At 38.8% G+C, this 72,089-nt stretch overlaps 3 protein-coding genes across 3 annotated transcripts; 1 reads left to right on the plus strand and 2 right to left on the minus strand.

Annotated features, from left to right (window-relative positions):
* The first annotated feature begins 11,090 nt into the window (after positions 1–11,090).
* Positions 11,091–12,690, plus strand: LOC149258521 (ricin B-like lectin R40G3). The gene is made up of 6 exons (XM_089421117.1): positions 11,091–11,226; positions 11,331–11,515; positions 11,631–11,753; positions 11,966–12,304; positions 12,371–12,438; positions 12,600–12,690. Exons 1-6 carry the CDS (start codon positions 11,091–11,093, stop codon positions 12,688–12,690), a joined length of 942 nt encoding a protein of 313 aa, XP_089277243.1.
* Positions 12,691–31,330: 18,640 nt separating this feature from the next.
* LOC149258522 (uncharacterized) lies at positions 31,331–38,488 on the minus strand. The gene is made up of 4 exons (XM_089421150.1): positions 37,182–38,488; positions 34,979–36,434; positions 31,745–31,849; positions 31,331–31,603 (listed from the first exon to the last, which is right to left on the minus strand). The coding sequence occupies exons 1-4, from the start codon at positions 38,486–38,488 to the stop codon at positions 31,331–31,333; spliced, it is 3,141 nt and encodes a 1,046-aa protein (XP_089277276.1).
* A 692-nt stretch (positions 38,489–39,180) lies between these two features.
* LOC149258523 (uncharacterized) lies at positions 39,181–39,711 on the minus strand. Its single transcript, XM_089421190.1, has one exon. It carries the CDS (start codon positions 39,709–39,711, stop codon positions 39,181–39,183), a length of 531 nt encoding a protein of 176 aa, XP_089277316.1.
* Between the last annotated feature and the right edge of the window lie 32,378 nt (positions 39,712–72,089).

Here is a 72,089-nt window from a genome sequence, read left to right on the forward strand (position 1 = left end):
AGTTGGGTCCATTTGATTCTCTACCTATCTATAAATCTGCCAAGATTAGACTGTTTGGACAGATACCATTCTCTATATTCTACAACAGGAAATTGAAACCTAGGGAGACCAGGATTAGACTGTTTGGACTTCCCTTTAAGAAATTCTTCAAAATTGGAACAACTCATCAAAATGGAATGCAGCAGTGGCATTTGGATCAGCACACTTCATGGCTTCTTCTTTGGTCTCTTCTGGAAATATGGAACACTGCAGCTTGCAAAGTATGACATATTTGGCATGTAAAAATGTCAATCATGAAAGATGATACCCTGCTGCAACAGGAGGCTAATAGAAACAATAAAGCACATGCAATACTTGAAATGATCCACTTCGACGTATGTGGACCTTTCTCGACAGCCTCCACTACCAGAAAAAAATATTTTATCACTTTTATTAACGAATTCTCATGGAAGTGTTGGATTTTCTTCATGTGAAAGAAAGATGAGACATTCTCCAAACTCATAGAATTCAAGGAAATGGTTGAGAAAAAACCGGCAAGAGGGTGAACGATCTCAGGAGAAATAATGGAGGTGAGTACATGTCGAATAAATTTAAAAATTTATGTGCAAAATAAGGCATTCAACGATAGTTGACAACACCCCACAACCCATAGCAAAATGTGGTGGATGAGAGAAAGAACTATAGTATTATGGGAGCAGTGAGGGAGATGTTACATGACCGAGGTCTACCTCTACATTTGTGGGCTGAGGCGTGGAACACAACAATCTATTTGTATAACTAGAGTCCTCATCGTATTCTTGGCATGATTACATCGAAGGAGGATTTCTCAGGGAGGAAGCCAAATGTGTTGCACTTTAGGATTTTTGGAGCCTTTGTTTACTTCCATGTCTCCATAGAATCAAGGAAGAAGCTAAAGACAACAACATAAGTCTAATTTTTGAGTATTTTCGGGTTACACAGGAACTCCACACAACTATTGTGTGTACTTTCCATCCATTAGGATGATATTTGTACAAAGGGATGTAAAATTTGATGAGGAGAAAGCGACAAAATGCTCTCTTGAGAGGGAGCTCCAAATCCCACCAGAATAAAAGATTTTAGCTCCAAGGGAGGAATCACAAGAAGTTGTGGAGCAACCTCAAATTGAGGAGAAAAGAGTGGAGACAAACACTCAAGTAGAACCATCTAGAGAATGTAGAAAAAGAACTAGGGAAGCTGAAAAAATTGTGTAAGATGCGAGCGAGAATGTGGGTGCTCCTTCAAACCAACAACCAACACAGACAGAGAAGGTCACCTGATCTATACACTAGCTACATGAATCAATGACTGATCTTGTAGATACTTAGCCATCCTCTTTCAAGGAAGCAGTAGAGAAACCTGTATGGGTTGATGCAATGATGGAGGAATATGAATCTATTGTCAATATTAGTGTTTGGGAATTGGTCCCAAGACCAACAGATAAATCAATTGTGCATTCGAGATGGATCTTGAAGGTAAATAAGGTAGCAGACAGAAGCACAGAGAAGTATAAGGCCAAATTTGTGGCCAAGGGGTACTCTCAAGTTGAAGAGAATGACTATGAGGAGACATTTTCTCCTATAGCAAAGTACTCATCCATCAGATCAATTCTTGCTCTGGCTGCACAAATGGGGTGGAAGATACACTAGATGGATATAAAAACAACATTTCTCAATGGAGTTATTAAGGAGGAGGTGTACATCGAGCAACCATAAGGTTTTGAGACATTTGATGGAGAGTCACATGTGTGTAGACTCAAGCGAGCATTCTGTGGTCTCAAACAAGCACCCTGTGCATGGTACACCATGATTGATAACTATCTCACCAGTTTGGGATTCACCAAAAGTGAAGTAGATGCAAACCTCTATCATATCTTGGTATAAGGTAAATTTCTTATTATTGTCTTATATGTTAACGATTTTATTTTAACTGGTGATGAGTAGCTGATCAGATCTTGCAAGGAGGACCTTGCAAGGGAGTTTGAAATGAAGTATATGGGTCTCATGCACTAATTCCTCTAGATGGAAGTATGGCAAGGTGATGGGGAACTATTTGTCTCTCAAGGAAAGTATGCAAATGAGATACTACAGAGGTTTCACATGAATAGTTGCAAACCCATGGAGATACCTCTAGCGAAAAACTAGAGGAAGGAGGATGCCACTTCAAGTGAAAAAGTGGATGCTACCATTTATCAACAACTAGTGGGTTCATTGATGTATCTTGTGAACACATGACCATATATGTGATATGTAGTCAACCAGCTGAGCCAATCTATGGTTAGGCCAACCAAATTATTTTGGAAGGTAGCTAAGCATGTTTTATGGTACCTAAGAGGCACTAACCAATTTGGACTATGGTACAAGCAGAAAAAGGAAGTGAATATGTGTGGCTTCCTAGATGCAGATTGGGCAGGGAGTCCATCAAAATGAAATAGTACATCAGGTGGAATTTTTAGTGTTGGGTCTGCAATGGTTTCCTGGTACAGAAGGAAGAAAATATTTATGGTGCTTAGCTTGGTAGAAGAAGAATGCATGGTTTCAAGTCAAGCAACATGTGAGGAGATCTGGATGAGAAAGATACTTGTTGGATTTTTTGGCCAAATGATGGATCCAACTATGATCAACGGTGATAATCATAGTTTTGTCAAGCTCTCTGAGAATCCTATATTTCATGATCAATCCAACCATATAGATATATGGTATCATCATTTACGAGAATCTGTGCAGAGGCGGATGATGTTGTTTCAATACATTCCGACAAAGGAACAAGATGATGACATTTTGACAAAGGCCTTTTCAAGAGGGAAGTTTGAGTTCCATAGGTGTAGGATAGGGGTGGTTGATAATTAATTTCTTGCTGAGAGGGAGTGTTGAAAAACGCAACAATAAATTCTCAATTTGATTTTTCCTTTATTAAATTGAAAAAATTTGAATTTCCACATCCGCAAACAACTTGGATATAGTTTGCTTGTGTGACATGGTTTGTGTCACCTAGTTTACTCAATGAATTCAAGTTGGATGAATTAGAGTTCATTTAAGCATGTTTGATTTAAAATTTGTAGCAATCAAAGTGAGTTATCTCAAGTTGTTTTCAATTAAACTAGTTTCTAAACTATTGGAGGAACTAATGGAAGGTCAGGTGTGCATTGGGACTTTAGTCAAACTTAGTGATAATCTAGTTAACTAATCAATTAGATAAAAATAGCTACCGCATGCAGAGAATTTGAGCTCCCCAACTGCGGTGGAGATTCTGAGGTAATGTAACATCATTTGTAGACTAGTCTTGAGCGTACAAGTGTTTCATGTAGCTAGATGATCAAGCTTGGGAGTTGCACAATCCATTTTGGAGAAATTCTTAGATAACAGGGGCCTAATTTCTGAAGGAATTGCGTAAGGAAATAGGGGCTAAAGTAAAGGTAGAAATTGACTAAGTAGAGGTAGAAATTGACTAAGTATGGCTCATAGCTTCTTAGTGAGCAAAGAGATAGGTTATGCACTTGCAGGTTGTGCTTGAGAAAAGAAATTGTAATACATCTCTATTCATTAGATTAATGGAAGCAAGAATTGGGGTTTATAGCAGATAGCTTACCCCATGAAAAATATTATGTGCATGTGTGTTATTTCTTATTGCATGTATAAAATTTTTGTTCTATATTGTGAATTACTTTCTGTAGAGAAATAGAATATTTTTGTGTCTTGTGATTTTGACTAAAACTTCATGAGCAGTTGCAAATCCACACCATAATTTTTATAAACTAAACACGAAGGAAATTCTACATTCGAATATCGATATGAGGAAATATGATGGTAATGATCCTATAACATGGATATTTCAAATGTAGCAATACTTTGATCTACACCAAGTGGCAGCATTACAAAAGTTAAATATTGCATCCATGTTTTTAGAACAAGAACAATATTTGTGAAATGAAAAAGGGTTTTTTTATATCTTGGTCCATTTTTACAAAGGAATTGATAACACATTATGGGGATATTAATAGTACTACATTATTTAATCAATTGGTAAATATTCAAAAATTGAGGTCTACTTACAAAGCTTATTCAACAATTCCAAAAGTTGAGTCTCAGGGTAAAGAATATTTCATATGATAATTTGTTATACCTATTTATGGGAAATTTAAAGGAAAGCATCCAATATGAGGTGTGTCTCTTTGAACTTGAATATCTAGAGCATGTTTTTAGCTTGGCAAGGAAAAATGAAAGCAAAAATATGCCCACTAGAAAATTGGTCACTAATAGCTATAGATAAAATCATGCTCCCTCTCCTAAACTGACAAGGTTTAATCCTTAACAAATGGATGAAATAAGAGCAAAGGGACAATTTTTCAACTATGAAAACAAGTACAATAAGGGGCATTCATGCAGTTGGAAGAAATTATTCTACATAGACTGTGAAGATATAAAAGATGTTGAAGTGGAACTATCACAAGATCTACAGCTAGAAAAAACTACTTTGAAAACATATTTTCATGCATTGGCCAAAAATGGTACTCCACAAACCCTCAAGATAGAAGGATATATCAAAAATAAAAAAGAAAAAATATCGGTTGATTTAAGTAGTACCAATAACTTCATCAATTTCAAATTGGTAAAACTTCTTAATAATTTCAAGTAATGATTGCAGATGGAGTTACCATAATTTTTGTTCAGGGTAGTGCTCTAGTATTAAGTTGAATATGGAGGAGTATTTGTTTCATAGTCCCATTATTACAATCCAAATGGGTGGTTCTACTGCTCATGTTGTATTAAGTGTCCAATGGTTACAATCATTAGGAACACTAGCCCTTAATTTTCAATATCTTTTTATAATATTTTCCTCAAAAAGAAAGGAAAATGAACTCAAAGGTATCCAAGGGAAACCAATTAAAGTTATAAGTGCTAATAACATGACGAAATTGTTGAAAAACAGACACCAAGGTGTAATTACACAATATGTTCATTATAAATTCAAATATATATCCTTTGCTCTAGTGGATCTCCAAAAAGTTATCAATAATCATTCTAAGTTATTTGAAGAGATTCCTAAGGGTATACCACCTACCCAAGAGCATGAAAATGATATTCATTCACAACCTGGAAGTGTAACACCTAACATTAGGACTTACAGGTATCCACATGTACATAATAATGAGATTGAGTGTATGGTTCAAGAAATGTTAGAAGATGGTATCATTCAACCTAGCCAGAGTGCTTTTTCTTTACCAATAGTGATGGTTATAAAAAAAATATAGTTCATGCCTCAAAAAAACGAAAATAAAAGATACACTTCTTATTCCTTTCAATAATGAATTATTAGGCGAATTACATGGAGCAATTTTATTTAATAATATCGATCTTTGTTATGGATATCATCAAACTAGAATGTGGCAAAAAGAAAGTCCTAAAAAAACCTTTAGAACACATGAAGGTCATTATAAGTTTTTGTTATGCCATTTGGAATTTAAAATTAACCTTCAGCATTTCAAGGCTTGATATATTTTATTTTCAAACCCTTCATTAGAAAATTTGTGTTAATATTTTTTGATGACATAATAATCTACAAAAAATATTGGGAAGAACATGTACAACATGTTGACAGGGTATTAACATTATTGGGAGAGAAACAAATATATACATATCCTTCCAAGTGTACATTTGGGGTTCAAGAAGTGTAATATTTGGATCATATTGTATCACATGAGCATCTCAAGGTGGATCCTAATAAATTCAAAACTATGAGGGAATGGCCAATCCAAAATACCTTGTAGAAAATCAGACAATTCTTAGTATTGATAGGATATTACCACAAGTTTTTCAAGGATTATGGTCAAATAGTAATGCCTATCTCAAACTTATTGAAGAAGAAAACATGTTCTTGGAAGAAAGAAGCAACCAAAGCTTTTGAATAACTTTAGGTGGCTATGTGTACAACTCTCATCTTAGTGACACTTGAATTCAGAAAAACCTTCATTGTGGAGTATGATGCCTTAGGCCATGGCATTGGTGTATTTTTTATGCAAGAAGGAAGACCCCTTTCTTTTGAAAGTAAGAAACTTACTGAAACCCATCTATGAAAAATAAATGTTGGTCATACTACATGAAATTAAGGCATCCATACCTAGTAAGAAGATAATTCAAAGTAAAAGCATATCATGATAATTTGAAGTAATTCTTGGAGAAAATACTATCTTCAAAAGAGTAACAAAAGTGGGTCAGAAAAATGTTGGGTTATGACTTTGAAATTATCTAGAAAAAGGGAAAACAAAATATTGTGGTAGATGCACTTTCAAGGAAAGCGGAACAAACATAGGGTATACTATGCTCTATTTCTATTCCACAATCTAACTAGTTGGAAGAGGAAAGGATATAATGGAAGCAAGATGAGAAGGCATGCAAGATAATTAAACAAATACAAGAGGACCATAATACAATAGAAAAAAATATGTGGAAAAAAAAAATTGGTATCAAAATCACTTTTACTTATGGGAGAATTCTCAACTCAAAAAAAGGGTCCTTTTAGAATTACACACTTCTCTTATAGAAGGACATTCAGGGTTCTTGAATACACACAATAGGATCAATAAAGTTTTTTTTTGGAATTCCTAAAATATATGTGCAAATGTTTGTGGATAATGTGTGGGTGCCAACAAAATAAGGGAAGGACAATTAAGTGTTATGAAACTAGCTCACAAAAAGATAGAAAAGAGAGATCAACGCCTTAGAATTCAACCTTTTCGAGGGGGAAACCTCCTTTACATTACACAAATGAGCAATTCTTCTATGATTCAAATGACAAAACCTCCTTTCTATATATAGGAGTCTAAGGAGTCACAATATAACCCAGTTGACCTAACAATAATAATATAAAGCCACAAAAATAACAATAGAGGGATTTTATGGGGCACATTAATAAAAATATGGGGACAATAGGGGCACAACAATATTAATAAGGGATACAACTACAATAGTAATGGGGTGATCACTAGTATCATAGGGACCTAACATTAAGACCCAAATTATCCTTCAACCAGTCTCCATACCAAGCTAGAGTTGGGAAGAATTTTCAATAGATTTCATTACAGGTTTTCCCAGATTTGAAGGAAATAGTGTCATTATGGTAGTGGTAGATCAATGAAAAAGTATTCCAATTTTTTTTATCTCTTTCTCATCCTTTTAAAGAAAGTACAATGGTAGAAGCATTTGTGGAAACAAGCTAAAAGCTACATGCAATACCAAATATTATTATAAGTTAGAGAGGCCTGATTTTCGCTGGAAACTTTTGGACTAATTTTTTTTTGGGTACTTAATTGCTAACAAATAATCTTTCCATCCTTAATATGATGGAGAAAATGAGATTGTGAATATATTTTTGGAGGGGTATTTACGTCGCTTTGCATCTGATAAACAGACACAATGGGTCAAATGGTTTCCCTTAACAGAATAGTGTTACAAAACATCCTTCCATACTTCACAAAAAATATCACCATTTACGGAAATTTATAGATATCAAATCTCCATCAATCATATCTCCATTGAAATGGACTATAAAGCCTCAAACAATATAGGACCACATGTGGCACCAGCAAGAGGTTCTCAAACTATTGAAGGATGACTTAGTCATGGCACAAATAGGATGAAACAAAAAGCAAATCAACATCATAGTGAAATGAAATTTTAAGTGGGGGATTGGGTATTTGTGAGACTACAACCATATTAAAAGATGTCCCTTAAGAAAAAAACAATGAAAATAAATTAGAACCAAGGTGTTGTTTCCCCTATAAGGTGTTGTAGAGGATTGGAAGTATGGCTTACAAATTGAAGTTGCCTCCATCTTCACATGTACATCCAGTCTTCCATGTTTCTTGCATAAATAAGGTAATCACTGACAAGTTCCCAGTCCAAACTATTGTACTAGAGATTAATAAAGAAGGGAAAATAATACTAGAACCAAAAACAATTTTGGAAACATGTATTAAGAAACTGAGAAATCAAACAATTACTGAGTACCTCATCAAATTCTAGAACCTATTAGTAGAAGAAGTAACATGGGAAGATAAATTGTTTATGCAGAAACAACTCCAGATAGTCAAGTGTTGAGAACAACACTTTTTTTAAGGGGAGGGGCATGTTAAGCCTTATACAAGCCCCAACTTAACTGTAAAACCCCTTATTAAGCCCTATATATTGAATTATTACATTCATATCGTTATATTTTTATGTGGGTTGGAACCTCTCATGGTTTGATTTTATTATGTTATACCTTAGTCTCCTACACACACACACACACACACTAAGGAGACCTAGTATTATTACCATCAAATTTTGTCTTGTACAATGTATTCATTGTAAAAGTAGGTTTCTCCCCAAATAGGATAGTAATTACTTGTTTCCTATCATTGTTAAGGCACAAGGTTCATAACAACCTTATTTAATAAGGTCACATTACATTTATTTAATGATAACTTCCTAATGGGGATAACAACTAACATTGCGGGCCTAGTACACATTACGTTAAAAGGTCATACTTATCCTACTCTTAAATATAGTGTTAGGTCCATACTACACCCATAAGAAGGATCCAAACATGTTGTAAGTCTTTTGAGTAAGATGGATGGTAGGATTTGTAAGATATCCCAATTTCCAAGTCATAATCCCCATAAATTCCTATTAACATGAAGATATACTAGCATTTGCACCTAATGTTGCAAAGGAAACGCCGTAAGGCATATGTGTGGAAGAATATTGAAATGTGAATGGGCTTTTTCGAAAGCAAGGGTCGATGATAATGAGTTTGAATTGAGGAAGCCATGCCGAAAACCCTATTCAGGGGTTAAAGTGGCTATGAAATAGAATAAAAGTAGCCATAAATATCCATTGAACTTGTTTAGATACCTTAAAGATTTCCTAGTTGAAGGTGAAGTTAAACAAATGAATTCACGCGAACAACAACTAGGTATCCATATTGATATACAAAATTTTAAGGAGAGGTATGTTAATCTTTTCAAACAACATTCTAATGTATTTGCCTAGAAATATGAAGACCTTAAACCATATCACATTGTGATGAACTGAATCCCTGCCAGGATATATTCCTTATGACGCAGAGAAGCCACAGGTGGTTGATAAGGAGGTGAAAACAAATGCTTGGGCTCATGAAGGAGCTCTGTATTGTCCTCCAGCCCACACTGTTCCTATGCCTATTATATTCCATGGCAACATCGTACACAGAGACATCTCTTGCTCATTACTCCTAGTATGGTAATATTGACTAACTCTGCCTGTGTCACAAATCATATAAAAATGGATTTCAGTTAGCTCCGTGGTCCTTGGAGAATAATAATATATACAACTTTCATCCATCATGGCCTCTCAATAGTCCAATTACTTAGCTAATTGTAGACCTATCTTGAAACATTCTATATAATGCCTCTTTTATTACAGGGATGCAGAAATTAGATTTTAGAATGGGAATTGTGCTTCAGCGTTATTTTCATTCAAGCAGCATTTGTGCCAGATATGTCTTTTGGACAATTATGGTTATTCTAAATGGTAATGTTGTGTCAAGTAGTATGTGCTAGCATTTTTATTTTTATGATGATCTGATTTTCATGCTACACTGCAATTTTTTTCATAGGCATTGAGTTGTTTTTCTGCAGAGTATCCAGAAGTCTGAATGCCCTAAAGAATTAGAGCCAGCAGAGTTTTTGGCCAGAGTTTTGGCACTTCTGGAGGGTTTTGGCCAGAGGTTTGTTTAGAATGAGAGTAAGAATGATGATGAGCAAACCTGGAATAGATGCCCATCCAACTGTGGCAAAAAGGATGCCAATTGCTACACAAATTTGCAAAGGGATGGTCCAACCCCAATGCAGCCACCATGGAAACTCTCCAAAATTATATGCATCTACAACTATGTAGTTTACAATCTCACCAGTGGCATGTCTTGGTCTTCCTAGATTGGACAGCCGAAGTTGTTTCTGATATACAACTGCCATCAAGGCCGAACACATTCGCATACCTGTGCGTCTGGAATTGAAGTAATTTTTTTTCTGTTTGCTTAGGTGGGCCAATGCATGTTCTGAATGTAGGGAAGTCTGAAATTCTGTTGACTGTCATTCAATGCGCTTAGGAAGTTTTGCTGTTGGAAAGTTTGATTGGGCTGCATTGAATTAAGCAAGGTTGAAACATTATTGTTGACGTTGTAGCTGTAGTTGTTCTGCATGTTGTTGAATCTCTTTGCAGGGTTGGTTTCATCGTCCCCATATGCTAAGGAGAGGGTCCTCTTGAGAGAATTGAATTTGTTGTCATTCTCCACTGCTATTTCTTCTTGTTTTGGGACAACTTCATATCGGCAATCGCTATTGTTGTCATTGTTATTGCTGAAATTGTTTTGAGAGAGGTTGGAGGACTGGACTTGAACTGCTGTTTCCATTGCCATCCATGGCTTCATCGTTTAAAAAACCATCTATGAAAGGATCGTCACTCTCTAATAACCCACTGAAAGAGGCAATTTTGGGCAGTTGCAGTTTGTTTTGCTGATCAATATCAGGCAAAGAAGCCATCACTTCATCTGCACTTGGTGATTCATCTCGTTCTACCCCTTGTACTCTCTGAGAATGACCATTTTTCTTGTAAATTCGGCATAGCACCCAATCATCAAGCTGGACAACAAAAGTGCCATCAAAATCAACAATACCAATTTTAGTTGAATGAATCAATTCCTATTCATAAAGAATCAAAACACAAGAACTGTGAAAGGAAAATCATTCATATTGATCAATATTCAAGAAGACATCACTTTGTAGGGTGTGTTATTTGTATTTACACAATTGATTTTTTTGGAGTAGTCTACCTAGGCGAAGGAATTGCCCGGTTTCCGTCGCCGCCCAGAAAATCGTCCAGCTCCGGCCGTCGGCAATCCCTCCGTCCTCCGCCACCCTCCCCTAGCTCCGCCACCCTCCGTCCACCGCTCCGCATTCATTTCCTGACATTTCCTGACAGATCGGATCGGAGCTGGCAATCCTGACATTCTCTGACAGATCGGATCAGCGCTGGAATTGCCGCAGCGGAGAGTTGATGTCATTTCCAATTCGAAATGGAGGAATTGCTAAACCGCGGGCTGCTCCCCCAACCAACACGACTCGGCCCCTGCAGCTCACTCACCTTCCTCCTCGACTCGGCGCCTGCAGCTCACCACAAAACTCCGGCCCAGGCAATTCCTCCGCTCTGCAACTCACCACGCAGGGGACGTCACCTTCAGGTTCAGGCGTAATTGGGTGAGTGCCGATTTTTAATATTTGTTGGTAAATTGAACAGTGGGTGCTTCACAAGGAGTCCATCCACCACGAGGTGAGCAGAGTTCATTCTATCCACCACAGGCTAATGTCGAGCCACAAGGACATACGGTTAAGATCCATTGTGAAGCCAACCCAGAGTATTTCTTGGCTGCTCGTGGTGATGTTGCAGTGCTTGCGCTGGAAAACCCACATGATCCTCATCAGGTATGTTCATCAGTTTGAGCTACTTTATTTGAAGCTCGCTGAAAGCATTTGTTCATCTAATAATTGATGATTGATCACTATCCTTATTCCCCTGTTTGATGGAACCTTTTGTCAGCAATGGATCAAAGTAGATTCATGGGGCCTTCGAGTCAAGGATGAAGCTGGCTTCCCAGCGTTTGCCTTTGTGAACAAGGCCACCAGACATGCTCTGAAACACGGGGATAAAGAATGGGACCAGGTAAAACTTTCTATTTCCCTTTTCCTTTTAGTTTCATTGTTTAATATAGCCTCTCCTCTGGATATGTAGAGAAGTCTTATTCACTGCAATGCTATAAACCACCTTAACTCAGGGTTTCAGAATGCCAGGGTCTTGGGCATTATGGGCTGCAACAGAGTTGTTTACAATGGTGGTCCCCTAATCCATAGTTTTTGTTGAATGTTGTTGAACAGATATACTTGGCAGATTATAATCATGACAAGGCAGAGCAGTCTGTTCTGTGGACCTTAAGTGCAGATGTTGGAAATAGGTATCAATGTCTGAGGCCTGTGAACAACATTAATTTGAATATGGATGCGAAAGCTGTAGATAGCCATGTTGGAGGAATACGTGATGGAAATGAACTCATCCTCTTTGAGTGGAAGAAACAGAGCAACCAGAAATGGAAGCTCCAGCCCATCTATTGTAAGCAATCTAACAATAACAAGTTGTCTTTCAAGCTCTTTATTGAAAGTAGCATCATTTTTGTAAGTTTATCAATAGAAAGGACGGAGGGTTCATGCTACTTGAAAGTTTATCATTTCTGACATTTTCTGTAAGTTTTTCTGGCATCATTTTCCACATTCTTTTGTTTTCAGGTTTGGGTGTTCATCATAAGTTTTCTTGGCCTTGCACCTCTTGCTGAACGTATAGGCTTTGTCACCGAGTAAGTGAAAAATTGCATGGTATATGTACATAGGTTACGTGTAATCTATACCTTGTACTGCAATTGTTTATACACTTGGAATGGTCACTGCAGTGCAGTGACTTCATAAAATATTATGTTTGTTGGTTATACAATCTGATGTTTTGTGTAAATTGTTGCAGACAAATTACATTCTACACTGGACCAACAAGTGAGATTCTTATATGTATATGGAATATGTACTCATATTTGTGGATACAAGATATGAGCTAATTGATATATATGAGAAATTGTTTGACATTTCGAAGTAACTGATGCAAATATATTGTTAATTAATTCTCCTATAGTTGGTGGGCTGCTCAACGCCAGATGTGGAAATGTAACAGAGATGCTCATTGTAGTGTTTGCACTTTACCATGGAAAGACCAATGTGGTCAAGTATTCTCTACTAGGCTCTGTGCTTTCCAGCTTACTTTTTGTGCTTGGCACATCTCTCTTTTGTGGAGGAATTGCCAACATGAAAAAAGAACAATGGTTTGACAAGGCATGTGATATATTTTTAGTTTTTCTTTAACAACCTAGGCCACCAAAACAAGTCCGACCTGCTCATGATATTCATTCATTAGGGCCTAACCATGGGTGTTGTATTGCTATATGACGTAGGTTATTTCTGGAATCGACTCCAGTCTTCTCATGATGGCTTCACTGTGTCTCATGCTACCCTTGGCCCTTCAACAATCTATGGCATATAGTGAAGCAGCTGTATCAACATTACAACTGTCTAGAGTCAGTAGCATCATCATGCTGATAGCTTATGCTGCATATTTGTTCTTCCAATTAAGGACACACAGACAATTGTTTGAAGAAGGCCCAGAAACAAAGGAGCTTTTTCTCTGAATCCTCAGCAACAAGAATTCTTTGTCTTGGGTGGTTCCACTCCATCCCCATCTCCATATACATCCATAATATTAACTCTATTGAGAGACAATTGAGACTTATAGGAATCTGAATTCAGCATTTTCTTGCTCACATTAGTGTAAATCTCCTTGACCACAATTTGGAATGCATGCAATACATTTGTATTATCCAGAGCCAATTCATAGTCAAATGAATCCATGCATGATTGACTACAAGCAATGGCTTATCTAATCATGATTCAGTGTTTGGAGGCTGCCAATTTGACTCAGAGGAAGAGGTAAGTGACGCTCCAATGGTAATTGGGGATCTCCTTCTAGATTTGCAGGACACTGGCTTGGAGCTTGCAGCTCTGGATGAATCTACGTCAAATGGAAAAATTTTGTATCGTCTCAGATCGAAACTAGAATGTGTCTTGGAAAGGAGAGGCAAAAATGGTGATTTTTGGCACTCTAAATTTCTCGATTTCTTAGTGGCATTGTCTGATAGACGGTGTGATCTTGTTGAAAAGTGGCTTCACTGCAACACTGCAGAATTTTCTGGGAATTCTGATGTACAAAAGTTGCAACTGGAGGCAATTTTATCACTTGCAGAACTGAAATAGAGACTCTCTGTATGTGTTTGTAAATGTTCTGTATGTTTTTGGCGATGTGTTCCAGAGAAGGGCCATTCCTTTAATCACTCTTGTATGGGTAACCATTGTTGCCATGAAAAGTGCAGATATTGCTCTCTTGAATCACACCAAGGAAATGAATTGGAGGAATGCCGAAATTTGGCAGGTCATGATGGGAGTCATGATTGCAAAAAGAAAAATCATACATGTATGAAGCTCTATTCTTTATTTGATAAATCATCTAATTGTAACAAATTTTGTTGCTTGAAGGTTGGCCATGAAGGTTACAAATGCTACAAATTGGCAAATGCCTACAAAATGTTCATTCTAATAAAATGAAAAGTTATTTGCAAGTGGGATGTTGTCTTTTAACAAGTAGACTTCCAAGGGTTGCCAAACAAAAGTCCCCATATGGATTATTAAGCAATGATGCATTTGAGATTAGGACAAATTCTATATCAGCATATTATTGTACAACCTTAACTAATGCATTGACTAGCTTTTCCACTAGGCAATCAACTAGTGTAACGGATTTCACTTCGAGTGGAGCTTTTCCAATATAATTGACTACAACCAATGACTTATCTAATCATTTGAATATGAATTCTCATGGTGAATCTGATACAAAAATTCCATCTATAAGGGACATTTGTCTGCTCCAATGGTTGACTAAGACAATTGAAGTTGTCGATGTTAATGTAGGTACGATAAATGACACAAGAAAGACTTGATAGAAATAGTGTGTTAGTGTTGCTTTCATGGCATGTATCCTAAAGGAATTGATCTCAATAGACATTCAGATGCACAAGTTTAATCTAAATGGGAGAATGATATGACTAAAGATTGTAATTCCTTTGATGAAAAATAAAAGTTGAGACTTAGCTCCCCAGGCATAAAGAAAGAATGTGATGAAATGTCTAATGGTCTACAAGACTAAATTTACCATCTGCAAGTGTTATTGATAAACATAAATTTACTCGTGAAAAAAATCTTCTCTCAACAAGATCGTATTCATATTGACTACATTGAAATCTTTGCACCTATTGCAAATATGAACTCTTATCTACTTATTCTTTCACACATTATTCATTCTGTATAAGAGTTATAACATACATCAATTGTATGTCAATAGTGTTTTTTTACATGGTGTTCTCACCAAGGATAATTTTAGGGGCGAATGTTCGCCCTTTGGCGAAATTAAGGGGTTTTAAATTTTTAGTGGGCGAATATTTTGTATCATAGTACATTTTTACAAATCACCTCAAATAGCCCACCTTATTTTAAGGGAGAGGGTAAAAAAGGTAAATTTAGCCCTTGAAATTAGGACTTACAACCTTCCATTCGCCCATTTTCAAGAATAGGTTTTATTTAAGTGAATCCATTCGCCCATTTTCAAGAATAGGTTTTATTTAAGTGAATCCTATGGGCCAAATAGAGGTATGGTAAATTAATAAAAATATAAATAAATGAGAGGTATGGTAAATAAATAAAACATTTTTTATATTTACTCCATAAGCCACCTTATATACATGTAAGGGTGTAAACAAATAAAAATATAAGTAAAGTGGAGGTATGGTAAATAAATAAAACGCCTTTTTATACTTACTCAAAAGGTATGTGTTGTTGGGAAAAGTATCCAATACGGAATGACCCTATCCCACTCTAAGGGTGATAGTACCTCAGCAACAATCAAAGCAAAGCTATTTGAGATTACTTCTTTATGAGATGTAAAAGAGGGGGGAAATAGATCCACTAACCGATGTCTTTCGCTAATGATTGATCCAATCTTCTCTCTTTGCTGCTTACTCCCAGCTCCTTGCTCTTTCACTGGCCCAGCTACAACAAGATCCTGCAAAATGGCAAGAGAGGGAAACTACAAGAAGCATACATTCATAATTGATTTAAGGATTAGAATAAATCAAATATACAAGTACAACAATACATCATTGAAACACATGTATATAGAAGAACCTCAAATGCTTTATTAATGGAAGAAGTAAAGTTCAGGAAGTGATACAACCATAAGAGGCCCAATCCAGCATCACCTCCCAGCAGAAAGAAATCTCCTCTTCACCTCCTTCAAGCAAATCACCCAATAGTTCTATACTCAAACCAACAGCACTTCCTTACATTCACAAGATTCCATCCTCTCTAGACCTCATGAGAGAGCTCTATATATAGGAGTTTTGGAGAAAGGATGAGTCAGCTTGAAGCTGGCATGAAGCTGACTAGTGTCCTCTCCCACTTCAGTTATTCTTCAGTTCTTGAGTCCACTTGGAGGTTCTTGCTTCCACTTGGAGATCTAGACCCTCTTACTCATCACCAGTCGAATTCCTTGATCCAAGTGTCATTTTGGAAGCTTCCTGGGCATTGACACCTTGAGGAATGACTGTGCCACATGTCCCAACTCGCCCAGCGCAGGTAGCCTTCTTTGCAGTTGACATTCAGTGCAGGTAGACAGTGGAGCTCTTGACATTCAGCGCAGATTCTCAGTGGAGCAGTTGACATGATCCAGAATTGCCTTGTTTTTGAGTGTTTTCAGGTGGAGAACTGATATTCAGTGCTGTAGTTTGCTGACCTTGTTCCTCTAGGGGTAGGAACAACATGTTTAGGGACTTTGGATCCCTTAGATTATGGACATTTCATGCTTCATGTTGTAAGGCACAAAAATGTCTATAACAGTTGCCCCCTAAAGTATGAGGTCGTTTATCGGGTGAAATGCTTTATCAGGAGGATCCGAAGTTCATTCAATCGCTGAGAGGTGACCTGTAATACAATACATTATTTTTCATTCTGCTTTCATGATCTAGCTGAGGCGGGCATTCCCATGCTCAGCTTTATAAATTCATTTTGGTACATAGGACAGACGATCGTCTGATGATAGACTGATAATTCTCTGCTGAAATTGTCATCCTTTGAGTAGGATGATCATCTGCTGCAATGATGTACATGTCAAATGTCTTTATATTTCCTGAATATATATCGCAGCCCGGATGGATGAAACTAGATCCGAGGTCTTCAAACTCGTTCGATCTTCACTCTAAGTACAAGTCGATCCATGTGAGAATTGCGCTGAAGTCGAACATGGAAAGACATCGCTTGATTACCGGTCAATGATGTGAACCGTTAACAAGCGCGAGAGGAATCACCGATAATGATAATGACCCTCAAGGTACTGCAGTACAATTCACGTGGTGTGAATAAAGGACTTGGCGTCGAACACCACGCAAAATCTTTTGGTCGAAGGTCATTGATGTATACCTGTCGCCGGAAGTGAGAAACTTGCCATTGAGGCATGCAAGCTTCAAAGTACTGAGGGGGGGTTGTTCCTAGATCAACTTCTTGGATAATGAGCTGAAGTCGACAAGAAGCGATCCGTCAAAGGAGGGCCTTAATGAATCCCACATTAGTGACACGGAACGGAGCTAATGATTTTAATGGAGGTGAAAACAATCTGTGACATATGATTCAGGGTGGCGATCATGGATGGATGAAGGATAATGTATGGCAGTGGATGGGACACGGTTGACTCTTTCTGAACAACATCTCTTGAACATATAACGACACTGATGCGATGGATCGGTAGCATTACCCCAAATGTGGATGGTTTGGCGAGACCATGGTGATGAGACCGGTGAATGAAACAACGCAACCCGATGTGATACAGAGGAAAAGTGTCATGTTCAAGAGCGACTTGCTACCATTACAGCTTTGAGGTTCTCCCAATTTTTCCCCAGTCATTTCTGATCAGTACCTCTTTATTTTTGTCAAGCTTGAGGAGGATAACATATGCTTGTTCTATAACCTGCCCATCGGGCAAGCCTATCGCTATGTTTTAACGAGCCTAGCGATAGGGAAACTCGTTCTCGTCTAAAGACACGTTTGTCGCTATTTAATCATTTTAACGAGTCTAACGACAAGGAAAACTCGGTCCTTTTCATTTTTAGAGAGTCTGAAAAGGTACAGAAAGTTAACTCCAAAATTCCTTTTTCATCATCTAATCCCTTAAGTCCGAAAAAGTATAAAACAATACAGAAGGGATGAATTTTCGATAACTTTAACGAGCCGAATAAAACAAGCGCTCGACCTTTTTGTGCAATAATCCCTCAGGTCCAAAAAGATTAAAATCTAGAGGAGGGATAGCTCTTCCGGTCACTTTAACGAGCTGGAAGGCCAAAACTCGGCAAACTTTTCATATTTTTCGAGTCAGATGAAAAGAGCTCAAAGAAGACTCGTCTTTTGAGGAACGAGTGATAAACAGGGATAGCAGCAGATTCCAGGTACAGGTTGGAATTTTCCAATCACGGCAGTGTCACAAGGATGGCTAGGTGACATCACTCTTCGCAGCTGTTCCTCAAAATGGGTAAACAATCATATGGAGGTGAACGATCGGCCAAATGATGGTGGAGGTGGTAGGTGCAAAACACGACCAAGGCTTTTTATGGCTGATAAATTTACGATCACAAAGGTTATTTACCGGAATAGGTTCATTTTTTATTTAAAAATGAGCTTAAACTCTGGGGGAAACATTGCTCACTGCTTTTATTTATTTTTTAACGAGCATGAAGACCGCATTAAAACTGCTCAGATCTTGCGTTTATTTTTTAACGAGCATGAACTTTATGCTAAAACTGCTCGATGATAAGTTTGCATGCCCCCAGCATAATAATTCAAATCGAGGTGCACGCCCCCCAAGCTTCATTGCATTCAACTCGGTGGTTGGAATGAAGGTTTACTTCGAGGATTTGTTTTATTTTTTAATGAGGTTGACACAAGATAGGAACTATCCTCGACTCCTTATTTCATTTTTTAACGAGGTTGACATGAGATAGGAACTATCCTCGAAGTTTTAGATCCATTAGAAATAGAAGCTTTCATATTCCACTGTGGCCACTTCCGCCAGACTACTTAGAGGCGGTAGGGCAAAAGTACCCATTAAAGCAGGGTCTTTTAGGAGACCTACTCCGATATTTTGGAGTGAATGATTGCTTTCATGGATCATTGGAATGCTTCCCGTAACTTGCGAACTGTTGGGGAGAAAAGTTTGTTGGTCAACGATTGTAATTCCTCCTTGGAAGGGAAATGAAATCTTCCTAAAATAGGTCGACACAACAGCTGCCATGGCATATATCCATGGTCTTCCTAGTAGGATGTTGTAATCAAGATTCCCATCGATGACTTCAACATCTATTTCTACCGTTTTTCCCTCTAGTTCAACTTTCAAGTTACTTAGGATACCATATGGCGTATATGTCCTTTCGTCGAATGCTTTTAATGTCGTCGAAGATCGCGACAAGGTTGGAGATCCTAAAGTTTTCCAGCAACTCATCGACATAATGCATGTAGATGCCCCCTCATCAATAATTGTTCGATGAACAGTTTTGTTGAGGGCTTTCACCTGAATAAGGAAAGCTAGTTGAGCTGGTAACTGAGGGTCATATCCTTTATGATCAAAGGCCACAAGATTGGAATCCATTGGGTCAATCCCACCTATTGCTGATAATAAAGCTTGCTCTTGGGAGAAGCAATTTTGCGGTACCTCAAGTGTCGACATAGCGGACGGCGATTGGGCCAGGTCCTCTATCTGTGCTATTTTCGCACAAGGATTAAATGTCGATTTGTGTACTGCTCCCTTTTGCGACTTTATCATTGGCTTAGGAACGATGGGTGGCACAACTTTGGTCAAAGTTGTTGTCGAACTACTAGGTTGTTCATTAGCCTTGTTGTTCGACAGCTTTGGATTCCTGTAATCTTTATTCCTTGTCAAAGCATCATTTTGCTGCTTCGATACAGACAACATAAGCACTTGGGATCGGGAAGCATTTTGATTAGCAACCAGATTTTGACCTGGGTTGGGAAACGGATCAGTCAATACTGCTGGGGTTTTTGAACTCTTAAAGAGTTTCTTAACTTCAGCTATATGTGGACAATCTTTCGTCCAATGATCCTCATCGCATATATGACACCCTGCCGGGGGTTTCCTTTTTCTCCCTTTCTTTTTCTTCTTGCCCCCTGGTTGCTTCAGTTGTTTGCCCTTGTCAGTCGACATGGCATTTACTTCTGAGGCAAGAAGTTCTTCATTTGCATTTTGACTAGAAATTTTGTGTTTTCTAATCACGCCATCGCTGGTGTGAGAGTCATTGTTTGATTTAGGAGGAGGAGGAATTGAGAATTCCGGTCTAGGGGCGTCAGGTATTTTGTCGTAGAGCGTGCCGGACTGAGTATCGACCAAGTCCAGATATTGCACACGAGCGATAACCTGCTCTTCCGTTACGACTCCCCCCTTTGCCACATCTTCCGTGATGGCAGGAAGTAATGACTTGATAAACCATTCAGCTAATAGCTGATCGGGAACGTACGTTTTTACCATCCTACGACGACGTCGCCACTCATGTATATGATCAGATATATGGGTGGCAGTCATCTGTTTGAAGTTGGTAAGGAGTTCTGTTCCCGTATCATACCTTATTGGTAATTGAAAATGGGTTAAAAAGGTTGTGGCTAAGGTACTGAAGTTGTCGAACGAAGCTCTAGGCAATTCAATGTACCATTTTGCCGCTGGACCCGTTAACGTCCTCTAAAAGAGGCGAAGTCTTATCAAATCATCATTCAGGGTGTTCGATGAACACCATAGATGGAATGTCATCACATGATTCGACGGGTCTTCACCCGGATTTCCATTAAATTTAGGAATATCTGACGGAAGTTTTTGTGGAATCGCTGGCCACCAAGTTGCATAAGCAATTGGATCATTCGTCAGCCGGTTTAGATCTGGTAATTCTAGAGTTGCTACAAAGGGAAATTTTTGATTCAGGTTAGGCGAAGCATACCCAGGATAAGATGGGATCGCCTGAGAAATGGGTCTCTGCAAACCAGCATAATGCTGGCAACTTTGACAAGGTTGATGGGCATAACCATTATAGTATGGTTGCCCATTACTTACAAAGACTTGTTGCTCAGGTCCTTGATATGATTGCTGGAATGGCGGTTGTTGAGATTGAACCAACTCTGGTTGTTGGACCATTTGTTGTTGACCAATACTGGATGATTGACCAGGATGAGGAGTCACACTACTTGTTTGAGCCTGAGTCGCTCCAGATAAGGAGGCACTACCCTGAGATTGTGATTGAGTCGTTGAGACAAGAGGTTGTTGTATTGCAACCTGAGAAACTTGGGGTTGACATACAACAGGTGGAGCTTGTACTTGCGACACATTCACTATAGCAGGTATGGTGGGAATATTCGACACAGGGTGTACTGGTTGCATTGAATATACAACCCCTGGTTGTTGAGGCAGTATTGGTACCCAACCGCTGGATGTAATTCCAGTTTGACCTGAACTTTGTTGTAAACTCCCATACGGTTGTTCTCTGTGAGGGAACAATGAAAGAGCATACTGCCCTCCATATGGTGGAAATCCAGTACTTAAAGGGTAAATTGGCCTTCGAAGACACATTGGATCAATTTGTTGAGTTTCAACATAAGAAATACCAGATGATAATCCGGATGAAGAAATAGGAACTAACCATGTCGTCGTCCCTGATTGGACTCTGGCTTGTTGTTGACAATTTGCCGGGACAGATGGTATACCAGCGAACATCGTTGGAGTAGCAGCAGAAGGCTCTGTTGCTGTTGTGTCGGACGACACAGTCCTAGATGTCGGCGGTTGTTCAGACATATCTCGTCTATCCAAAAGATTTCTTAGCGATTCTACAAGAACTTACGATGCCAAAAGACTAACTTCGAAGATCAACGAGGGAATGGTGATGATTATCTCGTTTAAAATAAATTTTAACGACGCTTAGACACAACTTGCTTTTTCACTTTTAAAGAGTCGAGAAAAAGCTAAAGATGACTCTAGTCTCCTTCGATGTTTTAACGAGCCCGAAGTGACAAATGCTCGGATGGACTTTTTCAGTTATAGAGTTTGAAAAAGGCCAAAAGAAACTACTCTGGAGTTCTAGGCAGAGGGTGTGCCAAACTTTTCGCAAAACCACAGAATACGTTTTACGGTACGGGTGGTCGATCTTCGTGAATGCTGTGTTCACTGCATTGCGATCAGTAGGGTGGCCGACACGGCTTCCTATGGATAAAGGCTTTATTCCTATAGGGGTCTCCCAATATATACGCGACGGTACGTGCGAGCACAAGTCCGTATTGATACTTATCGCTTCACCGTGGAGGAATCACCCAACCACTCAACGCTAAGATATCACGTTTAATGACGCCGGAACACGTCTCTAGCTTAGACCTCTATGTGTTTGTGTTATGTTTCAATGCATTGTTATGTAAATTCAATTCATTTTAATGTTGATCTTGTTTAGCAGTTTGCCTTTATGGATCACCACGTGATGTATAATACAACTTCCTAAATGCAGTCTAAGATGATAAGAAAGCTTTTCAATCTTTCAACTTTGAAAATATTAACTACTGAGGGAAAAGAAAGACATCATCTTTTCACACAGATCATAGAGCACACACTAATGCACTTTTTCCTAAATCAACATACAAGCTGTCAAAATGCACATGCACAATGCAGGTATTTCTTTTCTCTTTCTTAATGTTGATGTAATACAAAAAGAAAGCTGTTGTATAATTTTGAATTCAATTTCAAGTGAAAGCAAATAAGCTTTGTCCAAAATCAAAAGACACGTTAAGATTTACTTGTTTCAACACTAGAAATGCATAAATTCAAACCATATGACAAAAGCAAAAGCTCAATCAGCTATGAACAGCAAAAAAACTAACTCTTAAGATCAAAACGACACTTATCACAGGTCTAGATCTAAGAGGCCACAACAAGACTAGTTCACTTTTCGTTATGGGAAACTACAAATGGCATAAGAAATACACAAAGAACAAATACAGTTTCTTTATACAACCGAGGCGGAATAGTGGCAAGGAAAGGTGGTTTCAGATAGGTACATTGACTGATAACAGGCTGCAAAAACAAGGATGAAAACAGGGCAATAAACAGCAGGGAACTCCAGTAGCACAAGGCAAAATTGGTTCAGCGCAGGTAGTACACTGTCAGTTTGACATTCAACGCAGGTAGCCCCTTCGGGACCTGCGATGAAATGCAGACTGCCTTCACAGTGCCTGCAATGAAGAGATAAACTTTCGTTTTTCTCAGTTTCCGGGTCACAGATTGCTCAAAAATTCACAGTTTTTGGCCAAATCAGAAGCTATCAATCAAGTACACACTAAAGGATGAAAAGCTATCACTAAGAGCTGTTCAGAGTCCTTGTGGATCAGCTCTTCAAATCATAAACATGCCTAGAAACTGAGCTAGAGTAGCTGCCCTCTACTTTGCATTTGAAAGATTCAAATGCAGTTCGATTCAGCACTCCCTGTGTTTATGAAATGAATAGAAAAAACACAAACAACCAACAAGATATGATCCCCAGCGGAGTCGCCAATTTGTTGTTGGGAAAAGTATCCAATACGGAATGACCCTATCCCACTCTAAGGGTGATAGTACCTCAGCAACAATCAAAGAAAAGCTATTTGAGATTACTTCTTTATGAGATGTAAAAGAGGGGGGAAAGAGATCCACTAACCGATGTCTTTCGCTAATGATTGATCCAATCTTCTCTCTTTGCTGCTTACTCCCAGCTCCTTGCTCTTTCACTGGCCCAGCTACAACAAGATCCTGCAAAATGGCAAGAGAGGGAAACTACAAGAAGCATACATTCATAATTGATTTAAGGATTAGAATAAATCAAATATACAAGTACAACAATACATCATTGAAACACATGTATATAGAAGAACCTCAAATGCTTTATTAATGGAAGAAGTAAAGTTCAGGAAGTGATACAACCATAAGAGGCCCAATCCAGCATCACCTCCCAGCAGAAAGAAATCTCCTCTTCACCTCCTTCAAGAAAATCACCCAATAGTTCTATACTCAAACCAACAACACTTCCTTACATTCACAAGATTCCATCCTCTCTAGACCTCATGAAAGAGCTCTATATATATAGGAGTTTTGGAGAAAGGATGAGTCAGCTTGAAGCTGGCATGAAGCTGACTAGTGTCCTCTCCCACTTCAGTTATTCTTCAGTTCTTGAGTCCAATTGGAGGTTCTTGCTTCCACTTGGAGATCTAGACCCTCTTACTCATCACCAGTCGAATTCCTTGATCCAAGTGTCATTTTGGAAGCTTCCTGGGCATTGGCACCTTGAGGAATGACTGTGCCACATGTCCCAACTCGCCCAGCGCAGGTAACCTTCTTTGCAGTTGACATTCAGCGCAGGTAGACAGTGGAGCTCTTGACATTCAGCGCAGATTCTCAGTGGAGCAGTTGACATGATCCAGAATTGCCTTGTTTTTGAGTGTTTTCAGGTGGAGAACTGATATTCAGTGCTGTGGTTTGTTGACCTTGTTCCTCTAGGGGTAGGAACAACATGTTTAGGGACTTTGGATCCCTTAGATTATGGACATTTCATGCTTCATGCTGTAAGGCACAAAAATGTCTATAACAGTATGGTAAATAAATAAAAATATAAATAAACTAGACGTATCGTAAATAAATAAAACCTGTTTTTATATTTAGTCAATAACCCTCATTCTATTTATGAAGGCTCAAGAAAGAGGTTTAAATTAATTGAATCCTATGGGCCAAATACCATATTTGTAAAAGAGGTATGGTAAATTAATAAAAATATAAATAAACGAGAGGTATGGTAAACAAATAAAACATTTTTTTATATTTACTCCATAAGTCACCTTATATTTACGAACACTCAAAAAATGGGTTATATTTAGGTGAAACCTATGGCCAAAATACTATGGGACAAATACCATGGACTAGATTGTTATTAATACCATGCAAAAAACCATTATTAACGCTAATATTAGAATTAATAAAAATAAAAATGGCACATGGTATTGACCCATGGTATTCAGCAAAAGGGCACATGGTATTGACCCATGGTATTCACCTGGAATGTAGCCTATTTAAATGGGGGAATTAAACCAACATGTAGTCTATGCTAAGATTCACTAGGACTTTACAAAGTTTTATTATTTAGTGAAAGACTCGCCAAGATCTTACAAGATTCTATAATTGAGTAAAATATTCGCCATGCCTGGTGAGAGATTCGCCAAACAATTATATATACATATTATATTGTTGATAAAATCGCCTTCCATTTTTCCTATATACCATGGAGATTCGCCCATTTATTATATTTATAAATCTAGGGGGGTTCTTAAAATTTTCCCTGGTTCTCACTGAGGAGATTTATATGGAGCAATTTTTTTACATGGTGTTCTCAATGAGGAGATTTATATGGAGGAACCCAAGGCTTTGAGAAGGGCCACAATCTTGTTTGTCTACTAAAGAAATCCTTTTACACTTTGAAGCAAGCCTCGATAGTGTGGTATAAGAATGATTGATTATTAGTTTTGGTTTCAAGCATCATGAATTTGATTGTAGTGTTTATATTTTGCAAATGATGATACTTACATGTTGGTGACTTAATCATAAATGTGCAAGTGATAATACTTACATGTTGGTGACTTAATCATAAATTGAAGTAGTGTCAACCTAATTTTGGGTTTGAAAAAACAATAAATAGAGATATTTAGAATTACAAACCTGAGTGTGTTGTATTTTTCCTTATGGAAGCCAAGTTTTGCAAATGGATAACAATATATTTATTTACCTAAATATAAATCGCCATTCATTATACATGTTTAGGATGGAACACTATAAACCATTTTTGGCACCATATCAATCAAGAGAGAAATTGATTGAGTGTGCCTTTGAAAATTAATGGTACTCTCTACAAGAAGACTACTAGAGCCTCATTTACTTGATTCATAGCAGATTTGATATATTATTTGATGTTAGTGTGGTCTACAAATTCATGTAGGATATGAAAGAGAGCTGCTTAGAGGCCACAAAAAGGATTGTTTATGAAACATACATATTAGAACAGTATGAAGTACTGCGTTAAGAATATGAAACTAGTCAGTTACTTTGGTCTTGTAAGAAGCAGGCAGAACTATTGACCACTAAAACTGAATATAAGGGTGCATTTAATGTTAACAAAATAAATGTGAATCCACATAATGGATGAGGTTGGCTCCTCATTTGAGCAATAGATTCCAATGTATTATGCAATACAAAATCTTCTTGTTCATAGTAAAATAGTGTATGTGGAGTCTTCATGCCCATTATTTGACAAAATAAGGATATTGTGAATTTCTTGTTCATAGTAAAATAGTGTATGTGGAGGCTTCATGCCCATTATTTGACAAAATAAAGATATTGTGAATCTTATTTATTGCAAGATAAGTGATCACATCATTAATATTTTTGCAGAGTCATTAACAAAAGACAAGTTTACGAAACTTTAAACTATGTTTTGGATTTAAAAAGTTGCAATCATGGTAGACTGTACATAAGACAATTTCACATCTAAAAAGTTTCAGATAGTTGTGTTGACAAATGAGCTTTGAAACATCAATTTCATCATACAATTTGACCTTTTATGGATATTGTTGATTCACAATGGAAGGTCAAATTACTAATTGGTTAGATTCGTCCAAGGTCCCCTAGTTATGCAAGTCGAAGTATCTAAGATAGGTCCCCAAGCTTTGCAAGTCAAAGTATCTAAGATAGGTCCCCAAGCTTTGCAAATCAAAGTATCTGAGATAAAGATCCAAATGCATTTAAGATGATTAATGTTGATTGTTTTTCCTATTTTAGATGAGTTACTTTTAATTTTAAGCCATATATAAATCATACTGATTGTTTTATCATTAAAATTATTTAGTTATCCATTTTATGTCAGCCAATGCTTACTTGTACTTAACACTGTAAAGATATCTTTGAACACAACATTTTCTTGAAATTCATTATTCTTCGTTCCTGTAAGTCCACGGCTCTCTAACAACCATTACCATTGACTTGAGGACATTTAAAGAACATTGTGATATACTTAAAACCCTAGTTTTAAAAATAAGACATAAATTCCTTGAGAATTCACTTTCTTTAGATCCTTTGAAAGCTCATTTTCCATAGGAGTTCATGATTTGTTGTTAACTATCCTCTGCTGCACTTGGAGATGATACAGTGCATAGCAACCTCCCGTGAAATAACAACAGAAATCTTATAAACCAGACAGAGCAAATCAACATTGCCACGAAATACCTGAAGTATCATCATCGCGGTTACTTCATAAAAAGTGCCAAACATAATACAAAGAACAATAGCACAAACAAGCACCACACACATTTGTAATAAAATTTTATTATTATGGGTTGATAAAGAAACAGAGGATACAGAGCTATACAGAGGCCAACCCCCAGTCAAGTCGATCACAAACAATGAACTATGATCATCCAGAGGCCAACTCCATTGAATTTTCTATACAATTATTTACATATTTTACATCATCAATACAATGGTATAAGAAGTGCAAGTGATCAGAAGTGCCGGTGGATTCAAATGATTTAAGAAAGAAGGGGGAAGCACTGTATTAGCTGATCCAGCGAAAACATACCACTGACCAGGAATCTCTAAACAGAAAGGTGGGGTGCAGTTCCTATTCGATGAAGGAAAGCAAAAAATACCAGCAATTGCCCCCAAATTGTCACCTCGTGCTATACCAATCTCCTACCAAATCACACTCCTTTCAAATTCAGATGTTCAGCCAGAAGTCCAGTAGTATCCAACGCCTTCTCCATCAGTCTGCCCAATTCTTGCAGATAGACTCAGGATCATGCCTTCTACTTTTCAAAGGAAACCCCCAGTGGCTAAAAGGAGTATTTTACTTCCTACAAGGCCAAGAAGTGGTCCTTGCTAGACCAGCCCTTGCTTTCTTGCAGAGGAAGCCACCTCCCCTTTAACCAACTTATATTCTCTATTGATCCTTTGCAGATTGCATCTAGTATATCACTGTAAAGATTTCTACAGTAGTTTCCAACTTTTATTTCCCAACGTCCGGATATTGGCACCTAATGGTAGCAGTCCTTTTCCTTGTGTTACATTTGAGAACAACTCTGATTCCTAGCTTCTATTCACTCACAAAGACCATTGATCAATTTACAGTTAAAAATACCACAGGGATTATACCTGTCTTCACCATTTCTCTCTATTGTTTGAAAATTCTGATAATATGACATGCTTTGTTTCACCCACATAGATGCAACTGATCTACTATAGTATCATATCTTCCTCCTCCCATATGCTAACTCATTTCTTAGTTCTTCCATATATATGTTTCCTAATAAATGAAATGAGCAAGAACCAAAGCATCCATGCTTGCACTAAAATCATCCAAGGATGAAAAATTCAATCAGAAAATGTGCAACTGAATTCAAGCACTTCACTATTGCTTTTGGGCCTGTGCATTTAACAATTGCATTGAAAATTCCCATAAGATAACTCTGCAATTCCTTATGAAAGAAATTGTTCTTCTCACAGTCAGATTTTGGAGGTAAAGCCATCTAAAGAAGCTCTTTAACTGTCCAAAATGATCCTCCACTCTGTCTTTTAATGCTTGTTGGTTTAGGAAAGGTTCCAGAAGTATACATTGATTTCTGATTCACTGGTGTTTTACAAATAGAAGCTTGGCAACAAGTGAAATATCAACACTCAATGTTATGGTTGTTTCTCCACATTGAGGGCTAAACCTTTGTAAATCCACACAACTTTAGAATTTCAAGATTTGGGAGAAAAATATGGATGCACACTCCCCATCAAAATTTGGAGGATGGTTAATCAAAACAAGATCTCCATCATGGAGATGATGGTTAATCACTTCCCACTTTCTTCATTGCTTTGGAAAATGTATTCCGACAATTATAACGTCCCTTTTCAACAAAGGTTCTACATTGTCCTCTGTTGATGATTTTCATCAGTTTGTTCATATGAACCTCAAGATTCTCTTGTACCTCAACGGTGTTCAAGCCCAAAGACATCTCTACAGTACCCTCACATATTGATATAACTAACAGTTTGAAGCAGTTACCAACTTCACCAAGATCCATCCATGTGATTTATTGGAATGTTATACATACTTAGAAGCTAGAAGCATCATCATGAGGGCGAAGATTAATAGTTACAATCTCTTCAAAAGGCTGTGACGCCTCCAACACATTGGCAAAGTCAACTGGTCTTGAGTTCCCATGCTATTTGTTGTCATCTTCGTATGCCATTAGAATAGTGCAATCAATTTTAGAACTGAGCCTAGATAATAATTTCATGTTTTGTAGGCGATGAGACAGAGGTTGAATTATAACATTTTGTGTCCACATGATGTCAAGCATGAAGAGATGTTCCTTCACAGCTCTGGGGTATCCAGAAATTTGAACATCTAGACTTGAAAAGCAGTGATCTTTGTAGTGTGCTGCCCCCTAACACTCCCAAAAGTGTAACAACTTTAGTGTTGAATGAAGATTGTTTCACTGGAAGTATACCTTTGCAGGTAGACCATCTTGATAACCCATCAAAATTATTTTTAAGTGGTAACTCATTATCTATTGGGATTCGTTTTAACCTCAAAACTCTCGAAATGTTAAAGTATCTTGACATCAATTCCACTACAAATTCTGATAACAATCCCTCCCTAGTTGGGGAATTTGTTAAAATTGATAGTACATGATTGCCAGTGCAACTTTCTTCTCTGAATTTTTCCATGCAGAACTTGCCCATCTTACCAATTTAATCACTTTGGATATGACTGAATGCACAATCAAAATTGTTGCCAAAAAAATTGGGAATGGAGAGGATCAAACTTATTCAATGATGAAACACTAGTAAAAATTGGAACCTTAATTTTCCGATGAAACTTGACCTCTAAATAAGAAGCTTGAAGGATCATTTGTAGAGAGAGTGGACCATTTTCAAAACCTTTTGTATCTAATGACTATATAAGTCATGGATTAAATGGACGGATTCCCGTGATAATTGCCAGCTGTAAATTGCAATTACTACATTTGTCATTCAATTTAGTGTCTGTGCTACTCCCTGATGATTTCTTAGTTCTAGAGTCAATTCTGAATTTTATTGTTGAGGCTAATCTTCTTGTTTAGGTACCACATTTTTCATTTAGTGCATAGTCTAGGCCCTCTTCCATCTTGGCTTGGTAGATGAAGAATAGCAACTTCTATAAGGTTATCCAAAAACCAGTTTCAAGCTATTTGCCTGAGGAATTGGGTAACCGATGTCTCACAACATTGGCAATTGATGCTAATAGGCTCTATGGACCGATACCATCAAAGCTTCCTTCACGTTTAACATAAAAGTCTATAAGTGCAATCCATGATAATAGGCAACATTGTTAGGAAAAAATCCCAATTCCTTCTCCAAAGTATCCAACATGTCACTAGTATCAATTTGCCGACTGATCTATTTTATGAATTATTTCTATAAGGAGTGCAAGTGATCAGAAGTGCCAGTGGATTCAAATGATTTAAGAAAGAAGGGGGAAGCACTGTATTAGCTGATCCAGCGAAAACATACCACTGACCAGGAATCTCTAAACAGAAAGGTGGGGTGCAGTTCCTATTCGATGAAGGAAAGCAAAAAATACCAGCAATTGCCCCCAAATTGTCACCTCGTGCTGTACCAATCTCCTACCAAATCACACTCCTTTCAAATTCAGATGTTCAGCCAGAAGTCCAGTAGTATCCAACGCCTTCTCCATCAGTCTGCCCAATTCTTGCAGATAGACTTGGGATCGTGCCTTCTACTTTTCAAAGGAAACCTCCAGTGGCTAAAAGGAGTATTTTACTTCCTACAAGGCCAAGAAGTGCTAAGAATCTATGTCAAGCACTAGAATCTATGTTAACACTGTGATTCATCAATGGTCTTTACCTGTGTAGTTTGAAGAGTTGTCATTCTATAGAACAAAGACTATTTATCAGCTTGTAATTTGTACAACTTGTATAAGCAATTCTAGATTAGGTGGATTTAGTTCCTTTCTCCTACCACCACTGTAATTAGTGCTGTCTTCTTTCAGTTCTACCAATTTTGCACACTTCTCTATGATGAGGTCAATTTCGCAATTCCTCGGTCATCAAATGACAGGGCCATGTTCGGCCAGTGTGGTGAATAGTTCTCCATTGCTTGTCTTTTGTTCGATGATCAACAAATCATATTTGGCAAATCCCAGTGGTATTGTGCTTTCCAGACCCTGGCATTGCTGTGCCCAATTTTTGTCTTTAGCAAGGTAATTGTCACAGTGAAAAACAGATGAACGACGATGGTTTTTAGAGAACCATCATCCATACATACAACCTTCAAAGGCAATTACTTAATTCCATTGCAAGAGGCCCAAAATACAACATCTACGAATAGGATTTTATTAATCCAAGACTGTAGAGAAAATGCTCTAACTTTGATTTGAAGAGATCACCAAGGGAGAATCAGATGGAAGGTTCCCTTGGAGGAGATTTTGTATGCATACAGTCATATTTTACTTGCAAGATTGTTAGTCCAATTTCTTGGCGAACAACTTCTACTGTCTTGGCATCAACGGGGTTTCCAGCTGTATCAGTCACATAGAACACATCAGCTACCTTATCACCCCGCGTTGACACCTCTGCTTTTGTAACTGACATCCCATTTTCTCTAAATATGCGAGTCACCTCCGACAGAAGCCCAACACGGTCGTTGGTGCAGAGTTCCAGTCGCATACCCTGAATTCATAAAATATCATCAACAAAACTCACACTAAGCTGACTAAAATTTAAAAAGGATCAAATTTGAATGCACTAGAAATCCCAAGTCCTAGGGTTTTGAATAAATTTCCACCATGGATTCGATCCTTGGACTCATACCTCTGATGTTCTTCGTCTAATGGCAACCTCCAAACACTGAATCACACGCTGCTTCTCTGCTTCTGAATACACGGGGCAACCATCAGTATGCCTGATGTAGTACTCCTGTATCACAAAAGAGAAGAATGGAAATAAATACCCCAACTCTTCTTTAACCTAATTTAGATTCAATATTAATCCCATTAGGGATGTGATCTGAAACCACCTATACCTGGTTTAACAAAATCAAATTAGGAAATAAACATTTGAAAAAAAACAAAGATCCTATGAAAAATCAAGTCCCTTGTAAGAAACCATAACGATGAGATAGTAAAACCGTATAGTGCATATTCAGATTGCAATTACAGAGATCAACAGAGAGCTCATTGTCCCTTGTAAGAAACCATAACGATGAGATAGTAAAACCGTATAGTGCATATTCAGATTGCAATTACAGAGATCAACAGAGAGCTCATTGAGAGCAACAGAGATCCAGATCAAAAAGCAGACAAGTTTACAGAACATCAAATACCAAGCCCCGGGACAATAACCAGCATATAGCTCTACCATCAACAGGATTATTACATGGTCTTTGAAGAAATCCAAAGAAGCAAATAAACAAAAATAAAATCCACCGAAATCCCTCAAAAATCCTAACAAAACCAAACAAGTATCAGTCGTCCACCATAGGTAACAAAAGTGGGCAGTGAAACATTACAGTAAAATATCTTGCCATGATGATATTCGAAGTCCATCATTGCCAGCCAGAGGGGAATTTGATTTCAGAGGGGTTCTCAGGCTAAAAATGAAACCCCTTTCGCTGCCATGAGAGCTCAGCATTCGTCCATGGATATGGCGAAATCGAAGACCCCATGGTTTTTTCAGAAACACCTCTGGTTCGTCCCCTGAAAATCACATACTCTGTTGTCAGCGGTTCTTTCCAGTGTTCGTCATCGTTTCACCTGTTGAATATCATCTTCCCCATAGTCCTCCAACAACAATAAGAAACGCACAAAGAATTGATCCAACAATGGCAAACATTTTAATCGTCTAATATGAGATCGGAGGGATCATAGTAAGACACGTAACACAAGAGGGGAGTTGATTTCAGAGGGAAACGCCTTACAACGTAATTAGGGTTACAATAATTTTATATTATGACTTATGCAGGGTAAACACTCACTATTACAAAGGACTATTGCAAATTATCTATTTTTATTGAATAATTTTAGAAGAACCTATTCATAGTATATTCAATGGGAGATAGGAATAGATATATCTACAACAACTTGCATCTGATAAATATATACAATGGGCTTAGTGGTTTCCCTTACTAGAATCGTGGTACAACACATCCTTCTATACTTAATCAAATATGTCCCCATTAATGGAACTTAATGATATCATCCTCCATCCATCACATCAACCCTTGAAAGGGTTTGTAAAGGCTCAAGTAGTGGAGAACCACATAGGAAACCAATAGGAGGTTCTCAAAATATTGAAGGACAAATTGATTATAACACAAAAATGGATGAAACAACAAGCATATCAAAATTGTAGTGAAATGGAATTTGAAGTGGGGAATTTCGTATTTGTGAGTCTATAACCATATAAATAGATGTCCATCAAGCAAGAAAAGAAGGACAATAAATTATCATAGAGGTGTTATGGCCCTTATAAGGTGTTGTAGAGGATTGGAAGTATGTCTTACAAATTGGAATTGCCTCCATCTTAACATGTAGATCTATTCTTCCATATTTCTTACTTAAATAACGTAATCAGTGACAATATACCAATCCAAACTATTTGATTAGAGATTAATGAATAAGTGAAAATCATACTAGAACTAGAAACCATATTGGAAACAAGGATTACATAGTTGAGAAATCAAAAAATTACTAAGTAGCTCATCAAATGGAAGAACCTAACAGTGGAAGAGGCAACATAGGAATATGTGTTGTTCATGCTGAAACATCTATAGTTAGTTAAGTGCTTAAGAGAACACTTGTTTGAAGGGGAGGGGAAATTTAATCCTTATATATTCCCAATGTTATCCCTAAAAATTCCTATTAACTCCTAAATACTAATTTATTACATTTATATTATTATATTTTTATGTCATCTAGAACCTTTCATTATACCATGTCATTATAATTGTACTATTTGTCTCCTATTTATATACTAAGGAGACTGAATCTTAGGATCACCAAATATTGTCTAATACACTGTATCCATTGTAAAAGGAGGTTTTCTGATCATTTTTTAAGTGTAAGGTTCATAACAGTGTAGTGGGTAATGTCATAACCTACATTTAATACTAGATTGACTACATCCAAACCAATCTTGTCACTTTTATTGTCCAAAAAGATATTGTAAAAGGGATTTTTTGTCTTTTTTTTTTCCACTGGAAAAATCAGTAATTTTCATTAATATTAGAAAATTACATATAGTAGATGCCTTGGCATTACTGTGTTGTTCATACAAAATTCACCTCACAAGGTGTTGTATCAGAAAGTAGTTACAAAATTGTGCTGGGTACATACATATGTCTGGCTGTTCAAGCCTAATCTCTATCACAAAAAGATCCTTTTTGTATACAAAATAGCCATAGTTCAAAATAGTTTCATCATGTCAAAATAGTTTCCATTACTGTCAGTTATCGGGACTGTTGTCCCTCTGTTCTCTCTGATCTATGAATGGCCTGTGGTAAAACCGGTGCTCTTCGGTTCCATTCTGCTCCACAATTAGCCATTCACCTATGGGAAGTGTCGAGGCCTCTTTGGATAATTTGTCAGCAACGCTGTTATGTTCTCTGTAAATATGTAAACAAGAGAAATGATTATATGCTGCTTTGAGAGTGAGAGCATCATGTAATATATTGCTGAGTGTGTGTGTATGACATGTAGTGACATTATTGATCCAGTTAACTACCACCATTGAATCCCCAAAGATATTGATATTTGTGAGTTGATGCGATAAAGTAAAGTGTAATAGATTTCGGATGGCAGAAAGTTCAGCATAATTATTTGATCCATTTCCGAATCCCATTTTTGCAAGGTAATGGTGATGTTTGTTAATATGCAGAATGAAGCCCCCTCCACACCTCGTTTGGTTTGCTGCCCCGTCGAAGAAGGCCCACGGGGTGGCTCTGTCGATGTTGGGCATGGGTTGAATGATTCTAGGCCAAGATGGAGGCGGATCGGGTAGCTCATGATAGGCAGCGATGATGGTGGCTTCAACCCGGCTCCAAGATACCGATCGATCCTCGAAGACAGCTCGATTCTGCGCAAGCCAGGTATACCATGTAGCCACGAGGGGGAGATTTAAAAGTTTTGAGCCCGGATGACTGTGTGTCCAAGCGTCCCATGCGTCCGATAGATCATTCCCAGTCCAGTTCCCAGCCATGCCCAATTGATTGCGGATGTTGGTCCAAAGGGTGTGGATAGCAGGGCAGAGTAGAAATATATGCTCTGAGTTTTCTGATGCGGCCTTACAGAAAATGCACCAGGATGGTCCGTAGATGGATCTACGAGTAAGATAGTCACCTGTGGGGACAATACCTTTAAGGGCACACCAGAAAAAAAGTCTGGAGCGAGGTGGAGCCTTAAGCTTCCAAATGGTATGCCACCACGGGTGAATCGGATCAGGTATTCTGTGGGATATGAGTGCTTTGTACCCATACTTTGGAGCGTATATACCATGATCCGCAGGGCACCAAACAAGTTCATCCGGACCTTGTTTAATGCGAATGTGGGATTCTGATAAAGCCTCAGTAAAGTGTTGCCATTCCTGATGCCAATGAAGTGGGAGATCCAGTTGCTGGGCCGATTTCCATGCTTGGGAGAAAATGTCAGTGTGCTGCTGATCGGCGATTTGTGCGAAATGCCTGATGTCGCGGGACTGTAGATGAGTAATAAGATCCGGATTGAGGATGTGTCTGCCCCCACTGTTGATCCATGGATCCAAGCCAATCCTGCCCGTCATGCCATCATTGATTCGCCAAGCAAGATTGTCTCGTATGAGGGGAAGGGCATGTACCAATGCCTTCCAGACTGATGAACATCCCTTAGATGACCAAGTTGGTAGTCGAGCCCAATCCAGAATGTTCTGGGGCCATATATATTTGTGATAGGATACCTGTGTCCATAGGCTTTGGCTGGTAAGTAAGGTCCATCCCATCTTGGCAGCCAGTGCCATGGCGAATTCTGGGAGTTCTTTGAGGCCCCATCCTCCCCATTTTTTGGGCAGAGAAATTTTCTTCCAGCTGATCCATGCAAATATTCTCTTGTCCTGACTCCCATTCCAGAGGTATCGATTGCACAACTGCTGAAGTCTCCCAAGTATATTTCTCGGTATCCATGCTAGTGCCATCCAAAAGACCGGGGTAGCCTCTAGCACAGATTTAATGAGCACCAATCTGCCAGCCCTAGAGAGATATCTGTAACTCCAGCCAGTAAGTCTTTTTTCCAGTTTGGCAACCAACCAGACCCAATCAACTATCCTTTGGCATGTAGGCTTCAGATTGAACCCCAGATATTTGAGACCTCTATCCAGAGGGTGGACAGAGTAGGGGAAGGCCTGAAGGGCTGTCCGGGACTCCTGTACAGAAGTACGTGCACAAGTGATGGTAGATTTCAACTGATTTGGCAGCATACCTGTAGCTGCAGAAAATAGTTGCAGGATCTTTGAGAAGGACCGAGAGTCTCGTACACTGCCATCAAGTAGAATGAGAACATCGTCCACAAAGAGTAGGTGTGTAAGATAGCATAGGTCGGATATGCGAAGGCCCCCAATATCTCCAGCCCGCTTTGCAGAGTCCATGAGGCGGCTGAGACCTTCCATGACCAAGAGGAAGAGAAGGGGAGATAGGGGGCACCCCTGTCTCAAGCCCCTTTCAGAGTGGAAGAAAGGTGAGGCTGAGCCATTTATGAGTATACTGAAGGAAGGGGAGGTTATACAGGCCATGATACAAGTGATGTAAGCATGGGGGAAGCCCAGGTGGATGAGGATCATTTTTATATAGAGCCAGCTGACTCGGTCGAAGGCTTTTGAGAGGTCAATTTTGAGGAGGATGGCTTTCAGATTCTTCGACCAGATGGAGTGCAATGCTTCTTGGGCGAGTCCGATAGCCTTGTGGATCTGCCTAGATTCAAGGAAAGCAAATTGCTGCGGGGCAATGGATCGGGAGAGGATGGGTCTAAGACGGTTTGCAATGGTCTTAGATATGATTTTATAGAGGCAGTTACAAAAGGATATGGGCCTATAGTCATCAAAGGATGCTGGGGAATCAGATTTTGGGATGAGAGCAATAAAAGTAGAATTGATGGCATGATATATAGAACCCGTAGTCCTGCTCTCCTCGACCACCCTTAGCAGGTCCTGTCCCAGAACATCAAAGAAGGCTAAGTAAAATTCAATGGTCCATCCATCCGGGCCAGGGCTTTTGTCTTTTTTGAACCATTTCAGCACTCCTTCCAGTTCCTCTGCCGTGACTGGGTTATTGAGAGCCTCTACATCTTCTTCCTCCATGAATCTCGGGAAGTGGTTTGCCACATTTATGATATCAAGTAGGTTAGCTTCCCGAGGGCTCTTGTAAAGATTCCTGAAATGGGTGGTGCCCAGGTGAGCGAGCTTATTAAAATTATCTGCGAAATCACCATCCGGGGAGGGGAGCTTCCAAATAGTATTTGATACTTTCCTGCACTTTGCAAAATTGTGAAAGAACTTCGTGTTGTCATCCCCAGCTTGGATCCATATAGCCCGACTTCTTAATCTAATGGATTCCTCCCTCTCTTGGAGGATCTTTGCTTTTTGATTCTCTAAGTCAATTAGCCTGCATTTGTCTGCAGCTGTAATGAAACCCAATCCTCTATCGTCGGTGAGAGAGGTTAAGTCAGCTTCAATTTGAATGAGTTGTGCCGAATCACGATCCAGTTTCTCCTTTGCCCACTCAATTGATATATGATTTATTTCAGAGAGATTCCTGCAGAACCCTTTGGCGAGGGATTCTGTGTCATTGATAGGGTGGGAGATCCAGTAATCCGCTATCATCTTGACATATGATGGATCCTTCAGCCAGGTGTGATTAAATTTGAAGGGTGCCTTAGGTTTCTTGAAAGGACCCTGAATCTCCAGGTATATAGGATTGTGATCCGATAAACCCCCCGAGCCAACCCATTGTCTGAAGAGATGTAAGCGCTGTTGGAGAGTCCCCTTCATAAGAAATCTGTCTAGTCTGCGAGCAAGAGCAGCATCCCCTACCCGTCTATTCCTCCATGTAGGAAGAAGTCGCTGCATAGGTATATCCAAAAAATTTGTTTGCTCAAGCAGGTTGGTCATGTAATCAGTAATGGGGTCGAATTGTGCTTCCGAGCCCCATGACTCCCTGAACCCCAGAGAGAAATTTAGATCTCCTCCAATAATAACCCGGTCTTCATTCATCATAGAGAGATGTAGTAGGTGCTGCCAGAACGATTCTCTCTGGGAGCAGGGAGCATATACATTGACAACTCTGAGATTCATGCCGAGTTCAGCAGAGAAAATGTCCAACCCAATGAACCCCGCACCCCCCCAGGTCGAGTCCATCTTAATGGAGCGAGGGTTGATACCAATGGCTAGACCTCCAGATCGTCCCACAGCATCAATGGCATGGAAGCTCCAGGCAGGGGCCAAGGCTTGCAAGGCTCGAGTTATCTGTTCTGCTGAGCAGAGTGTCTCTTGGAGCATGATAATGTCGATAGGTTCAGATTCAATGAGCCGCTTCATGGCTAGTTTCTTGGAGGAACTAGCCAATCCTCTGCAGTTAAAGGATAGACACTTCATGGGGGAACACCTCTCGGGGTGTGTCCTGCTCTAAGGACCCCGTCAATGGTCGATTGCCGGCCAGAGACCACCTCTGCCCCAGCTTGTTTAATGGCCTTTGAGAGATGGGATTTTCTCCCTCTGGTATTCAATGAAACCCCCTCAGGTATAACAATGCCCAATCCCGAATGACAGTCTGATGGCTCTTTGGCCGGGTTCCTAGACCGGAGAAAATATGAATGAGGAGGGGAGGACCCCAGGGGGGGCGGGGAGGAACGAGCCACGGGGGAGGATGTGGATATGATGGGTTCAGTGTTGCAGATAAGTGGGGATGATGTTAATGTGCAGTGAATCATGGAGGGTTGAGAGGTGGGTCCAATAACATGATTAACATCAAACGAAGAATGCAAAGAAGGGTTAAGAGAACCCGAATTCATACCCGCTTCAGCCGCCGAGCGAGCCCTGGTCTTTGGTGGCGAGGGTTGCCGCATTCCTGGGTCGATCATGGGAGATGTAGCCGGAGGGGGCGGGCCCGCAGAGGGAGGGCGAGAGATGTTGGGGGATGCCGTCCTGGTGGATGTCGGGGTGCCTCTCGGAGTATCATCTTCTTTCTTGTTGAATGGGCAGTCCTTCGCAAGGTGCCCCACTTTGTGGCATCATCTGCATCGGAAGGGAACTCCTTCGTAGTCCAGCAATTTCACTCTGATACACCTCCCCCACTGTAGCGTGATCTGTTCCTCAAGTCCTTCGCGGGTGTCCAGGTGGACCAGAATCCGCGCTAGAGTTCGGTTCCCAGATTCCACATATGTGCGATCGTAGTCCAGATATGTCCCCAGGGCATTTCCAACCCTAATGAAGACTTCTTCTGCCCAGAATGGTATTGGTAGTCCTGGTAGGCGAACCCAGATTGGTCCAGCTCCGAGCTGTTCCCGTTCAGGGTCAAAGAGGGGGTTCCAGCGCTTTAGGAGGACCGGGGCCATTTCAATATGCCAGTATCGGCCCAAAACTAGATTAGTTTGACTTTCCTTGGTGAATTTGAGGGAGAGCCATCCTCTGGGGAGGACATGAACCACTGGTAGATCAAAAAGAACTCCGCCCCAGATCTCCTGTACCCATTGATTGAGCCTCTGCAACGAATATGTCCTTCCCCTGACGTGCCCTACCAGCACAGTGTTCGCAATATCCATGTAATCACCGAGTGGCCTTGATTCGATCGAATTTGATGGCGATGTCCCGAGCTGTAGCCCTAACACACTTTGCTTTCTTTTTACTAGTGCAGGGGGCTGACGGATGATCTACCAGAGGATTTGTAATGCCTTCCAGGGATGGGGGTTTTGCAGGGCGAGTAACGACAGCAGGTGTCTCAAAGCATCCGGACTGACGGACTCCCGGAACAGAGGGACGAGATGCAGGGGGAACCGGCAGCAGGGGAAGAGGCACCGTTAGGGGGGGAGGGGCCTGCGGATCAAAGGAGGGCGAGGGAGGAGTATGGGTAGCCAAAAAATGCAGGGAGCCCGGCGAGAGTGGGGGGACCTCAAATGGCGGGGATTCGGTAGGGTAAGTGCTTGCAGAGTTTGGAATGGCTAGATAAGCTTCAGGCGAGATGGAGGATGGATGCTGTGGGAGCGCTGGAACAGATGAAGATGTAGACGGAGCGAACCGAGAGCGAGAGGCGAAGCTAGGATTTCCAAAAATAGTCTTGTCCGGCGAGGGATCCACCGAGTAATCCACTGCTTCTTGCTCCATGTCAGCCATAACTGTCGGCGACCGAAAACGACTGGTGGAGAAACCGATGGAGATGCTGCAGCTGTGATGATCCTGGGCTGTGACCGTGGCGGTTGAAACCTAATCGAGGGAGACTTTCGAAACCTAGCCGCGACGGACTGCAGATGTTGCGCGAAAAAACCCTAACCCAATCCTTTTCGCGTGCACTCCGTCCTCCTTTGTTAAAATCCCTCGTAACCTTTTATTATCGTTGATATCAAGGGATTTTTTGTCTTATATCACTAGTTCTTGGTAATAATTGTTATGAATTTAGATTGGATATATAAGATAAGGTAGACATCAACGGTGGTATGGTGCATGCTTCAAGTGGCACCAATCCCGGTAAAAGTAGTTACAACATGAAGTTTTGGTTTGGGTTTTGGTAAGGATGTGTATTATTTGAATGAATGATACTAGAAAGCTATAATACTTTCAAAATAGACATTACATTAGTTATATTTCATAAATTTACAAGGATTAAAATATTACATGAACCAAGTTTTGAGGATTGCAAGCTGGAGAATACAAAGATTTCAAATGGTTGAGAAAGGTTCGATTGGTGGGAAGTAGGGGATCAATATAGGAGGAATCTAATACTTAGAGTGTGAGAAAATCATAAACACATGTATGACCAACAATAGATAAGTTGATAGCCAGTTGGGGAACCAAAAAGAATGAACCAACTGGGGGAGAAGACCCTAATCCAACAAGTGAGGAAACTGAAATTTCTAAGTGGTTGTACTTAACATCTCATCAGTAAGTCATCACTATGAAAGAAATCTATGAAGGAGACATTGTCTGAACACAACATGTTATAAACCTACAAAAGATAGACATTCCCTCTCTTGGAAAGTTGATGATAGAGTGAACAATCAACTTGGTGGGTAAGTTCAAAAATAAGGATGAGTGTTGTAACAGCCCTTGTGAAAATTCCATTTAAAAATATATAAATACCACGGATGATGGGACACGTATTCCAAGCTAAATGATGGGAAAGACATCCTAGGGGGTGTTCATTTGGTTGTTTATGGCTAAAGAAATTGGTAGAGGCAATGGCTAAGGCATTAAAGAGGCAAAGAGGTATTTTGGCACATTTATTTATGAAAACAATGGAAATTAGGAGAAAAGGAAGGTAAAAGGTCATAGGTTGCATGTGAGGAGGAAAATGAAGGAAAATAATGGAAATTAGGAGAAAAAGGAGGTGAAAGGTCATAGGTTGCATGTGAGGAGGAAAATGAAGGAAACTAATGGAAAATGAAGGAAACTAATGGAAAATGAAGGAAATAGAGGCCTGATTAATAAAAAGGCTTATGAGGATCAGTGGGCAAGACTTGGTCAGTTTAGATTTGGAGCTCTCTCATTATTCTCTCTCTCTCACACATACTCTTGGACACTTAGAGTTTTCTTGGAGAACTTTTGAATTGTAGCAAGAAAAGCATAGATGGCAATAGGAAGCAAGGATCAAGTAGGGAAAGGCAGGATCAAGCAGCTACAACAAGCTTCATTGCAGGTATCAACTTGCATGTATATTTTCCTTGCTAGATTTGGCATGCATGGGATTGCATGTGTATTTTCCTTGCTAGATTTGGCATGCATTGGATTGCATGTGTTTATTTCATAGCATGGCATGGGTTTTTCCATGTGTGACAGTATTTTCATCTTAGCCTTGTCATTTCCTAATAGCTTTGATGAGATGGGTTCTCTCATGCATTTTGTGGGGGATGGCCAGATTGGATTCGAAGCTGAGTGGGGTGGATCTCCAAATTGACAAACACATGGTGGTAGTGGTCCTTGAACTAGACTAAGGATGCATGAAGCCACTAGCCTAGTAACCCTTGAACTAGACTATGGGTTGTAGTAAAGCCAGTTTGTGTGCCTCGGTGGGCCTAGGAATCCTTGTCGGTGAATGGCGGGATATACGGTAAAGCCGAGAGGCATATTTTCTTTCTATTGGGCCTAGTGATTCAAATATGGAATGCATGGTAAATCCTGGAGAGTATGTCTCGGTGTAGGGCCTAGTGATCCCTGGATCAGATTGCGGATGCACGGTAAAGCCTGAGAGACTAGGAGGCACTCAAATTCCTCACGGTGTAGGTGGAGAACTTCGGTGGCATCCACATTGATTGGTGTTATTTGATGTGTTCCATGAGTCCCAAAATCATGCTTGGAATATGGCACAGGGGTGATTGGATGAAGAGATACTTGTCTCAGCCAATTTATGGTCGTGTGGAACGTGGTAGTCCCATCACTGTTTGGTTCATTGCATTATTAATGAAAAGAATTCATTCCATTGATTTCCATGTGAAAATGTAATGATGTATATATGGACTTTGATGGCTCATATTTTTATTTTATTTCTGTTCCTATTATGTTTTTTATATGCACATTTACCCAAGAGGATGTTACAGAGTGTTATCAGAGCATGGTTTTAACACTTGGACTGGATGAGCTCTATCATAGGTAAAATGAAGAACAAAGGTTACATTTTAGACCTTTCTATCATATTTGTTATAACTTTTCTTCTGTGGAATATTAGAAGTCAAAAAATTGTTCATAATGAAGGTAAATCCCACTGATAATGTGGTAAAAAATTCAGATATTGGTTCACAATACTTTAGGAATTATGATTTAAGGAAGATGCCCTTCCTAAATGCACCTTTAAATAGGTCACGTTGGAATTACTGCAATAACTTTTCTTCTGTAGGATTTCAGAATCTGAAAAATCATCCACATTGAGGGGAAATACGAATGATTATGTGGTAGAAATTTCAGATATTGGGTCGCAATATTTTAGGAGATATGAGCAGAGGGAGTCGAGCCTTATGAATGCTCCTAAAATCAGGTCTCAAACGAGTCACGCTGACATTTTTGTTATAGCTTTATTTTGGGCACTCTCAGAAGCTGAAATTTTTTCCACAATGAGGGGAACTCCCACTGATATTGTGATGACAATTTTAGACATTTATTCGCTATATTGTAGGATATATGACCAGTGTAAATCGAGCTTTCTGGATACTCCTATAACTGTGCACCAAATAGGGTTGTGTTGGTATTTTGTTGTGACTTTTCATCTATGAAATCTCAGAAGTTGAAACTTGATTCATAGTGATGAAAAATACCACTGATCATATGGTTCAGTTTCCATAACTTATAATACTACAGTTTAGGATATATGCATTGAATCATTTACTATATTAGTTTGCATGCAAAGTGTTTGATGAAATTCTTAAATGGTTCAATGATTAATTGCATACAAACTGTTTGATAAAATTCGCCAATGAGTATGTTGTTTGTGGTTGGGGATAGTATTGATGCGTAATAGTATTGTTGTAGTTGATATATGCTTACTTGTATGCAGATAGTTTGCTATATTAGTTTGCATGTAAAGTGTTTGAAGAAATGCTTACATGCAAATGTAATAATATAGTAGTTGTTGGAAGAAAATGTAAAAGTATGGTAATTGTTTGAAGAAAATGTTATTTTTTGGATGGGATATTATTGTAGTATGATAATATAGATGTAGTTGATCTATGCCTATTTGCATGCAAATAATTTAAAGAGTTTCATGTAGGGAATTTGAAAGGTTGCATGCAAGGAATTTGAAAAGTTGCATGTAAGGAAATGGAAAAGTGGCATGTTTTTAGTTATGATGTTACAAGTGGAATAAGTGCAATATTTTTTACTTAGTCTCATACAAATGTATGAGAAATAAAAATAGATTTTCTTTCAAGTATGGTTAAATTTAATAGATATTTGGAGATCCCATTCCATAATTGGACATTGGAGATCAGACCATTATAGTAGCTTCCTCCTTCTACCTTAGTGTGGACCATGGATAGTAAGGGGTATGCTTATAGGTTGTTATATTGGTGAATTTTGATTTCAAATTAATAGACATGATGTCTTCATTTTTAGAACATGTGACTGACTGTGTATGAATTATATGTCGCTTACATGTTGATTTCATGATACCTACTTACATCCTTGTATGTTAGGTTACATTTTTGAATATTTTGGTTACATGTATTAGTCATGTAGGTTGATTACAAGAATTGATTGCTTATGTTCGATTACATGCATTTATGCGTAGGTGTAGTTGATTTGGCATTACTTATGCATATTGTTGGTTGCATGTCGCAATGTGTACAATGGAGTAATGGTTGTTGTTATGCATGTATGGTCGTGGCTATCATTATGCATGTATAGTAGGTCAAAAATGCCTTGTGAAGTCATTGTATGCAATTTAGGTCATCATGGCACTATTGGATGTTACGATGCTAATGTGTTGGCTGAGATAGAGCAGGAGATGCAGATCATTATAATGAGGTTGCAACATTGGACTTTGGGGTAAGAGTAGATCGTCATACAGATATTGTATGTTCGATATGCAGGTATGTAAGTTAAGGATTTTATATGCATTGGGTTTATATACATTAGGTTTATGTACACGTCTTTTGATGTTATGGTTACATTAATGATAGATGTTGGTTGATTAGTGTAGTTATATTCACATGTGTCGGATAGTCAATAATGATAGTAACTTGTAGTTGTATGCATTTCTATTGTTGTTTTATATTAGATAACATGATGATTATGCTATATGTCGCTGAAGGGTATGTTATAGGTTAACTTGTTGACTATTATATGACAGTTAGCTTGATGATTCAGTTTTATGTTGTTGATGAGCATGATATATAGCTTATTGTTGTTATATAATATTAACTTGATGATTAGGGTTATTTCATTGAGATATTGATGTTATAACTTGGATTGGTCATATGAGTGATGGTTATGTTCATTGCCTTAAAGATATTGATGCTATATGTATTGTGTTAACCTGGTTTGACCTATGCAGATGGTTATGGTTGTGATATTCAGGTATGAACCGTCATATTTGTGAGATGGTGTCATAATAATCTATATTTAATTTTCATATGTGTGAATGGTAATTGTGTATGAGTTTATGATGTGAACATGCTAGTTAGATATTGTTATGGATATCATGATCTTATGAGTGCTTGAGTTGACATGTTGTAAAATTATATCTCGCTAACTAGATTTATAATGTAGAAAAGATAGCCTCCCATAAGGTACACTAAGGTATGAGTTTGCTTATGTATTATACTTGGTGTTTCATAGTTGATTACATCATCTATTTGGTATTTGAGTGTTTGGTGCCTATTATGTCATCTAATTGATTTATTTAAAATGGTATGTTTGCAAGTGGTTGAATGATTGATGAATTGCTTAATATGAGTATGTGTTCAAATGATTTGTTTTAAGATTATTTTACTAACATGTATGTGTTGAGACAGTTCATATGTACTTGAATGTAGTTGATAGTTGTAGCATTGTCTAATGACTATGGATTATAACATGATTGTTTGTAAAAGTTGATTTCAAATTGATAAATATGATTGTCTTGATATTTTGAACATGTGGTTGACATCTGTGAGCATGATGCAGGGAGTTGCATGGCAAGAGAGGTTGCCATGAAATCTTGAAGAAAGCTCAGGTTGAGCTTTCCCTGGGAACCATGGGAATTAAGTCATGGTGTTTGTTGTTAGTCTTGTGCTTTTGATATTTTATGAATTGTTGAGATTGATTTGTGGCTTTGTTTATGTCTAGTGTATGGCATACCACTTTGTTTGCGGAGTCATGTTGTTATTGGTTTTTATGGTCTTATTCTTGTTTGTTTCTTGTATTTCCTTTTACGTTTTGAGTCTTGGGAATTGGTTGGGAAAGAGGAAAGTTGATGGAGCTCAGGGAGAGTTGTGTGGTACTCAAAAGGTAATGTAAGATTTAGATGAATCTCGGTGCATGAGTAAGCGCAGTGCAAGGTAAAGCTATGATAGTCGGTTGGACTGGCTGGGTCCATTGTGGTAAATGGACAGTAGCAGTATAGTCACGAGAAAGGTAACATGAAAAGGTAAAGTAAATGGATTTTATGTGTCATATGATTTGGATATGTTGGGAACTGTTTCTCTCAATGCCTGTGCATGAATAAGGAAGTTCTATTAACCTAGACCTTATGTTATCTGGTAATTATTTTATGATCATGATTATGTTGAAGTTTATATATGTATACATGTTTGTATGTATGTTATTGTTTGGCAGGATCATGATTTTTTTATGCTAACGTTTATATATGTATGTATGTATCCATGTGTTTATGTTAATGTCTGACAGCGTTTTCAGGGATCATTCTTGTGGAGGAATGATTTTTTATGTAGGAGAACAACATGAAGAGGTTCTTAGTCTTACAAGGAATCAATTGGGAAGAGTAGTCACGACAAATATATGAGGTCAGTATCATGTGGATATGATTTGGTATTGTATAATTGTATTATGCCTATTTTTATGTTATGACAAGTAATGTTGAAGGGTACATCAGCAAAGTGAAAGCAGTGTGGTCTGCGGCATGCTAGGGTAAGCATGGATAAGACATGGGAAGTAAGGTTTCTTGGTAAGGACAGTGTGGTTTTGGATGTGTGGTACTATTTTTGTGCATATGTTGTATATGTTGTAAATGTTGCATCTATGATGTGTGTACTTGTCGCGTTGTGTATACATAGCATGTGTACATGTTATTTATGCAATGTTATGTACAGGATGGTACAAATAGGGTTGTGCAAATATTCCATATGGGGTGTTGTATACATATTGTATTGTCTTCATGACGTATATGTGGTGTGTGTGCATATGGTGCTATGTACATGTTGGATATGCATTTCTATGTACAGATGATGCTATGTACGTAAGTGGTGTTGCGTGCATGTGGTACATTGGTACTGTGTACATATGGTGTGGTGTGCATGATTGTACAAGTGGTGCCATGTGTGTGTGGTGCTGTGTACACATTGTACAAGTGGCGTTGTGTGCATGTGGTGCTATATACATGTCGTGCATATGGTGTTGTGTACATGTGGTCTCACGTACATGTCGTGCGTGTGGTACTGTGTACATGTGGTATTGTGTATGCATTGTATAGTGGTGTAGTGTACATGTGGCGTTGTGTACACGTTAAGCAAGTGGTTCCATGTACATGTGATGTTGTGCACACATTATGCAGGTGGTGCAGTGTACCGGTGGTACTGTGTACATGTTGTACATATGGTACTGGTGCACGTGTGGTAGTGTGTGCATGTCATACATGTTGTGTTACGGGCATGCAATATTATGTACATGAATCATGTAGTCATGGTATTGCGGTGTGCATACTCGTTGTGTGGTACTCTATATAGGTACATGTATTGGGTGGTATTTCACATCGAGTATATATGGATGCATTGTATTGTATACACTGGGTGTAGGTGCATGTGTTGTATGTCAGGTGTAGAGCATGTATTGCATGGTTTGGTATGCCGTGTGGTTGTATGTGTGTGATGCACACTATGTGTCTATGCACATGATTGAGTAGAAGGCACTGGGTGTTTTTTGGGTGTAGCAACTGATCTAGAGTGCATAGGGAATAAAGACAAAAGTAGAAGCTAAGGATTGATGAAAGGATAAGTATCATCATTTTATTTCAGTTTTATTATGCATGTGATTTATGACTATGGTAAATGATGAGTATAGCGATCTATGATTCTGGTTTATGATGGTTACATGTGATTTATGATTTTGTTGGTTATGTTTTGAGCTAACCTGATGTGATATTTTTATACATGTTTATTTGGTCAAATATGCTAGTTTGACTTGTTGTGACAGGAAGTGAACAGGATTGCAAATGTACCTTATTGATGAGCTACCAATGAGGTATGATGTGAATTTATTTTAATCTATTTTAAAACTGATGGAAGTTATGTTCTTGGTATAGGAAGCATGAACATGCCCAGTTGAGTGGTTGAAATCGACTGCAAGAATTAGAATCAACAAAAAAGGAATTGAAAATTTCAGTAGTATGTTGGTAAATCACTTCAGGAGCAGGGCCATTGTGGGACACTGGTACCCAATAGTGTCCATTGATTTCCATGAGCATGCTATGACCGGTATGATGTGTTGAGGTAGGTATATGCCTTGGTTTTTGTATCTTCTGATGTGAGGAAGCCTTGCCAAGGGATGGACTGCCCGGGATGGGGGTGCTAGTGGAACTTGGAAGGTGAGTGACTGCATGGAAGGGGTGACCAGATTCCTGAGGGACTGTGTAGCAGAGAAGGGAAGGTCACAGATGGATTTGTTTTGGTCATTAGCATTGCCAGATGGAATCAGATGCACATTGGGAGTGCGCCCTGGAACAATGAGCCAGTAACTGTTTGCTGAGAGGGCAAGTGGTGCGAGATTATAGTGCTAGACCTTGGATGCAAATTTGCATTTGCAATGGATTCTGGACTTCCTGGGAAGGAGGTGGATCCTAGTATTATTTTGAGGGTGGAGGTGTGAGCCTCTAGATTCCCTTGTCACGGATTCATATTATTTTATTTATTGGTTAAGAAAATGTGCATATGTGAATATTTGTATATGTGGTTATTGCAAATACCATAATGAGCTATGCTATAAAGCTCCATTATGCAGTATGTTGTCATGTTGTCATGATGTTTTGATTTTGAGTAGATCCTTCATTGTAAATACTGCAATGAGCTATGTTATAAAGCTCCATGGGCAATATGTTTTGTTTTCAATGGTCTTTTGGTTATAGGTTTCATTGAACACTGAGGATGGTGTTCCCCCAAGGGGGAGGGTTCTGTAACAACCCTTGTGAAAATTCCATGTAAAGATATATAAATACCACGATGATGGGACACGTATTCCAAGTTGAATGGTGGACAATACATCCTAGTGGGTGTTCATTTGGTTGTTTATGTCTAAGGAAATTGGCAAAGGCATTAAAGAGGTAAAGAAGTATTTTGGCACATTTATTTATGAAAATAATGGAAATTAGGAGAAAAGGAAGATAAAAGGTCATAGGTTGCATGTGAGGAGGAAAATGAGGGAAAATAATGGAAATTAGGAGAAAAAGGAGGTGAAAGGTCATAGGTTGCATGTGAGGAGGAAAATGAAGGAAACTAATGGAAAATGAAGAAAATAGAGGCATGATTAATAAAAAGGCTTATGAGGATCAGTGGGCAAGACTTTGCTAGTTTACATTTGGAGCTCTCTCATTATTATCTCTCTCTCTCTCTCATACTCTTGGACACTTAGAGTTTTCTTGGATCACTTATGCATTGGAGCAAGAAGAGCAAAGAAGGCAAGAGGAATCAAGGATCAAGTAGGGAAAGGTAGGATCAAGTAGCTACAACAGGCTTCATTGCAGGTATCAACTTTCATGTGTATTTTCCTTGCTAGAATTGGCATGCATGTGTTTCTTTTCTACCATGGCATGGGTTTTGCGAGGTGTGACAATATTTTTCAGCCTAGCCTTGCCATTTCCTGATAGCTTTGATGAGATGGGTTCTTTCATGCATTTTGTGGAGGATGGCCAGATTGGATTCGAAGCTACGTGGGGTGGATCTCCGAATTGACAAACTCATGGTGGTAGTGGTCCTTGAACTAGACTAAGGATGAATGAAGACACTTGCCTAGTAACCCCTAAACTAGATTGTGAGTTGTGGTAAAGCCAAATTATGTGCCTTGGTGGGCCTAGGGATCCTTGTCGGTGAATGACAGGATATACAGTAAAGCCAAGAGGTGTATTTTTCTCTCCGTTGGGCCTAGTGATTCTGGGATGGAATAGACGGTAAAGCTTGGAGAGTATGTCTCGGTGTAGGGCCTAGTGATCCCTAGATCAGACTGCGGATGCACGGTAAAGCCAGAGAGACTAGGAGGCACTCAAATTCCTCATGGTGTAGGCAAAGAACTCCGGTGGCATCCACATTGATTGATGTTTTTTAATGTGTTCCATGAGTCCCACATTCATGCTTGGAATATGGCACGGGGGTGATTGGCTGAAGAGAGACTTGGCTCAGCCAATATATGGTCGGGTGGAACGTGTTAGTCCCATCATCGGTTGGTTCATTGCATTATTAATGAAAAGAATTCATTCCCTTGATTTCCATGTGAAAATGTAATGATGTATATATGGATTTTGATGGCTAATATTTTTATTGTATTTTTGTTCCTATTGTGTTTTTTTATATGCACATTTACCTCGGAGGGTGTTACAAGTGAAAAAAGGATTTATAGATCTAGAACCTCCACTTCAAGAACCCATTAGAGAATATTTAAATGATATGTATGTGTTTTAGATTCAAGAAGTGTAGGCCATATAAAGGGAGAACCACTGGAATAAGAAAGTAGAGGAGATCATTACAGCATTAGATAGAGAAAAGAAGCATGCTATACATGTAATAACATGTAACGTAGATATCAATGAATCAACATAGTGTATGGGGGAGGTGTTACTAGAGTAATTTGTATAAGTGTTTTATCACATACCCAATCCTTTCAAATTCATATAGCAAAAAAGGAATATAATTACTAAGCTAACAATAACCTTGTGCCTGTTACACAATAATTTGTCATTGCCTTCACCCCAGTCCATCTACTATGTCATGTGTCCAGTGAAACATGCTCATATTAAACAAATTCTCTCTTATGTTGCCAATTGACCCTCTTTTCCTAAGTTTTCGGCCTCGTCGTGATAATACACTTAATATACGTGACAGACCTCTATCATAAACATTCCTATCGTGACCCTGTCGCAGGAGTACACCTGTTTCCTGTGACAGTCAGATTTCAAGCCCCAGCACGAGGCTATTAGCTATCTTTAGCAATGATCGGTCTGCATACATTGCTTCCTAGTGATGTCAGCGCTAAAGCTTAGTTAACGACTAGCGACAATCCAGATTTGGCGAAATCGTTCCAACAGTCGGCCTTCTGGATGTCTCTAGACTTGGTTGTTGGTTCAGTTTGGGTTGCCCTTCCCCATCTGGCATGGTAGTTCCATCTTTTGTGCCACATGCCCTGAGGATAAGCTCCCTCTCCCTCATTTCATGGAGACTCCATCTCCTATAAAATCGCTCACCATTTCTATCATCTGCTAGTTCTTTTGGTTGTACAGTACTGCTGCTGCTTTTGAGTTTGGTAGATAGTTTTGGTGTGAGTGTAACAAGTGTGGGATTGCTTTATAGTTTGCAAGAAAGTGTGGAGTGCCCTTAACCTTGTGTTAAAGCTTGTGAATAAGAGAGAGAGATATATTTCTATTTGGGAGACCCAACTTTGAGAGTGAATGCTTGAAGAAACACACTGGTTGGACCCTCTAAGAAGGCTTGCGACATTAAGACTTGGTTGTAAGCTTTGCTCTTGATTTATTATTAATACAATCAATGAAGATTTCCTACGTATTGTATGCAATTTACTTGATAGCTCATGACTTCTTGGCTTTATGAGTAAATAGATCATTATTGTTCCTTGGTTACGTGCTTTGTTGTTTCTTTGTGATGTTTCAGGTTGATCGCTCATTAAGGAGAAGGAAACAGAAGCTGGAGTAGTGCAACGAAACTTCATCAACCATCGGTTTGAGGTATGCCTCCAATGATGACTATTTAAGGGAATTAATTGTTGTTTTGTCCTTACTGTGACTAGACCCATTCTGGGGCTAGAGGGGTTTCCTTTGTCTGCAGAGGGAACACTTTCCTACATCACAAGTTGGAGACTCCACTAGGGAGTCCTTTACATGTTTCTTCTCTTGTTTTCTCTTGTTTTGGTTTTGATTTAGTGTCTCTTGAATTTTGGGGATAAATTATCAGTCTTCTAGGTTACCTGGGTCAATCTGGGAAATCCCTCTATTGTCTGTAGGATTGACTGGTTTTTGTTTGGGAATTTCTTGTTCATCTGTCATTGTTTTTAAGATCGTCGCTGAAAATAGTTTAACAGTCGTGCCGACGTTGCTTTGTCTCTGTTGCAAAGTTCTGTGCATCGCTGAATCCTGTCATACAGTCGCGACGACTCCTAAAATCGGCCCGTCGCAGATGAGACGTGTACTCTCACGATGACATCACTCTATTTCTATAGCTAGTGGCTAATCATCCCTAGTTGCTGGTGTTATGCCTGCGACGATTCTTGTAGAGTTGTTCTTTCAATTCTACCTCCTGAATTCACCAGTCCTGTTGATCCCTTGTTCTTTTTTTCTTGCCCATTAGCTTGTTTTTGGTTACTTATGGTTAAGGTACTCTCTCTTTGGTTTTATTGAATGAATCTTGCATTTTTGGCTATGTGACCTATTTTTTTCTTTCAAGTTCTTGAATTACTTGGCTTGGTTGCTTGTTTTCCCAAGGTTCATTTACAACCTTCTTGTCGATTTGTTTGAGCTTTTTCATTGCTTGTTTCTTGCTGGTTGATTTTTAGTGTCGATTATTGAACCAATTTTTGATGTTGATTAAATTTCTTCACTACCAAGCATAGATTACAATTTTTTGGATCGATCAGCTCACACTTGCTTGCCTCTTTAAATTAAAAAAAAAATAAGAAAATTAAGGGATTGCATTCATTTGATATACGAAAGTGAAAGTATATGTGCATTTCAAATTTCCATGTTTGAGAAATTGAAAAGAGAACTCTAAATCTTTCATTAGTAGTATCGATGCATTGTGAGATTAGTATTGATGCATTATGTTTCTTAGTGTTTGCATTCGCTTGTGTTTGTTTGGAGACAAACTTTCTACCCTCCTTTAAGTAGGTGTTCATTGAAATAAAAGATGCTTTACTCATTCTAGCGGCATCCTAGGATTTTTTATATACATACGGTAGGGCTTGGAAATTGTAACTTAATTCAAGATTAACTCTAAAATGAATTGAATGAACTTAACAATGCATTGGAATGTAACTCACACTATTTAGAGGTCTAGGCTAGAGATGTGCTCTAGCGTCGTTAAACCTAGTCACTATTGTTTTCACTCAAGGTTCGGTGATTCCTCCTTCTGTGACTCAATAATGGTCTAGTACGGAATTGTGCTCCCAGTACCTTCGAGTATATGTTGGGAGACCCCACCAGGTTATCATCCTATATCCCTAGGAAGGCGTGTCTGTCGCCTTGAAAACCATAATGCACCGAACACAGCATTCAGGAAGACTGACTTCCATACAGGAATTCCTTGGTTTTCATATTATCGCCAAGGTGTATATGCAGTTTTACGAGTTGTTTGGTAAACCTTTTCCCTAGTCTCTCTAGAGCAATCACCTTCATTCCTTTTTGGACTCCTTAAAGGAAAAGGTCCATCTGAGCACTTGTCCTTTCAGGCTCATTAAACCTTGAAAGAGATAGAGTCACCTTTTCGTCCTTTTCCTGACTCTTGAAACATGAAAAGTTCCAGTTTTGTTCTTGTGTCATAAAATTTACTAGCCACGAAATATTCCTGGTTACAGTTAAGTTTATTTATTTTCAGGCTCGTTCCTAATGGCAACCTTCCTTGAGTCTACCGGCCAAGGTCTTCCTACAGATGGAACTGCTGGTTCGTTTTCGCCTTTTGGAAATGTCGGTGCTCCGTATATGGCAACATTGTCTTTTCCTGGGTTAACCATTGGTTTGCCCATGTGGTTGTTTTCAACCTCAATGATCCTGAGTGTCATCACTCATGTTCCACCATCTCCTTCATTTGAATCAAGACACATTGATTCCAAGGTTTAGCCTGCGCCTTCTTCCCCTATTTCTTCACCTTCATCTCCTCCTTTGCCTGGTGAAAAATCCATGTCTAGTAACCAGGAGACTAGGAAGAAGAAGAAGAAGACGAAGAAGAAGAAGAAGTTCGATAAATGTGAGGCCACCTATGTAGCTATTGCTTCAAGTACATCTCAGGTTGAACCACCTTTTTCTCCTCCGCGGAAGGTTAAGTTTCCTTGTCAATTGTGCAAGGATGACCATCTTCTTCATGATTGTCCTGGCATTCCTAGGGTCCTAGAAGTATGGTCTCACGATCCGGCTCATCCTTCATCATCCTTTGAAGCTCATGATGATGCTACCCTATTGACTGGTAGTGGTAAGAAGGAAGGGAAGATTCGATTCCCCTATAGATTGTGTGAAGGCAGCCATCCCCTTCACCTTTGTCCGCTCATGGATAAAGCTTCCGTTGTTTTGGAAAGCCTTACAGCTTCTTCACCCCAACTTCCCGTTGGTTATTAGAGGCTCTCTTCAGACCCTCCCCCTGTTGACCAAGAGATTGACTTAGATTCTTCTCTTGTCCATCCTCCTCTTTCTGAATCTGGCTGTGCTAAGCCTGTTCCAAACCAACCATTGGTTGGAGAGAGTGTTGACTTGGGTTCACCACCTGTTGATTACTTTGTTTTGGAAGAGCATCATGCTCATGTTCTTCTCATCTCGTAAGATTCTCCAGTGTCCGAGAATGACCCTCCTATCCCCGCTGATCAAGAGAGTCCTTCTTCGATTCCTATAAAGCATGGGGGCAATCATATGATACCCCCACCAAGTAGTTCAGTTGTTTCCTTCAACTGGATTCATTTGAATGAATTTCGCCTTCCATCCTACGTGCCTTTCCATATTATAGTACATGCCTATGATAAGACAGTACTTGGCACTATCTTGGATGAGGATGCGTCGGTTAGCCTCATACCTTCTACTACTTGGCAAGCTTTGGGCTCCCCGCAGGTTGTGTCGGTTACATAGAATATGTTGGCATTTGACGAAGGAACCAGTCAATCCTTGGGGATCATTCCGAAGTTCCCTATTACTTTGGGAGGAAAAACTGTTTATATTGACGTGATGGTTGTCTAAGGTGCTTTAGATTTCAATATTCTCCTTGGCCGTGACTATATTTATGCCATAGGAGCTCTTGTTTCTTCACTTTTTCATGTGGTTTGTTTTCCGCACGATGGAAGAATGGTGGCTATTGATTAATTATCATTCTTTAGTCACCCGGCGCCTCCTGTACCACCGTCATACCCCATCGGTTCTTATCCGCAAGCAGTACCTTCTTTGCCACAGGTCAATTATGTGGCTACCCATTCTATCTCTGCCTCTGCTGATGGTTATGCAGATGGTCTCGTACACCATGTACTAGGGGAATTGGAACCTGATTTGTCATTGAGGTCTAATGACATGTGTTTCTCCCGGAGTATGAATCTTCCATCCTACGGGGACCTCTTGGGAGCCATGTTCTCATATGGCCCATGGACAAGGTGTCCGAGGATAGTTTTTTCTTGTGTCAACCTCGTTAAAAATTGAAACAAATGTCACGAGCAGAGTTCCTTGTCTTGTGTCAAGCTCGTTAAAAAATGAAACAAGGAGTCACGAGCATAGTTCCTTGTCTTGTGTCAAGCTCGTTAAAACATTAAACAAGGAGTTCTGAGGATAGTTTGTTCCTATGTCAACCTCGTTAAAAAATGAAACAAGGTTTATGAGGATAGTTCTTTCACTGTGTCAACCTCATTAAAAAATGAAACAAATCCCTTTTCCAAATCGAGTCTTTTCAAGATCTCGAAAGTGAACCTTCATTCCATCCACCTCGTTGAATGCAATGAAGCTTGGGGGGCATGTACCTTCATTTGTGTCATTATGCCTAGGGGAATTGAACTCATAACAAGCATAGTTTTTCATTTCAAGCTTGTGTAAACATGAAACCGAATCCAAGCAGAGTTCTCCATGGTTCAAGCTTGTGTAAAAATGAACCCATACTTGATTTACACCTCATGATTGTTATCTTTTATTAGCTAAATTCTACTAGATGAGCCTTGGTTGTTTTCGTTTTATCATAGCCATCTCTTTGGCCGATCATATGCTTTCACTTGGTTGTTTTTCCTTTCTTGAGGAACTACAGCGATGAGTGGTTTTATTAGCCAGCCTCTTCACCATTACATGTTTTGAGTAGTTCCACCATTGCCAGAACCAGTTTCTACCCTTTATAGCACTCTTTCCTCCAGGACGAGTCTCCTTTTAGCTCTTTTCTGACTCGTAAAAAATGAAAAGATTTCCGAGTTTTCCTTTTTAACTCGTTAAACAAAATAAAAAAGGTGATCCACTTTCAGCTCTTTTCTGACCGTATAAACATGAAAGATTGCTAGACTTTTGTCGTTTCAGGTTCGATACTGGTTACAAAACGACATGTCTTTGATCACTTTTCTACTTTTTCAGATCAAGGCCACTAATTACGAAAAGTACTCCTTGATCGTAATGGTCAAGCGGTTCTCTCGAGTATTATTTTATACTTTTAAGGGCTCAAGAGACACAAATTTACGAAAAAGGACCCCCCTGGAGTTTTATTTTCCGTGTCTTTTTCAAACTCTCTAAACATGAAAAGGACTCCAAGTTTTGCCTATGTTGGACTCGTTAAACCCTAACGACATTGGATTCGTCACCATGACGAGACTCGAGCTTCTCCTCCCTAGGGCTCATTAACTATTACTAGGTTGGATTCGACCAAAGGTTGAACTTATATTACAAGCATATGCTATCCCCTTCAAGCTTGTTTCCAAAAATAATTGGGGTACTCACCAGCAATCATGGGGGAAAATTTGGAAGTCATCATTGGTTACCTGCGGCATCTAGTCACTCTCGAACATAGAAAAATTTGCTTCTTGTCGAGTTGGGATATCCATACATCGTCATTTGGCCTTCTAGGGTTTTGGGTTGCCATTTTGCCTCATTAAATCTGATTGATGCTATCTCCATCAAGCCTCTGATCCCTTGGTACCTAAATGATACCACCCTCTAGAGTCATGTCGCCGACATGTTCAAGAGTATAATCCTTCTGTAGTTCACATCCTTACCTCCTCCTCTGATACTCTGTTTCACCATCTACCACTTGTTCCTTATCTCGTGTTGTTGATGGGGGAAACATTATGGCCGTCCTACGACGGCTCATCTCCCGTCGACATCAGCTCATTATCTAGGAGATTGGTCTAGAGATCCTTTTTGGTACCTTGGAGCATGCATGCCTCAATGACAAGTTCTTCGCACCTGATGATAGACTCTCATCATTGGTCTTCGATTGGGTGATTCCATGAGTGTTCGACTTCAGCTCATTTTTTGCACTTAGTGGATTGTACTGGACAGTAACTTGAGAGCCATTGGCATTATTGGTGGTTTCTCTTTCACTTGTTAACGGTTTCCATCATTGACCGGTAATCAAGCGACTTTCTATCATGCTCGACCTTAGCACATCTATTCACATGCTAGAATTTGTACTATGCTTGGTTGGGTTTCAAGACCCCGAACTAATATTACATATGTTCGGGCTGCATGGATTGGTTTGTGATTACATAAATGACTCTTTGATGGATGGCTACGACCATACCTTTATCATTATCATGGTCTTGTCAACTGGGTGGCTGCGTCCATACCACAAACCAAGTTTCATATATCTTTTGGATGGTTGCGCCCATGCCTAGACTACATGTATCTCACTATCAGTGATATCAGTTGTACTTGCGCCTGTAGGTTCTTCAAGTTGGTGTTCTAGTTCAGTCATGGTTTTGTAAAGAAATTCACCCCTCCCACTCTCTTGGGCTTCATACTTTAGGGGGCATCTGTTACACAGTAATTTGTCACTGCCTTCACCCGAGTCCTTCTACTGTGTCATGTGTCCAGTGAAACATGCTCATATTAAACAAATGCTCTCTTATGTTGCCAATTGACCCTATTTTCCTAAGTTTTCGGCCTCATCATGATAATAAACTTAATATACGTGACAGACCCCTATCATAAATAGTCCTATCGCGACCCTGTCGCAGGAGTACACCTGTTTCCTGTGACGGTCGGATTTCAAGCCCCAGCACGAGGCTATTAGCTATATTTAGCAATGATCAGTCTGCATACATTGCTTCCTAGTGATGTCGGCGCTAAAGCTTAGTTAACGACCAACGACAATCCAGATTTGGTGAAATCGTTCCAGCAGTCAGCCTTCTGGATGTCTTTAGACTTGGTTGTTGGGTCAGTTTGGGTTGCCCTTCCCCATCTGGCATGGTAGTTCCATATTTTGTGCTACTTACCCTGACGATAAGCTCCCTCTCCCTTATTTCATGGAGACTCCTTCTCCTATAAAATCATTCACCATTGCTATCATCTGTTAGTTCTTTTGGTTGTACAGTACTACTACTGCTTTTGAGTTTGGTAGATAGTTTTGGTGTGAGTGTAACAAGTGTGGGATTGCTTTATAGTTTGCAAGAGGGTGTGGAGTGACCTTAACCTTGTGTTAAATCTTGTGAATAAGAGAGAGAGATATATTGCTATTTGGGAGACCCATCTTTGAGAGTGAATGCTTGAAGAAACACACTGGTTGAACCCTCTGAGAGGGCTTGCGACGTCAAGACTTGGTTGTAAGCTTTTCTCTTGATTTATTATTAATAAAATCAATGATGATTTCCTATGTCTTGTATGAAATTTAATTGATAGCTCATGAATTTTTGACTTTGTGAGTAAATAGATCATTATTGTTCCTCGGTTACATGCTCTATTGTTTCTTTATGATGTTTCAAGTTGATCGCTTGATAAGGAGAAGGAAACGGAAGCTGGAGAAACGCAACGAAACTTCATCAACCACTGGTTTGAGGTAGGCCTCCAATGATGACTATTTAAGGGAATTAATTGTTGTTTTGTCCTTACTATCACTAGACCCACTCTAGGGCTAGAGGGGTTGCCTCTGTCCGCAGAGGGAACACTTTCCTGCATCATAGTGCCAAATCATAGAAACCAAAAAGGGGTTTTGCGAGTTAGTAGTGGATGTAATGCATGCTAAATTTTTGTAGCTATGGCCAGTGTTAATAATATTCATTTGTAATTGTAATATCAAAATATAAATTATATTTGTAAGAGAAAAAATATTTGAAGCATTTCTTCATGCTTAGAAGAAAGGAAAAATAATTATTATTTTTATTCAAAAGAAAAGTTTAGAAGGCACATTCTTCATGGCCTTATCAAGAGTTGGAAAATGAAAATTTGAATTTGTACTCAATACACCATAAGATTCCCAAGTCAGCCTCCCAGTGATGAAGTCAGCCTTCCCCAAGAGGCATTTATCTGAACCCTTCCAATGTGTATATATAGAGACCACTTGTCTCCACTCCAAGCACAATTCACCTCTCATATTCAAGTATATTTATGATATGATATAGCAAAGGAGGACGAAGAAACGAAGATTTAGTTGAATAGAAAGAAGAGGTTGAAGTCTAGAGGAAGTATCCTTGCACACATGTTCTCTCTTCTTCTCTGCTCATGTGTGATATTGCAGGTCTAAACTTCTGGTCATAGATCCGAAATCTCTAAGGTAGAGAGAGGCCAAAATCTAGCCCTAGTGCAGACCCATTATGAGATTTTGAAGAGGCATATTGAAGTGATTTGGTGAATTTTTGAGTTATCATCTTGAGGAATCTTGCGGTTCTCATATTACAGGTTAGTTTTACTATGATGTATCCCTTGTTACATTGATTCTCTATGGAAAATGTTAGATTGGTTTTTCCCCCTTAGTTGGTTTTCCCAGGGTAAAATCTTCTTGTCTCTTTGTGCATTGTGATATCTATTTATCTATTGTCTCTATGGTTGAATTTTTGAATTTATAATTTCTTAATGATACATTAAAAAAGAAAAATAATATTCTACATCATTGGAAGTAAGTATCAAGCTTGAGAAGTAAGTACTTGTATCTATTGTACTAGAAAAATCAACATGGGATCAGAGCTTTGGTGAAGCAAAGAGCACATAGATCTCTCTTGAAGAAGTTATATATTGAGATAACATTGAAGAAACCCTAGATCTACAATCAAGTTATAAGGGTCTACTAACTTTAGAGCTTGGAAGACAAGAATCGACATAATTCTCGCAAGGGAAGATCTATTGGAAATTGTGCAAGGCAAAGTGACTGAACCTACATATGAAGCAGGAAAGAAGAAGCATAAGAAAGATGGCATAATTTCCATGAGCATAATTGAGAAATCCATCAAGGATCATATAATTCCATACATCTCAAAGTTAAACACTTCAAAGAAGACGTAATATGCCCTAAATGATTTGTATACCATCCACAATATTTTCCAAGTCATGAGTTTAAGAAATGAGCTTCATGATATCAGAATGAAAAATATTGATAATGCAGCTTTGTACTTTCTGAGGATCTCTCAACTGAGAGATAAACTGCAAAATATTAATGAAATTGTCTCTGATAATTAACTTGTGACCTAAACACTCAATGGAATACCACTATCATGGGATTTGTTTGCAACAGGTATAAGCAACCGAAAGGAAGCTCCAAGTTTAGAAGAATTATGGGAAATATGTTCTCAAGAAGAGTTAAGACTCACGTTTAGAGGAAGAAATTCATATTTTAGAAGAAGATGGATTTTGATAAAAGACATAATCCTCAAAGGAAGAGAGACATGTCAAATATTCAATGTTTATGTTGCAATAAAATTGGTCACTTCAAATACTAATGTCTAGAAAGATCCAATGATAAAAGGAAAAAGGGTCGCATCATACTACTATGGAAGAATTTGATGAACATTCTAGTTGAGCCAAAGTTAAAGGAGATAAAGACCACTTCTACTATTCCACACTTATAGGGTCTATTGTAGATAAAAACAACATATGGATGATAAAAAGTGGAGCCTCAAGACATATGTCAGGGGATGATGATCATCTCACAATCTTGATGGAAAAGATATTGACTCAAAAGGTGGAGCTTGGAGACAATAACAACTACGTAGTCAAAAGAATTAGGAAAACATTTGTTGAGCTAGAAACTAGTGAAAGCATTCACTTGAGAAACATACTACATGTTGTAGTTTTGAAAAAGAATTGCTTTCAATTCATATTTATAAGATAGAGGAGATAGGGTAGCCTTCATTGATGGGAAAGTCCTTGTGTGGGCCAAGGGCTCTAGTGTAAGTTGTACTAGGGTCATTGGGATTCATGAAGGAAGGTTGTATAAAATCATTGGGAAACATTCTCAAGCTTTAGTACATAATGATATTAATCCTTGTGAGTTATGGCATAGAATATATGCACATCTTCATTATAGAGCCTTTCCAAATTTGAAATAGATTGTTTTAGGTCAACCAAGTTTGGAGATAGATCATAAGGTTGTGTGTAAAGGATGTGCTCTTGGAAATAATATCAAGAAACCCTTTCTAAGTAGTGAACATAGGTCCAAATAAATTTTGGATCTATTCCACTCTTATGTGTGTGGTCCTATGTCAATGAAATCTCTGGAGGTGATATCTACTATGTATCCTTTATCAATGAATTCTCTCACAAGACATGGATCTATGTTATGAGCTCAAAAGATGATTTTTTCATAAATTTCCAAGAATTCAAAGCTAAAGTGGAGAACCAGATGAGGAAGAAGATAAAGAATCTCATATTAGATAATTGAGGAGAATGCACCTCCAAGGAACTCATTTCCTTATGTAAGGAAGATGGGATTAAAATGGAGTTGATAGTTCCATATAATCCCTAGTAGATGGAGGGGCTGACAAAAATAATAGATCTATTGAAGAATCTATGAAAGAAATGATACATGATCAAGATATTTGAATGTTCTTGTGGGGAGAAGCAGCCATGACAATTGTCTACACTCTAAACAAAAATCCTCATTGACCTATGGAAGAAAAGACTCCTGAAGAAGCATTCACCAGTAAGAAACCATAGGTTTAGAATCTAAGAATATTTAGTTATACAATGTTCATACACATACCCAAGGATAAGAGAAATAAGTTAGAGCCATCCAGAAAGAAGGTGTTATTTTTTGGATAAAATGTGTCATCAAAGCCTATAGGATCTATATTCTAGGACATCAACAGTTTGAAGTAAGTAGGGATGTGACTTTTGATAAAGATGCCACTTATTACAAATATAGAGAAGAACACATGGACAATAATGATGAAGAAAAGGAACATGTGGCTTCCAACAAAGAGGTTATAGTTCCTCCCACCTCCTCAAGTTATCCTGAAGATCATGAAGAAGTTCCATAAGGACCTTGTGAATCATTGGGTCATGTGGTTGTTCCTAAAACTAGAAAAAGACCAGCTTGGCTCAAATCTACTTTGCAAGATGAATAAGGACATGTGGTTCCATAGGGTACATTTAGGGAATCAAATATATGTAAGATTTATTCTGGTTATCCAACATTAATGAACAATTTTATTGATTCTGAATCATCTAACTTAGAGGAGGTTGACACCCAACAAGTATGGAAGGATGCAATGATGGAATAATACTAATCTATTATGAAGGATGGTGTATGGGAGATTGTTCCAAGACCTGTAGGAAAGTCAGTGGTAACCTCAAAGTGGATATATAATATCAATCATGCAGTTAATGGGAGCATTGACAAATACAAGGCAAGACTCATGGCTAGAGGATTCTCCCAAAAAGAGGGAGAATATTATGATGAGACATTTGCACTAGTTTCTAGGTACATAGTTAGATCTCTTGTTTCTCTTTCTTCCTTTATGGCATGGGTGTTACATCAAAAGGATGTGAAGACCACTTCCCTTAATGGTGTGATTGTGGAAGAGGTGTACATAGAGCAACCTCAAGGTTTTGAGGTTCATGTGTGCGGATCAAAGAATGCCTTGTATGGACTCGGGCAAGCTCTTGGAGCTTGGTAGTATAGAATTGATGGATATCTGATGAGACTTGGATTCTCTAAGAGTTTTGCAGATCTAAACCTTTATATCATGGTTGTGAAGGGTGAGCCTATGATGTTACTATTACATGTTGCTGATTTTTTCTTGATAGATGTAGAGCATATTATTGTTTAGTGTAAGAGGGAGTTGGCCTTTGAATTTGACATGAAGTATATTTTCTTGATGCATTACTATTTTGGACTAAAGGTATAATAGAAACCTGGTGAAATCCGTTTTGGGCAAGGAAATTATTTCATCAAGATCCTTAAGAAGTTTGGAATGATGGAATGCAAGTCTATGAAAAATCCTATATATGGTGACTAATTTGAGAAATTGTTGTCATTGCGATAAACACCCTCCAAAATTTTGCCTACACTTGAATTTTGGATCCTACTTATGATCCCATGATCTATCACCTTAAGTTGCTCATGGTAACTTCATGGTCAATTGATGTTTCTTAAGATTCTAACTATCAAACTCACTTATACATGCTTAGCCTTTTGATGCCTTCTCAAGCGCACCCTCTTCTCATAGGCTCAATGATCTATGTTTACACTTGAAGGAAGGAATCACACAATCCTTGAGAGTAGTCACTATGAAATATATGGGAGTAGTGCCTACATAGTCCCTAGATACAATGATTGTGTAGTGCCCAGTGACAGTGACTGCACAACTCCCGACGATAGTCACTGCGCAACCCTTGTTGATAATGACTTCACAATTCATAAAGATAGTGACTGCACAATTCTTGTTGATAATCAATGAATAATATTAGCTAACAATGAGCATGTAATCTTGTTATTCATTCATTCTCTCACTCTTAGTTGTGATTGTATCATCATTCCATTGAGTTTCCTCAACTGTCACTTTTGTTTTAATTTCAAAAAGGGTCGCTCTAAATTTCCTGACTATCATTTTTGCTTGCTTTCACTTTAACAAGTGTCACTTTTTCTTTCTCTTCTCTTTAGAATGTGTCACTTTCACTTTCTTTAGCTTTTTCAAGTGTCATTTTCACTTTTTCTCACTATCAAAAGTGTCACTTTTGCCACTTTTCACTCCTGCAGGTGTCACACTTTCGCGCACTTCTAAAGGAATCTCTACCACACACTTATGTGTTAGATGATATCATATTTCATAGGAATATACACTAGAAACTCTCCCATAGCTTAGCATACCTTTTGGTCGAATTTGACATTCTTGTCGCAACTTGTATTCAAAGTGTCACAAAGTGACTTTTCAAACGTCGCACTTAGAAATAAGTGTTTCTTTGTTGTAACTTCAAGGTATGCATGTGGATTTTGAGTTATGAGGCATGTGTTGATGTTATCTGGGTTTGAGATTGTCATTTTAGGGATTTTTTTATTCTTTCTTGTCTCACTGATCCTACACTTTCATTTTTGGAGCTTTCAATGCCTTTGCAACTTGATCAATATTTGACCAAGCTTTCTACCCCTTGGAACTGTGCATTGTGTAGTCTTATCCCATAGTGAACAACCCTTGCCTCCTAGAACTACACACTATGCAGTCAGTGCCCCCAAGGACCGTGCATTATGCGATCACAATGCACAGTCTCTGCCTCATTTCCTTCAAAACTACATAATACTCTTTCCCAATGAGTCTTCCACTACACAATGTCAAGTCTAAGTCAAAAGTTAGGCCTCACTATCTCCTTGAACTGTTCAACTACAAAATCATCTGTCTCAGTATTCTTTGAGCTATGCATTACACAATCACAGTGAGTAAACTTGCCTCACTACATCACTTTCTCCCTCAAATGCGCAATTCTATATTTCAGTCCCTCAACCACTGTTCATTGTGTAATCACAATGAGAAAGCCTTTCTCACTGTCTCAATGAGTTTCTAAATTGTGCATTCCTTTGTCCTTTTCCTTCCAGAACTATGCATTATGCAATCATAGTGAACAAGCCTGTTAGAGTCGGTCTCTTCAGCCCTCCGTCAGAGATCAAAATCTCTTTTGTTGCATTTCATTTTAGGGGTCTCATTCAATTCGATCATCTGCATTCCATTAGGAGCATCGATCTTTTGACGGAAGGGTCTTTTCACTCATGCCCCTCATGTCATGTATCTGCTGGTCCATGTCTTCTCATCAAAGTCAATTTTAAAGTCATGTACAATCTTGTTTGGTCTCGTGGTCAGCAAAGAGTCATTTCAGTCATTAGGTCTAGGGTTTGGTCTTCAGAATGTCAAATAATTCCAGCAGGCCATGAGGATGTCTCCAATAACTTTTCATTTCAGAATTTTCATCATCAATAATGCTCGAGAATGATTCTTCTTCAAAACTCTGTTTTGAAGAAGAAATCTTCAAATTTGTTTTTTGTAATGAATATGTAATTCTCAAAGCTCCTTCAGTTGTGAAATTCTTCAACCCTGGTCTCCTTTGCCAAATCCAATGACATCCATCCCTGCAGAATAGACAAAGAGATTCATCATCGGTTCAAAAAATCAAGTGGAAACAACAAAAATCAGATTTTGAAACAAAGTCATTTGCAAATATTATGAAAGTGGGTTTCATGAGCCAAAAACTTAAAAGCTCCTAGTTTATAAGACATTTCTTCAAATTGCAAATTTCATTTGCACTCTTGGAAGAAAAGAAAAGTTGTGTTTGGAGGTAAGCAAGAGAAATTGGAGAAATCGGTCAAAAACAGGTGCGCGGTGCATTGGGCGAGCTGCGTGGCGCATTGGGTCGCGTTGCGCAGTGTAAATTAACAAAGGCGCAGCACATAGGTGGGGCGCGGCGCATTGGGCATGCTGCGCGGTGCACACAGCCAGAGAGCCTGAACCTTGCCCAAACTTACTCCAATCGCGCAAAATCGCTTGGAATGGTCTTGATACAAAGTAGTTACAGTCTTCAAAGTTGTTTTCTATCCAAGTTTAATGATGGTTTGATGGTGGTGCTTCATGATGCTTGTGTAAAACAATCAATCCTTACCTTTTAAAATTACCTTAAGCAACTTGTTGCTAGGGTTTCAATTCATTGTTGTGTCACCTAGTTTACTTCCTTACCTCATTCGTCCCTTGCTTCCCTTTTTTCCCAAGTTTACATACCCCTTAAATCGCTAATCCCTTATCCTAAGTTCCCTTTCTCAAAATCCCAAATGCACCAAATCCTAGTCTCATACTTAAAATTCCAAAACCCTAATGGCTGTCCCAAGAGCTTCATGTCACAATTCGACAAATTCTACCATCATTTAGAGGGTTTTCATCATCATGCCAAGTTCCACTGGGTCATTTTATGCCTTGTTCATGCTTCAGTTGTGCCTAGGTAAGGTCCATTTCCCTCTCCTAGGGTTTTGAAGGAAATTTCTCTTGGATGGTCAAATCACTGGTAAAACTTGTATCTTGATGTTAATACACCTTCCCCCATCCCTAATGTACCTTATTAAACACTTCCGATCACTAAAATCCCCCAAATTCCTCATTTTTGCACAAACCCTAGTTTCTTGGTACAACTTGGCAATTTTCTAGGCTAGACCTGTGTTTTTCCCTTTTGGACTGCTTCCCCTCATTAAATCAATAAAATTCCACTTTACCCTACTTCCTAACATCCCTCCCCACCTAGAAAAATTTCCTTAAGAATTTAGAAGCCCCCTGTCCCCTTCATTTCGCTTCATTTCGACAAATCCCTTGTTCCACACATCGGGGTAGGTTTTACTCAAATGATGTTTCTGAGCAAGAAAAGATATATTTTGGAAAACGGAGAGAGGTTTTTGTCCAAACTATGCCAAGGAAGAAACGCCTCTTTCACATTTTACACAGGTGTCATGGTTTAGGAGACATGTCAAAAATACAGTTGCCTCGGGAAAATTGATGCACCTCTGAAGTGTCCTTGGGAAAATCACGTTTTCTCCTAGCTTGGTTGGCTAAACTGCTTTCTTGATGAGTCAAATGATAACTATACACAAATATATTTCCAAAGAGCTATCATGAGCTCAATTTGGAGTTGAGGAACACTTTCAAAGGTTGACTGCAACAGCACTCTGCCTTTAGGCAGCCTCATTTGGCACATTTTGACCAGTCTTGGGAGATTTGATTTTTGACAGGGAAAATGAACTCCAAATTGAAAAATTCAAGTTGGGTTGGAAACTAGACTCAAATAAATTTCCAATGAGCTATCCTACACCTAATTTTGACACCACGAAGGCCCTCAAAACTGGTTTGCAAAAGGGAACTACACAGAAAATTTTAACACGGGGTTTTCCTCCCTATGTGCCGCACCACGTGGCGCTCGCTTTTCCTAGAGGGCTCCAAATCACAAAAAGTTTACATTTATGGATTTTTCATGAAAAATCATGGTTTCTGGTGCATGGACAAGAAATTTGGGCAGGTTTGAGTCCTCAAAAAGTTAAAAAAACACTCGAAAAATGACCTCACTAACCCTATTTTAACACACAGGAAGAAAGCTTGGGAGATTGAAGTTTAGGAGTGGCAAATGACATCCAAATTCCCAAATTCCACTTGGGTTGGAAATTATACAGGCATACATTTCCAGCAAGCACACTTGGGCTCAATTTGGACTTTCGGAAGTGCCTCAAAATCAGCTCCAAAGTGGCGCAATGCATAGAGAATCAGGCGCGGCGCATAGAGGATTTTTGCCCATTTTTCACTGTTCAGCTCAGAAATTCGCCCAGTTCTGACTAGTTTTGCTTCTTGATGTTACTCTTGATCCACCATGATGTAATTTCATAACCATGATTTAATTTTGGTACATATTTACTTGTTCTAGAGGATTCATTCACTAAAAAGTCAAAATTAAATGAATGAATCAGTTTCCTAGCATATAGGGGCAAGTTGTTTGATTGCCTAGATTTCAGTTCCTTGTTTAGAATTGGTTGAAACAGCTCCTAGAATGATGAGCTCGACCCCTAGAGGCAAGGGAATAGGTTTGGCTTGTCTATATTATTTAATTTCTAAGTCATTTTCAGGGTTGGATAATTGGGATTGCTTGGCACTCTGTTGTACATTTCATTTCTGCAATTTTGGCAAAGGAAAGACCAGGGTTTTGCAGCACTAGTTGGGATCCATGTGGATTTATGTTTTGATGGTGTGTTTCTCTATGTATTTGTAAGATCATTGATGTTACTGTGTATCATTTTCTCTTCTCTTGTCTTCTACAATTAAACAAAAGAGTGATTAAGGTAGAATTCATGAATTGTTATGCTCTGCCTGGATATTTTGTTTAATTCTTCATGTTTTCATCTGTTTGAGGAGGACTCTTGAGACCTTCTTACCCTCCTTGGCCCCTCACCGGTCTGATCCACCCATTCATTCAAATAAAAAGCATCAAAACTACTACCTACCTTGCCCCTACCTGACCTCTGCAAAAATCTGGCCTCATCCCCGGACCCAAAATTTGCCTGTCCCTTTTTTCCAACAAAACCCCAAAAAACTCAAATCTAATCCTTGCACTTCATACCTAGCCTAAGATTAACTTTTATTATAGTCATCTCAAGCCCCATCGATTATCTTTTGACGAGATTGACCTAGAGAGAGACCTCTCCTGTCCTCGTAGGGCTAGCTACGAGGCTGAGCGTGGTTTGATGTGGACCTAGAACCTTGTCTTTTCAGCCTTAGGCAAATCTAGGCTCTAACAAAGCCTTTTGCCTTGCCTCAATAATTCCCTCAAATGTGAATTTATGCTTCCTTTTCCTTCAGTTACTACGCATTGCGTAGTCATAATGACTATACTCTTTCCATCATCTCTTGCTCCTATGCAAAGCGCAATTCCTGAGCCTCCTCCTCAATCTGGCGCTCTGTCATGGGTCAATCAACATGAAAAATTAAACAAAATATACTTGGAGATTTTGGGATTGATGTTGTCTTATGATGATTGAATCCTCTTTGTAATTACTAGTATCTTGACATGACATGTTAATGCTAAATGAGGATGCCTAGAAGATCATGAAGGAAGGCACTTGTGAAGTTGGAACCATGAAGGGACTATCAAGCAAGAAGATGAAGGGACACTAGATCATAACAAAAGATTGAAGATAAAAATCACAAGGAATACTCCATATCATCCAAGATTTTGGAGGATGAAGATGAAACACATGCAAGACTTATCATGGAGATACATTGGAGGTCATCAAGAAGAGGCTAGAAGAGAGCACTTGTGAAAAAGAAGCATCGGAAGAACCATCATGAAGACATGAAGATATCCTGGACCATGATTGAATGTTGGAAACTCAGACTAGGCATGAAAGGTTCCAATACTTATCCAGATCCTTTGGAGGATGAAGATGAAGTACAAGAAAAGATCCATCATGAAGAAGTCAAATTTATAGCGGCAAGGAGAATACTTGGCATTGGTGCTCTACAATGAGGTCCATGTCATCATTACCAAGTTATATCTTATCCAAGTGTCATTACAAAGCCATGTGTGTCATTTTGTTTTTCCACATCATTTGTGGGTGTAATTATGTAATTTCCAAAAAGAAGAAAATGTAAAATATGTGGATCCAAGGGTCCCACATGGAATATGAAAATTCACTAGAGAGTTCTAAAGTCATGTAGAAGCTCAAAGGTCACATAAAAATTTGAAAATTCATATTATGAGATCAAGAGTCATATGGGAGGTGAAAGGTAACCTCATTTGTTATAAATAAACCTTCATAACTCAAGAAAATGGCTTCGGACTTTATACTTTTCACCCTGTCTTCTCAAGCTAGGGATAGGAGAGAATATTATGCTTTTGAGAAGCAAGTAATTGCTTAACATTCCACTATTGTAACAAGTGTTGTATCATTGTAATGGTGTATCTTGTAACTTTCACTCAATAATTTGAAGCTCTTGGAGCTGACACACTTTTCATTCATATGCCATAAATGCTTATGAAACTATTCTTTCAGCGTTTATGGTGTATGCTTATGCTAATACATACTAATGAAAATGAACTATTTTGTTGCATTTAGTATGCATCTTTGAATTGTGTGTCTCATGCTTTCATTATCATGGTTTCTTTGTGAACTATTTTGCAATATTACTAACTATTTTTTCATATTTAAGTGCATGTCTTTGCTAGGATAATACTATTACTTTTCTTTCAAAGACTCACTTTATTTTCCATTTCATCAAAGAACCATTATACACTGAATACATCACAAGGCTAGCTAGCTTTCTTATTTCAAAAGTACATGTGTTTCTCTTGTGTCGTTCATGGCAGCCAAGGAAATTTCCCAAGGATATTGGCAAATTTCCTTATTTCCGGTTGGGGCTCCTAATCCAAACAATGTGAGGTCTAATTGGGACTTCATACAGGGGAGGCACCCTTGGTTGATGAATTTCCAGCACCATCAATAGAAGGCTAAGGGATTTTGATTTTGATTTGGTTGATCCATAGATGTACCAAAAATTGATTGGATAATTGATGTATTTGGTTAATACTAGGCTATACATTTGCTTTGCAGTGAAGACCTTAAGCTAGTTCAAGATGGAACCGAGACATGAGGATTGGATTGCAACAAATCATACCTTGAGTTATTTGTGTCATGCAATTAACTATTGCTTGAGACATGCCTATAGTGGTGAGATACAACTGCATGGATATACAAATTCTAACTTAGTAGGGAATGAAGATGACAGGAAGAGTACATTTGGTGTGTGTTTTAGTTTGGGATCTGTTATGATAGCCTAGATAAGCAGTAAATATACTTTTGTCACGTTCAACGTTGTAGAAGAAAAGTGTATTATAGCTTGTTTGGCATGTCATGAGTGATCCAAGTGGATATTGGTGTCCATCTACCAAGTCCACTTGGACCCCCACCTTTGTTTGTTTCAGCTTTTCAATTTCCTTAATTGTAGCATAGTTTACTATTTTTAGCAGTTTTTCGGGTCTTGAACTTTCGAAGCCATTTTCAAGCCCTAAACGACGTTTTTGGGAAAACTGGGAGAAAAATGGGCCCATGGAATAATGATGCTCTTCCCGAAGTTGTATTTCTCAAATATATCTTTCTAACGAGATACTGTGCGCATCAAACGGAGATCGTATGCCAAAGTTACGACCCCGGGAAGTTGATGTACCAATTTACCCAAATGGGACCCATAGTTTGGCGTTTCATCTTCTTGGGTTAGGTTTTTGGATGTTTAGATTTTTCCATTGTTTCTCAACAATAAATAGGCCTTTGAGCCTCATTGTAACATAGTTCAAAGGCATGTAGCCACCACATCTCTTCTCAGACATAAGCTACCATTGCCCTAGCGGGTTTATTTCCATTTTTGTTTGTAAGGATATTTTAGTATTTTACATTAATGAAATGAAGTATTATTTCTACTACATCTCTATGTTTATGGTTATCTCTGTAATTTGTTGTGTTCTTGTTTAAATCTAGATCAGTGGTATCAGAGCGGTCTACTTTTTTTTCTTTTTTTTTCTTTGCATGTACCCAACAAGGTCAAGATATAAGGAGTTAGGGCTTGAACTGGTCAAACATTTGCAAGACGAGCCTCGCAAATCCTGATGGCCTCCCATAGCAGATGAAAAGAAAGACAAGGGGGCAGGAGATCCTATCAAAATCTTGCTCGAAGAAGCCCTTGAGTGACAAAGGAACATGATGATGGACAACTTTGCCCAGATCCTTCAACGACTACCTAGGGGCGATGCATTGGCTTCCAACAACTACTCTGGAAACGCCACACTGTTTAAGGTACAAGTTAATTTTGAAATACCCATATTCGAGGGTCAGATAGACACAGATGCCATCGATAAATGGTTAAATTTGCTAGAGGGTTATTTTCATGTTCATGATTTTTCTAGTCAGGAAAAGATTATTTTTTCTCTTCTCAAAGCAACCCCCCACGTCAAGGACTGGTGGGAAACCTACTGCGTGTAGAAGGATGAAAGTACATGCTCGCTATTTTCAGCCACATCCACTTGGGATTCATTTCGGGATGCTACTAAGGAGCAATACTACCCTATCAGAAGCCATGAGGATCAATGAGGGAAAATTTTAAGAACCCCCCCTAAATTTATATGTATAATAAATGGGTGAATCTCCATGGTATATAGGAAAAATGAAGGCGATTTTATCAATAATATACTATGTATATATAATTTTTTGGCGAATCTCTCACCAGGCATGGCGAATATTTTAATCAATTATAAAACCTTGTAAGATCTTGGTGAGTCTTTCACTAAATAATAAAACTTTGTAAGGTCCTAGTGAATCTTAGCATTGTGAACTCTTAGAGAATTTTTTGAAAAAGTATAAAACCATATATGACAAGAGCCACATGGTGGCAATATCACTGTTTTTTTCACATTTCCATGAAATGGAACTTG

This window comes from Pinus tabuliformis, chromosome 6, assembly GCF_031772625.1.
Source record: "Pinus tabuliformis cultivar Carrire ecotype Pingquan chromosome 6, CPIR1, whole genome shotgun sequence".
Lineage (NCBI taxonomy): Eukaryota > Viridiplantae > Streptophyta > Pinopsida > Pinales > Pinaceae > Pinus > Pinus tabuliformis.

Bases quoted from the DNA above. Each gene is read 5' to 3' on its own strand.
- LOC149258521 (XM_089421117.1), top strand. From the start codon at position 11,091: ATGTCATTTCCAATTCGAAATGGAGGAATTGCTAAACCGCGGGCTGCT. The intron at 11,227-11,330 runs GCAATTCCTCCG...TAAATTGAACAG, and splicing joins ACCACAAAACTCCGGCCCAG to TGGGTGCTTCACAAGGAGTC. The intron at 11,516-11,630 runs GTATGTTCATCA...ACCTTTTGTCAG, and splicing joins ACCCACATGATCCTCATCAG to CAATGGATCAAAGTAGATTC.
- LOC149258522 (XM_089421150.1), bottom strand. From the start codon at position 38,488: ATGAAGCGGCTCATTGAATCTGAACCTATCGACATTATCATGCTCCAA. The intron at 36,435-37,181 runs GTTCAAAAAAGA...ACTTGATGGCAG, and splicing joins CTGGAAGGAGTGCTGAAATG to TGTACGAGACTCTCGGTCCT. The intron at 31,604-31,744 runs GTATGAGTCCAA...TTATGAATTCAG, and splicing joins TTAGACGAAGAACATCAGAG to GGTATGCGACTGGAACTCTG.
- LOC149258523 (XM_089421190.1), bottom strand. From the start codon at position 39,711: ATGGATATTGCGAACACTGTGCTGGTAGGGCACGTCAGGGGAAGGACA.